This window comes from Lycorma delicatula, chromosome 1 (assembly GCF_047948215.1).
Source record: "Lycorma delicatula isolate Av1 chromosome 1, ASM4794821v1, whole genome shotgun sequence".
Classification (NCBI taxonomy): domain Eukaryota; kingdom Metazoa; phylum Arthropoda; class Insecta; order Hemiptera; family Fulgoridae; genus Lycorma; species Lycorma delicatula.
In genome coordinates this window covers 393,586,248-393,658,336 of record NC_134455.1, presented here as the reverse complement: position 1 = coordinate 393,658,336, position 72,089 = coordinate 393,586,248, and the positions used below count along the sequence as shown (strand labels likewise).

General features: G+C 30.1%; 4 long non-coding RNA genes across 7 annotated transcripts in view; all 4 read left to right on the top strand.

Annotated features, from left to right (window-relative positions):
* LOC142318472 (uncharacterized) overlaps positions 1-6,133 on the top strand; it is an 11,534-nt gene extending 5,401 nt beyond the window's left edge. The window contains exons 3-4 of one of the 2 annotated variants that reach the window (XR_012754938.1): positions 1,258-1,390; positions 6,087-6,133. This is a non-coding gene — a long non-coding RNA (uncharacterized LOC142318472). Of the gene's footprint in view, positions 1-491; positions 556-1,257; positions 1,391-6,086 lie in introns of those variants that run through there. The other variant, XR_012754937.1, reaches the window with a different exon arrangement.
* Positions 6,134-14,602: 8,469 nt separating this feature from the next.
* On the top strand, positions 14,603-27,250 carry LOC142318471 (uncharacterized). 2 transcript variants are annotated; one of them, XR_012754935.1, is made up of 5 exons: positions 14,603-14,734; positions 19,416-19,573; positions 21,261-21,393; positions 26,108-26,265; positions 27,187-27,250. It is a non-coding gene; the product is annotated as an uncharacterized LOC142318471 (long non-coding RNA). The 2 variants fall into 2 exon arrangements; XR_012754936.1 differs by lacking the exons at positions 21,261-21,393; positions 26,108-26,265; positions 27,187-27,250 and adding an exon at positions 20,495-20,558.
* A 702-nt stretch (positions 27,251-27,952) lies between these two features.
* Positions 27,953-46,362, top strand: LOC142318470 (uncharacterized). Of its 2 annotated transcripts, XR_012754933.1 has the most exons (6): positions 27,953-28,084; positions 32,766-32,923; positions 34,611-34,743; positions 39,461-39,618; positions 41,312-41,444; positions 46,216-46,362. It is a non-coding gene; the product is annotated as an uncharacterized LOC142318470 (long non-coding RNA). The 2 variants fall into 2 exon arrangements; XR_012754934.1 differs by lacking the exons at positions 41,312-41,444; positions 46,216-46,362 and adding an exon at positions 40,543-40,606.
* A 14,615-nt stretch (positions 46,363-60,977) lies between these two features.
* LOC142318469 (uncharacterized) lies at positions 60,978-67,037 on the top strand. Its single transcript, XR_012754932.1, has 3 exons — positions 60,978-61,091; positions 65,883-66,040; positions 66,974-67,037. It is a non-coding gene; the product is annotated as an uncharacterized LOC142318469 (long non-coding RNA).
* Positions 67,038-72,089: the final 5,052 nt, after the last annotated feature.

Here is a 72,089-nt window from a genome sequence, read left to right as displayed (position 1 = left end):
GAAATTACTATTCTACATTATTTTTAATTTGATGATGTAGCTATTAAAGCATATATCATATGTCTTCTGCTATCACAAACTAGAAAAAAACTGTAAATTATTAGGGTTAAGTGCTGTGACCTGTCTTAAGTGGTTTTCGCTTATGAACAAAATTTTTAATTCAATTTAATGATAATATGTCATTCACATGAGGAGGTGGTTATTAAATCATTTTCACTAGAAGGTGGAGCCAAATACTAATCTTCAGTTTGGTATACGTGAAAAATATAAAGGAATCATATTGCCTGCCTGAATAGTAATAATTAATGATAAAAAAAGCCATATTCTTCCTTAAGTATTATTTCAAATTTTTTAGGTGATAAATTTCTCCACAAGTTTCATGTATTGAAATAACAAATATTAGATTAAACTATAAACGGTGTAACTCTTCTTCTAAATTTTAGGTATATTCTTTTTTGTCTAATTATGTTCATTTTCTTTCTATTTTACAGCCTTCAAAATTTTTCGTGAATGGACACAATTTGAAATAAATATTTATTAAAAGTATAAAGGTATGTGAAACTTTGCATTTTCTTTTTTTTTCTTTCTTTATTTATGATATATTATATATAATGATAGTTTACATAAAAATGAGAGGTGAAATGTTCAAAACCGCCCCTAATTCGCAGTACTCTGTTTATATCGGTTTTTAAAATTTAATCTGTTTATCTGTAGGATTTAATTTTTTTTTTTTAATTTTCCACCCATAAGTCGAGAAATATATGTTGAATATAATGAAATTTTCATTAAGGTGACAAATTTAAGTTTTACAGATAACTTGATGAAACATTCTTACGGTTTTACTAGTTATTCTTGCAATTATCAAATGTAGTACTATGAATGTAGGACAAACTATAACAAACGACAAACATCACAAGCATTGTGTTGTTATTAAAGTTGAGGCACAAAAACCCGTACACAAAAACTGACGTCATCAATCCATAATATAGGTATGGTGTCATGATGGAGAAATGAAAAAAAAAACGTTTAGTACACTTGTTGCATGGATGCCAAATCGTGTACATTGAGTGATTAAGAATAAAGATAAACATATTAATTATATTAGATATTCACAGATTGTACAAGTATGGTTTCATTTGGAACTATTATTGAATAACTTCCTTGTCTGGATTAATTTGCATGCTTAATTTAACACTCTAGATTATTTTATTTTTAACATTCAATCATTCTAATTTAACTATTCTTTGTGTTTTACAGGCATCAAAATTTTTAACAATATTATTTAAGAAACGTGGGCATAAGACATTTTATAAATTATTCTACTTTGTTAAGGAAATTTAAATTAAAATTTATCGGTGAAAAATCAAGTGTTTAATTTGGGGAAAAAAAGGTTAGTGAAATTGCACTTTGTTTTATAAGAAGATGGCACGTTGTAATTTTTTAGCTGTATGATAAAAGTTTCTTTAGTAATGAAATAAACTTATCGTTACAATAGATTATTATTTACAAAAGTACTCTAGTAATAATAATTGCTATTCTTTGTTTCATACTTATCGTAATGTAAGGACATAATTAGGATCAAAATAGAGGAGGAATGAGGTGTAAGCCCACTCGCATAAAAGAAAAGTTTACTTAGTAAACTGAGGTAGTCGTAATATAGCGGGTTAGGGATTGTGATGGTTTTCTAATATATTCAATATAAAGAATTCCTATCACAGTATAGGCTACTATATTATCTTTGATGATTGACGTGGTAGTGCCTCTTTTGAAACCTTTCTAGGTCAGTAAGTTCCTTTTTGAGTAAGTATGTGAGATTTAGTGCTCTGACTACCAATATAGAGTTTATTTAAAAAATGAGTACCATTCCTTTTTGGAGATTTAGTAGTAATTAATTTACGAATGCAATCACAAAAATTATTACGATTTATATGAATACAAGATAGATATTTATTAATTACCAGCAATACACATAAAGTAATATGTGTGATGCGAAGAGTCATCTGTTTTCAGTTCATTATTTCAAATATTCAAATTGTTATTTCAGTAATTTTTAAAATTCGGGTGATGCAATGCCAAGCTGGTTATAGGACAATTTCTGATGACATAGATATCTCGTTGTTTATATTAACTTTCTTATAACACTACTTAATATTTGGTATTTACGTAAAAAGTTTTTAATTGTTTTTATATTGTTATAAAAATAATTTTTTTTTAATTTCAGTACTGAAGAAGCATTTGAAAGCAAGTTGTATGAAGTTGAATATGATAATTTTAAAGTTCAAATTTGAAAAAAAATCATAAAATCTGTAACAAGTTATAAAAGTAAAACATCATCATAAAATTTATTTAATGAAATGTACACTACAATTATAAAAATTCTTAATTTGATATTAGTTATTAATTTGTAAAACATTTGATCACATTGCATGTATTATTTGGAAAATTAAGCCAAACTTATTTACCTTAAAGGGGATACCCTTCTTCATTAAATAATTCTGTTGTAGTACAATAAATGTTTTCCTTTTTTTTATTTTAATTTTTATATTTTATTTGTTATTAAGTATAATATCAATCTATGATGTGTTTTACGTTTTATATGCTTTTGTGTTTTTGGAACTTTGATCCATGAATTATAATAAAAGTTTCAAAGTAAAAATGTTGATAAAATATAGAACTATGATTTTTTTTCTAAGTAGCAGTCCTTCCAACAACTGGTAAACACTTTGTTTGCTAAATTTACAATAAATAGCACTTGCTGTACAGTAGCAACATATTCCGCCAGACCTTTGATTATATAAATGTTGGAATACCATCAAAACTAGTACAGCTCTGGATCTAATAGAGTTAACATCCTAGATTCTAAAAGCTAGACTTTTTTGCTGTTGAAATCGCAAGGACGTGTTTGTTTATTCCAGCTATTGTTATCAGATGTTTTGAGCATTGTACACCAAAGATAAGAGGAAAGTGCAGGCCAAAGAAGAACGAAGAGGTCTTCGGAAGAAGAAGAGGGAGAAGAAGAAGAAGGAAGACCAACCACTCGTCTCAACATCACGAACTGGAGTCCGGAACAGAGCCCAGCAGAGATGCGTCCTGAAGGGCAGCCATACCAGAAGCGGATGAAGAGCTTCTACACAACCTCTCCTTTTCAAAACTTACAGGAAAGATAAAATAACCCAGCAATTGCGACTCCTCCGGAAAAGGAGACACATTGCTCTTTCCTTATAGCTAGTGCCACGTTGTGGCGTATTCCTGCTAGCCTATTAAGCGTTAGCACCGAAAGGACTTCAGTGGACGTTCTGAAGGGGAATTACGTCGGGAGGACAGGCTTTATAAGCCTAGTTTTCTGCGTTCAGCCCATGAAATGGGTTCGATAACGCTGGTTGAACAATGGATTGGAATGCAATTAAAACGCTGGTTGAACAATGGATTGGAATGCAATTAAATACGTCTTAAAATACTAAATAATAATAAAGAAAACTTGAAAAAATTAGACCCGCTAACTAAAAATAAACCTCAAAAACACGCCCGATAGAATCACCCAGCAGCAAGGGACTCTATCCAGGTTCTGCGATAAAGTAGGGAGTAATAAACTCCCGCCAACTTTGCATTCCATTCCATTCCAAAGATAGGAACACCTTGCTCCACATGTTTTGGCTATCCCACTTTCAGATTCATCTAGTAAATTTTGAGGGTTTAGAGGTTGCAATAAAAGTACTTGTTCACCATTAGGCACTGGGCTTATGGCATATAAGGAATTTCTCTGTCATACTATAGGCTACTATATTATCTTGAAAGTTTTGGTGATTGACATTGTAGTGGCCCTTTTGAAGTAGTTAACAGGTCAAGGTGATTATTACAAAGATTATAAATGATTATATACCAAATATAGAAACATCACATTGTTCCTCCTCATGTTGAATTTCAGTAGTAGTAAAGTTTGATGCTTTGGAGGTTCCAGTGAAAGTACATCGCCACCATTAAGCGCTGGGCTTATAGCAAATGTCTTGTGTTCTGCACTCATGTGCCCAATTCTTCTCTGAAAGAACAATTTACAAAATGCTTTTAAAATCCAACAATTGGTGAAGGGAAAATTCTGACACTCACTTCCATAAGGTACAGAAGAGGCGACGGTTGTACAAATTAATAATTGCTTGTTTATAAAAACAGGTGACAAAAGAAGGGACTGAAATACTAATCATATATATATATATATATATATATATATATCGATTTTGCTATTACATATGCTGTCGTTCTCCTCAAAGGGATGATGAATGGTACTGAGTATAAGGCACTGTTTTGCCCAGGAAGTGGGAAACTGAACCCATAAGCGGAAGAACTTCTTCAAGAAATCATAAGTAGTAGAATACAGAAAGCAACGGAAGGCATTGTATTGAAGGTCCTAGTGATAATCTCTCGCATTACACTATGATGCTATCTGGAAAGTACAGTATTGAAGAAGATCCCATATTCTGTCATTTTAAATTTATTATACAAAATCTGCAATTACTAATGGTCATGTAATGGGAAGATAATATACTATTCTTTGGTGGACATCTAAAAAGTTAAAAAATCATGGACATCTAAAAAGATATCTAGGCCTAAAAAGTTTAATTATAAATCATAAGTTTCATAAACATATTTATTTCTGTATTCTTTGTTTCTAATTCAAAAAGTAAATTAATCGACTTTTCCTTTCTGAAGGACAGTGATTTGATGAGACCGCTTGATCTTCACATCATTAAGCTGAGAACAAGTGCTTTCGAAAGATGTTAATCTGTAATTAAAGGAAAAAGGGAAATCTTGTTGACCAGCCTGTTATATTTGAAACAACGTTTGTCTCTGGTTTGAAATGATTTGTAGGATATTTCCATAATAATTGATAATGTATTAATATATCTGTTATTTTTAAAAAGTATTCATTTCTACTTAGTGGTTATTGTGTATAATGATTTTCTGTATGATTATGTTTGCAAGTTTGTATACTGTTTAATTAGGTATTCAGTACTGTATTTTATCTATTTGTATTTTACGCAAAGTGTGTAAGGACAACAGTTACATCAATTAGGTTGACTTTTGCAAATCCTACAGTTTTAATAAAGAGAATACTGCATTTTTATTAGTTTGTAATGAATCGCATAAAGTCTGAAGCTACTGATTTTCACTTGTTTGTCCCAATTATACAGATATGTCCGCTATGAATTCTTGCCTGAATTTTGGTATTCACTAATCTCAAAAATGTTGTTCGTTTTTCATTTTGAATATTTTCGACTGAATTTAATTTTCTTAAACCTAGCGTAGATTATGAAAAAAACATTATGTTCGGTAGTGCATGTTAATAGAATGTTTCTCTACTTAAAAATTATTGCTTTTTAAGTGGTTGTGTTTATTTTTGTCTGCAATTTCATGTGTTATTCTTCTTATATTCTTTAATATAACTTATTTACATTTTTATAAATTTCATATAAAATTAGGATATCTTATAAAATGATCGTTAGATTGATTGATGACCTGTAGACCTGTTGATTGATTCTCGTCTTATTCTTCCCAGCACATTCCCTCAAATTTATTCTTCTTCTTTGTGCCGAGTGGGTCAGCTACCTTTATTCCATGTATAAATATATAAAGTTCCATATATAAAGTAAAGGTACAGCGATGTTTACTGGTAGCATGCAGTTAAATATTTGATCGTACTTTAAAATTATTTGTAACTAAAGAAAAAATAAAATATAATTTAAAAACATAAAGTGCAGTGTTGCGGGTAACTATGGTAAAAAAAGAAGTTTTTGGTTTTTCATGGCAACAATATTTTTTCTTATTTATTATTTTAATACTGTGACTAACAGTAAAAACACATTCAGACGATTTAAGCTATTATAAATAGTATAAATAATATAACTGATAACTGATAAAATGAAAGGCAAACTAATATTGGCATCTGTCTTTGCTGTTTATGTAGCAGCACAGTGGTGGCGGTATGTAAATATTTAATTACAAAAAAAGTAATTGTAATTTTATGACCATCTAATAAGATTCTGTAATTTCTTAGTAATGTGTATTCCTTAATTCATGTGTATTATTTGCAGAACGAAACGTCGCCGTGCATCACAACCCCAAGCACCGCCGAGTCTACCACGTCCACGTCCATTAATTTATCCAGTGGGTACCTGCCTTGCATGCAAGGAGGTAAACTGCTGGGTAAAAAGGCGGAAGTTAGTTTATACTTAGCTTACTTCCAAAAACGGTAAGCCAATAATATTTAAATAATAACATATTATGAGGAAAATTATTAATATAATTAAGAATAAGTAAATTTCAATGAGTATAAGTATAATTTTATTGTTCTCTGAAGGTCTGGGCGTACATGATGCTTCTAACCTTGTACATGCCAGTACAAAAGCTTATTTACTTTAGATGTTTATTTTGTTTTTCGTAACTTTGTTTAATCATATAATCATATATATAACTCTAACATGTTATTGTCATTCTTTCATTATGCTTGTTTAAATTTACATGGCAATACCGCAGAACATATCAGTAAAGTATTCCAGTGGCGGTTATCCAATAGGAATAGTGGACTATCACCAGATAAGTGAATTGAAAAATGTGTTGAATCTGAAATGATAATAAATATGATGACTTTACACTATAATCCTGCAATAACTACTTCTATAGAAATTACTATTCTACATTATTTTTAATTTGATGATGTAGCTATTAAAGCATATATCATATGTCTTCTGCTATCACAAACTAGAAAAAAACTGTAAATTATTAGGGTTAAGTGCTGTGACCTGTCTTAAGTGGTTTTCGCTTATGAACAAAATTTTTAATTCAATTTAATGATAATATGTCATTCACATGAGGAGGTGGTTATTAAATCATTTTCACTAGAAGGTGGAGCCAAATACTAATCTTCAGTTTGGTATACGTGAAAAATATAAAGGAATCATATTGCCTGCCTGAATAGTAATAATTAATGATAAAAAAAGCCATATTCTTCCTTAAGTATTATTTCAAATTTTTTAGGTGATAAATTTCTCCACAAGTTTCATGTATTGAAATAACAAATATTAGATTAAACTTTAAACGGTGTAACTCTTCTTCTAAATTTTAGGTATATTCTTTTTTGTCTAATTATGTTCATTTTCTTTCTATTTTACAGCCTTCAAAATTTTTCGTGAATGGACACAATTTGAAATAAATATTTATTAAAAGTATAAAGGTATATGAAACTTTGCATTTTCTTTTTTTTTCTTTCTTTATTTATGATATATTATATATAATGATAGTTTACATAAAAATGAGAGGTGAAATGTTCAAAACCGCCCCTAATTCGCAGTACTCTGTTTATATCGGTTTTTAAAATTTAATCTGTTTATCTGTACGATTTAATTTTTTTTTTTTAATTTTCCACCCATAAGTCGAGAAATATATGTTGAATATAATGAAATTTTCATTAAGGTGACAAATTTAAGTTTTACAGATAACTTGATGAAACATTCTTACGGTTTTACTAGTTATTCTTGCAATTATCAAATGTAGTACTATGAATGTAGGACAAACTATAACAAACGACAAACATCACAAGCATTGTGTTGTTATTAAAGTTGAGGCACAAAAACCCGTACACAAAAACTGACGTCATCAATCCATAATATTGGTATGGTGTCATGATGGAGAAATGAAAAAAAAACGTTTAGTACACTTGTTGCATGGATGCCAAATCGTGTACATTGAGTGATTAAGAATAAAGATAAACATATTAATTATATTAGATATTCACAGATTGTACAAGTATGGTTTCATTTGGAACTATTATTGAATAACTTCCTTGTCTGGATTAATTTGCATGCTTAATTTAACACTCTAGATTATTTTATTTTTAACATTCAATCATTCTAATTTAACTATTCTTTGTGTTTTACAGGCATCAAAATTTTTAACAATATTATTTAAGAAACGTGGGCATAAGACATTTTATAAATTATTCTACTTTGTTAAGGAAATTTAAATTAAAATTTATCGGTGAAAAATCAAGTGTTTAATTTGGGGAAAAAAAGGTTAGTGAAATTGCACTTTGTTTTATAAGAAGATGGCACGTTGTAATTTTTTAGCTGTATGATAAAAGTTTCTTTAGTAATGAAATAAACTTATCGTTACAATAGATTATTATTTACAAAAGTACTCTAGTAATAATAATTGCTATTCTTTGTTTCATACTTATCGTAATGTAAGGACATAATTAGGATCGAAATAGAGGAGGAATGAGGTGTAAGCCCACTCGCATAAAAGAAAAGTTTACTTAGTAAACTGAGGTAGTCGTAATATAGCGGGTTAGGGATTGTGATGGTTTTCTAATATATTCAATATAAAGAATTCCTATCACAGTATAGGCTACTATATTATCTTTGATGATTGACGTGGTAGATCCTCTTTTGAAACCTTTCTAGGTCAGTAAGTTCCTTTTTGAGTAAGTATGTGAGATTTAGTGCTCTGACTACCAATATAGAGTTTATTTAAAAAATGAGTACCATTCCTTTTTGGAGATTTAGTAGTAATTAATTTACGAATGCAATCACAAAAATTATTACGATTTATATGAATACAAGATAGATATTTATTAATTACCAGCAATACACATAAAGTAATATGTGTGATGCGAAGAGTCATCTGTTTTCAGTTCATTATTTCAAATATTCAAATTGTTATTTCAGTAATTTTTAAAATTCGGGTGATGCAATGCCAAGCTGGTTATAGGACAATTTCTGATGACATAGATATCTCGTTGTTTATATTAACTTTCTTATAACACTACTTAATATTTGGTATTTACGTAAAAAGTTTTTAATTGTTTGTATATTGTTATAAAAATAATTTTTTTTTAATTTCAGTACTGAAGAAGCATTTGAAAGCAAATTGTATGAAGTTGAATATGATAATTTTAAAGTTCAAATTTGAAAAAAAATCATAAAGTCTGTAACAAGTTATAAAAGTAAAACATCATCATAAAATTTATTTAATGAAATGTACACTACAATTATAAAAATTCTTAATTTGATATTAGTTATTAATTTGTAAAACATTTGATCACATTGCATGTATTATTTGGAAAATTAAGCCAAACTTATTTACCTTAAAGGGGATACCCTTCTTCATTAAATAACTCTGTTGTAGTACAATAAATGTTTTCCTTTTTTTTATTTTAATTTTTATATTTTATTTGTTATAAAGTATAATATCAATCTATGATGTGTTTTACGTTTTATATGCTTTTGTGTTTTTGGAACTTTGATCCATGAATTATAATAAAAGTTTCAAAGTAAAAATGTTGATAAAATATAGAACTATGATTTTTTTTCTAAGTAGCAGTCCTTCCAACAACTGGTAAACACTTTGTTTGCTAAATTTACAATAAATAGCACTTGCTGTACAGTAGCAACATATTCCGCCAGATCTTTGATTATATAAATGTTGGAATACCATCAAAACTAGTACAGCTCTGGATCTAATAGAGTTAACATCCTAGATTCTAAAAGCTAGACTTTTTTGCTGTTAAAATCGCAAGGACGTGTTTGTTTAATCCAGCTATTGTTATCAGATGTTTTGAGCATTGTACACCAAAGATAAGAGGAAAGTGCAGGCCAAAGAAGAACGAAGAGTTCTTCGGAAGAAGAAGAGGGAGAAGAAGAAGAAGGAAGACCAACCACTCGTCTCAACATCACGAACTGGAGTCCGGAACAGAGCCCAGCAGAGATGCGTCCTGAAGGGCAGCCATACCAGAAGCGGATGAAGAGCTTCTACACAACCTCTCCTTTTCAAAACTTACAGGAAAGATAAAATAACCCAGCAATTGCGACTCCTCCGGAAAAGGAGACACATTGCTCTTTCCTTATAGCTAGTGCCACGTTGTGGCGTATTCCTGCTAGCCTATTAAGCGTTAGCACCGAAAGGACTTCAGTGGACGTTCTGAAGGGGAATTACGTCGGGAGGACAGGCTTTATAAGCCTAGTTTTCTGCGTTCGGCCCATGAAATGGGTTCGATAACGCTGGTTGAACAATGGATTGGAATGCAATTAAATACGTCTTAAAATACTAAATAATAATAAAGAAAACTTGAAAAAATTAGACCCGCTAACTAAAAATAAACCTCAAAAACACGCCCGATAGAATCACCCAGCAGCAAGGGACTCTATCCAGGTTCTGCGATAAAGTAGGGAGTAATAAACTCCCGCCAACTTTGCATTCCATTCCATTCCAAAGATAGGAACACCTTGCTCCACATGTTGAATCTCAGTGGCTATCCCACTTTCAGATTCATCTAGTAAATTTTGAGGGTTTAGAGGTTGCAATAAAAGTACTTGTTCACCATTAGGCACTGGGCTTATGGCATATAAGGAATTTCTCTGTCATACTATAGGCTACTATATTATCTTGAAAGTTTTGGTGATTGACATTGTAGTGGCCCTTTTGAAGTAGTTAACAGGTCAAGGTGATTATTACAAAGCTAATAAATGATTACATACCAAATATAGAAACATCACATTGTTCCTCCTCATGTTGAATTTCAGTAGTAGTAAAGTTTGATGCTTTGGAGGTTCCAGTGAAAGTACATCACCACCATTAAGCGCTGGGCTTATAGCAAATGTCTTGTGTTCTGCACTCATGTGCCCAATTCTTCTCTGAAAGAACAATTTACAAAATGCTTTTAAAATCCAACAATTGGTGAAGGGAAAATTCTGACACTCACTTCCATAAGGTACAGAAGAGGCGACGGTTGTACAAATTAATAATTGCTTGTTTATAAAAACAGGTGACAAAAGAAGGGACTGAAATACTCATCATATATATATATATATATATATATATCGATTTTGCTATTACATATGCTGTCGTTCTCCTCAAAGGGATGATGAATGGTACTGAGTATAAGGCACTGTTTTGCCCAGGAAGTGGGAAACTGAACCCATAAGCGGAAGAACTTCTTCAAGAAATCATAAGTAGTAGAATACAGAAAGCAACGGAAGGCATTGTATTGAAGGTCCTAGTGATAATCTCTCGCATTACACTATGATGCTATCTGGAAAGTACAGTATTGAAGAAGATCCCATATTCTGTCATTTTAAATTTATTATACAAAATCTGCAATTACTAATGGTCATGTAATGGGAAGATAATATACTATTCTTTGGTGGACATCTAAAAAGTTAAAAAATCATGGACATCTAAAAAGATATCTAGGCCTAAAAAGTTTAATTATAAATCATAAGTTTCATAAACATATTTATTTCTGTATTCTTTGTTTCTAATTCAAAAAGTAAATTAATCGACTTTTCCTTTCTGAAGGACAGTGATTTGATGAGACCGCTTGATCTTCACATCATTAAGCTGAGAACAAGTGCTTTCGAAAGATGTTAATCTGTAATTAAAGGAAAAAGGGAAATCTTGTTGACCAGCCTGTTATATTTGAAACAACGTTTGTCTCTGGTTTGAAATGATTTGTAGGATATTTCCATAATAATTGATAATGTATTAATATATCTGTTATTTTTAAAAAGTATTCATTTCTACTTAGTGGTTATTGTGTATAATGATTTTCTGTATGATTATGTTTGCAAGTTTGTATACTGTTTAATTAGGTATTCAGTACTGTATTTTATCTTTTTTGTATTTTACGTTTGAGATTATTATTGCCGACATATAAGCAAAGTGTGTAAGGACAACAGTTACATCAATTAGGTTGACTTTTGCAAATCCTACAGTTTTAATAAAGAGAATACTGCATTTTTATTAGTTTGTAATGAATCGCATAAAGTCTGAAGCTACTGATTTTCACTTGTTTGTCCCAATTATACAGATATGTCCGCTATGAATTCTTGCCTGAATTTTGGTATTCACTAATCTCAAAAATGTTGTTCGTTTTTCATTTTGAATATTTTCGACTGAATTTTATTTTCTTAAACCTAGCGTAGATTATGAAAAAAACATTATGTTCGGTAGTGCATGTTAATAGAATGTTTCTCTACTTAAAAATTATTGCTTTTTAAGTGGTTGTGTTTATTTTTGTCTGCAATTTCATGTGTTATTCTTCTTATATTCTTTAATATAACTTATTTACATTTTTATAAATTTCATATAAAATTAGGATATCTTATAAAATGATCGTTAGATTGATTGATGACCTGTAGACCTGTTGATTGATTCTCGTCTTACTCTTCCCAGCACATTCCCTCAAATTTATTCTTCTTCTTTGTGCCGAGTGGGTCAGCTACCTTTATTCCATGTATAAATATATAAAGTTCCATATATAAAGTAAAGGTACAGCGATGTTTACTGGTAGCATGCAGTTAAATATTTGATCGTACTTTAAAATTATTTGTAACTAAAGAAAAAATAAAATATAATTTAAAAACATAAAGTGCAGTGTTGCGGGTAACTATGGTAAAAAAAGAAGTTTTTGGTTTTCCATTGCAACAATATTTTTTCTTATTTATTATTTTAATACTGTGACTAACAGTAAAAACACATTCAGACGATTTAAGCTATTATAAATAGTATAAATAATATAACTGATAACTGATAAAATGAAAGGCAAACTAATATTGGCATCTCTCTTTGCTGTTTATGTAGCAGCACAGTGGTGGCGGTATGTAAATATTTAATTACAAAAAAAGTAATTGTAATTTTATGACCATCTAATAAGATTCTGTAATTTCTTAGTAATGTGTATTCCTTAATTCATGTGTATTATTTGCAGAACGAAACGTCGCCGTGCAACACAACCCCAAGCACCTCCGAGTCTACCACGTCCACGTCCATTAATTTATCCAGTGGGTACCTGCCTTGCATGCAAGGAGGTAAACTGCTGGGTAAAAAGGCGGAAGTTAGTTTATACTTAGCTTACTTCCAAAAACGGTAAGCTAATAATATTTTAATAATATCATATTATGAGGAAAATTATTAATATAATTAAGAATAAGTAAATTTCAATGAGTAAGTATAATTTTATTGTTCTCTGAAGGTCTGGGCGTACATGATGCTTCTAACCTTGTACATGCCAGTACAAAAGCTTATTTACTTTAGATGTTTATTTTGTTTTTCGTAACTTTGTTTAATCATATAATCATATATATAACTCTAACATGTTATTCTCATTCTTTCATTATGCTTGTTTAAATTTACATGGCAATACCGCAGAACATATCAGTAAAGTATTCCAGTGGCGGTTATCCAATAGGAATAGTGGACTATCACCAGATAAGTGAATTGAAAAATGTGTTGAATCTGAAATGATAATAAATATGATGACTTTACACTATAATCCTGCAATAACTACTTCTATAGAAATTACTATTCTACATTATTTTTAATTTGATGATGTAGCTATTAAAGCATATATCATATGTCTTCTGCTATCACAAACTAGAAAAAAACTGTAAATTATTAGGGTTAAGTGCTGTGACCTGTCTTAAGTGGTTTTCGCTTATGAACAAAATTTTTAATTCAATTTAATGATAATATGTCATTCACATGAGGAGGTGGTTATTAAATCATTTTCACTAGAAGGTGGAGCCAAATACTAATCTTCAGTTTGGTATACGTGAAAAATATAAAGGAATCATATTGCCTGCCTGAATAGTAATAATAATTAATGATAAAAAAAGCCATATTCTTCCTTAAGTATTATTTCAAATTTTTTAGGTGATAAATTTCTCCACAAGTTTCATGTATTGAAATAACAAATATTAGATTAAAGTATAAACGGTGTAACTCTTCTTCTAAATTTTAGGTATATTCTTTTTTGTCTAATTATGTTCATTTTCTTTCTGTTTTACAGCCTTCAAAATTTTTCGTGAATGGACACAATTTGAAATAAATATTTATTAAAAGTATAAAGGTATGTGAAACTTTGCATTTTCTTTTTTTTTCTTTCTTTATTTATGATATATTATATATAATGATAGTTTACATAAAAATGAGAGGTGAAATGTTCAAAACCGCCCCTAATTCGCAGTACTCTGTTTATATCGGTTTTTAAAATTTAATCTGTTTATCTGTACGATTTAATTTTTTTTTTTTAATTTTCCACCCATAAGTCGAGAAATATATGTTGAATATAATGAAATTTTCATTAAGGTGACAAATTTAAGTTTTACAGATAACTTGATGAAACATTCTTACGGTTTTACTAGTTATTCTTGCAATTATCAAATGTAGTACTATGAATGTAGGACAAACTATAACAAACGACAAACATCACAAGCATTGTGTTGTTATTAAAGTTGAGGCACAAAAACCCGTACACAAAAACTGACATCATCAATCCATAATATTGGTATGGTGTCATGATGGAGAAATGAAAAAAAACGTTTAGTACACTTGTTGCATGGATGCCAAATCGTGTTCATTGAGTGATTAAGAATAAAGATAAACATATTAATTATATTAGATATTCACAGATTGTACAAGTATGGTTTCATTTGGAACTATTATTGAATAACTTCCTTGTCTGGATTAATTTGCATGCTTAATTTAACACTCTAGATTATTTTATTTTTAACATTCAATCATTCTAATTTAACTATTCTTTGTGTTTTACAGGCATCAAAATTTTTAACAATATTATTTAAGAAACGTGGGCATAAGACATTTTATAAATTATTCTACTTTGTTAAGGAAATTTAAATTAAAATTTATCGGTGAAAAATCAAGTGTTTAATTTGGGGAAAAAAAGGTTAGTGAAATTGCACTTTGTTTTATAAGAAGATGGCACGTTGTAATTTTTTAGCTGTATGATAAAAGTTTCTTTAGTAATGAAATAAACTTATCGTTACAATAGATTATTATTTACAAAAGTACTCTAGTAATAATAATTGCTATTCTTTGTTTCATACTTATCGTAATGTAAGGACATAATTAGGATCAAAATAGAGGAGGAATGAGGTGTAAGCCCACTCGCATAAAAGAAAAGTTTACTTAGTAAACTGAGGTAGTCGTAATATAGCGGGTTAGGGATTGTGATGGTTTTCTAATATATTCAATATAAAGAATTCCTATCACAGTATAGGCTACTATATTATCTTTGATGATTGACGTGGTAGTGCCTCTTTTGAAACCTTTCTAGGTCAGTAAGTTCCTTTTTGAGTAAGTATGTGAGATTTAGTGCTCTGACTACCAATATAGAGTTTATTTAAAAAATGAGTACCATTCCTTTTTGGAGATTTAGTAGTAATTAATTTACGAATGCAATCACAAAAAATTATTACGATTTATATGAATACAAGATAGATATTTATTAATTACCAGCAATACACATAAAGTAATATGTGTGATGCGAAGAGTCATCTGTTTTCAGTTCATTATTTCAAATATTCAAATTGTTATTTCAGTAATTTTTAAAATTCGGGTGATGCAATGCCAAGCTGGTATAGGACAATTTCTGATGACATAGATATCTCGTTGTTTATATTAACTTTCTTATAACACTACTTAATATTTGGTATTTACGTAAAAAGTTTTTAATTGTTTGTATATTGTTATAAAAATAATTTTTTTTTAATTTCAGTACTGAAGAAGCATTTGAAAGCAAGTTGTATGAAGTTGAATATGATAATTTTAAAGTTCAAATTTGAAAAAAAATCATAAAATCTGTAACAAGTTATAAAAGTAAAACATCATCATAAAATTTATTTAATGAAATGTACACTACAATTATAAAAATTCTTAATTTGATATTAGTTATTAATTTGTAAAACATTTGATCACATTGCATGTATTATTTGGAAAATTAAGCCAAACTTATTTACCTTAAAGGGGATACCCTTCTTCATTAAATAATTCTGTTGTAGTACAATAAATGTTTTCCTTTTTTTTATTTTAATTTTTATATTTTATTTGTTATAAAGTATAATATCAATCTATGATGTGTTTTACGTTTTATATGCTTTTGTGTTTTTGGAACTTTGATCCATGAATTATAATAAAAGTTTCAAAGTAAAAATGTTGATAAAATATAGAACTATGATTTTTTTTCTAAGTAGCAGTCCTTCCAACAACTGGTAAACACTTTGTTTGCTAAATTTACAATAAATAGCACTTGCTGTACAGTAGCAACATATTCCGCCAGACCTTTGATTATATAAATGTTGGAATACCATCAAAACTAGTACAGCTCTGGATCTAATAGAGTTAACATCCTAGATTCTAAAAGCTAGACTTTTTTGCTGTTGAAATCGCAAGGACGTGTTTGTTTAATCCAGCTATTGTTATCAGATGTTTTGAGCATTGTACACCAAAGATAAGAGGAAAGTGCAGGCCAAAGAAGAACGAAGAGGTCTTCGGAAGAAGAAGAGGGAGTAGAAGAAGAAGGAAGACCAACCACTCGTCTCAACATCACGAACTGGAGTCCGGAACAGAGCCCAGCAGAGATGCGTCCTGAAGGGCAGCCATACCAGAAGCGGATGAAGAGCTTCTACACAACCTCTCCTTTTCAAAACTTACAGGAAAGATAAAATAACCCAGCAATTGCGACTCCTCCGGAAAAGGAGACACATTGCTCTTTCCTTATAGCTAGTGCCACGTTGTGGCGTATTCCTGCTAGCCTATTAAGCGTTAGCACCGAAAGGACTTCAGTGGACGTTCTGAAGGGGAATTACGTCGGGAGGACAGGCTTTATAAGCCTAGTTTTCTGCGTTCGGCCCATGAAATGGGTTCGATAACGCTGGTTGAACAATGGATTGGAATGCAATTAAATACGTCTTAAAATACTAAATAATAATAAAGAAAACTTGAAAAAATTAGACCCGCTAACTAAAAATAAACCTCAAAAACACGCCCGATAGAATCACCCAGCAGCAAGGGACTCTATCCAGGTTCTGCGATAAAGTAGGGAGTAATAAACTCCCGCCAACTTTGCATTCCATTCCATTCCAAAGATAGGAACACCTTGCTCCACATGTTGAATCTCAGTGGCTATCCCACTTTCAGATTCATCTAGTAAATTTTGAGGGTTTAGAGGTTGCAATAAAAGTACTTGTTCACCATTAGGCACTGGGCTTATGGCATATAAGGAATTTCTCTGTCATACTATAGGCTACTATATTATCTTGAAAGTTTTGGTGATTGACATTGTAGTGGCAATTTTTGAAGTAGTTACAGGTCAAGGTGATTATTACAAAGATTATAAATGATTATATACCAAATATAGAAACATCACATTGTTCCTCCTCATGTTGAATTTCAGTAGTAGTAAAGTTTGATGCTTTGGAGGTTCCAGTGAAAGTACATCGCCACCATTAAGCGCTGGGCTTATAGCAAATGTCTTGTGTTCTGCACTCATGTGCCCAATTCTTCTCTGAAAGAACAATTTACAAAATGCTTTTAAAATCCAACAATTGGTGAAGGGAAAATTCTGACACTCACTTCCATAAGGTACAGAAGAGGCGACGGTTGTACAAATTAATAATTGCTTGTTTTTTAAAAAGAGGTGACAAAATAAGGGACTGAAATACTCATCTTACATATATATATATATCCATTTTGCTATTACATATGCTGTCGTTCTCCTCAAAGGGATGATGAATGGTACTGAGTATAAGGCACTGTTTTGCCCAGGAAGTGGGAAACTGAACCCATAAGCGGAAGAACTTCTTCAAGAAATCATAAGTAGTAGAATACAGAAAGCAACGGAAGGCATTGTATTGAAGGTCCTAGTGATAATCTCTCGCATTACACTATGATGCTATCTGGAAAGTACAGTATTGAAGAAGATCCCATATTCTGTCATTTTAAATTTATTATACAAAATCTGCAATTACTAATGGTCATGTAATGGGAAGATAATATACTATTCTTTGGTGGACATCTAAAAAGTTAAAAAATCATGGACATCTAAAAAGATATCTACGCCTAAAAAGTTTAATTATAAATCATAAGTTTCATAAACATATTTATTTCTGTATTCTTTGTTTCAAAAAGTAAATTAATCGACTTTTCCTTTCTGAAGGACAGTGATTTGATGAGACCGCTTGATCTTCACATCATTAAGCTGAGAACAAGTGCTTTCGAAAGATGTTAATCTGTAATTAAAGGAAAAAGGGAAATCTTGTTGACCAGCCTGTTATATTTGAAACAACGTTTGTCTCTGGTTTGAAATGATTTGTAGGATATTTCCATAATAATTGATAATGTATTAATATATCTGTTATTTTTAAAAAGTATTCATTTCTACTTAGTGGTTATTGTGTATAATGATTTTCTGTATGATTATGTTTGCAAGTTTGTATACTGTTTAATTAGGTATTCAGTACTGTATTTTATATTTTTTGTATTTTACGTTTGAGATTATTATTCCCGACATATAAGCAAAGTGTGTAAGGACAACAGTTACATCAATTAGGTTGACTTTTGCAAATTCTACAGTTTTAATAAAGAGAATACTGCATTTTTATTAGTTTGTAATGAATCGCATATAGTCTGAAGCTACTGATTTTCACTTGTTTGTCCCAATTATACAGATATGTCCGCTATGAATTCTTGCCTGAATTTTGGTATTCACTAATCTCAAAAATGTTGTTCGTTTTTCATTTTGAATATTTTCGACTGAATTTTATTTTCTTAAACCTAGCGTAGATTATGAAAACAACATTATGTTCGGTAGTGCATGTTAATAGAATGTTTCTCTACTTAAAAATTATTGTTTTTTAAGTGGTTGTGTTTATTTTTGTCTGCAATTTCATGTGTTATTCTTCTTATATTCTTTAATATAACTTATTTACATTTTTATAAATTTCATATAAAATTAGGATATCTTATAAAATGATCGTTAGATTGATTGATGACCTGTAGACCTGTTGATTGATTCTCGTCTTACTCTTCCCAGCACATTCCCTCAAATTTATTCTTCTTCTTTGTGCCGAGTGGGTCAGTTACCTTTATTCCATGTATAAATATATAAAGTTCCATATATAAAGTAAAGGTACAGCGATGTTTACTGGTAGCATGCAGTTAAATATTTGATCGTACTTTAAAATTATTTGTAACTAAAGAAAAAATAAAATATAATTTAAAAACATAAAGTGCAGTGTTGCGGGTAACTATGGTAAAAAAAGAAGTTTTTGGTTTTCCATGGCAACAATATTTTTTCTTATTTATTATTTTAATACTGTGACTAACAGTAAAAACACATTCAGACGATTTAAGCTATTATAAATAGTATAAATAATATAACTGATAACTGATAAAATGAAAGGCAAACTAATATTGGCATCTGTCTTTGCTGTTTATGTAGCAGCACAGTGGTGGCGGTATGTAAATATTTAATTACAAAAAAAGTAATTGTAATTTTATGACCATCTAATAAGATTCTGTAATTTCTTAGTAATGTGTATTCCTTAATTCATGTGTATTATTTGCAGAACGAAACGTCGCCGTGCATCACAACCCCAAGCACCTCCGAGTCTACCACGTCCACGTCCATTAATTTATCCAGTGGGTACCTGCCTTGCATGCAAGGAGGTAAACTGCTGGGTAAAAAGGCGGAAGTTAGTTTATACTTAGCTTACTTCCAAAAACGGTAAGCTAATAATATTTAAATAATATCATATTATGAGGAAAATTATTAATATAATTAAGAATAAGTAAATTTCAATGAGTATAAGTATAATTTTATTGTTCTCTGAAGGTCTGGGCGTACATGATGCTTCTAACCTTGTACATGCCAGTACAAAAGCTTATTTACTTTAGATGTTTATTTTGTTTTTCGTAACTTTGTTTAATCATATAATCATATATATAACTCTAACATGTTATTCTCATTCTTTCATTATGCTTGTTTAAATTTACATGGCAATACCGCAGAACATATCAGTAAAGTATTCCAGTGGCGGTTATCCAATAGGAATAGTGGACTATCACCAGATAAGTGAATTGAAAAATGTGTTGAATCTGAAATGATAATAAATATGATGACTTTACACTATAATCCTGCAATAACTACTTCTATAGAAATTACTATTCTACATTATTTTTAATTTGATGATGTAGCTATTAAAGCATATATCATATGTCTTCTGCTATCACAAACTAGAAAAAAACTGTAAATTATTAGGGTTAAGTGCTGTGACCTGTCTTAAGTGGTTTTCGCTTATGAACAAAATTTTTAATTCAATTTAATGATAATATGTCATTCACATGAGGAGGTGGTTATTAAATCATTTTCACTAGAAGGTGGAGCCAAATACTAATCTTCAGTTTGGTATACGTGAAAAATATAAAGGAATCATATTGCCTGCCTGAATAGTAATAATTAATGATAAAAAAAGCCATATTCTTCCTTAAGTATTATTTCAAATTTTTTAGGTGATAAATTTCTCCACAAGTTTCATGTATTGAAATAACAAATATTAGATTAAACTATAAACGGTGTAACTCTTCTTCTAAATTTTAGGTATATTCTTTTTTGTCTAATTATGTTCATTTTCTTTCTATTTTACAGCCTTCAAAATTTTTCGTGAATGGACACAATTTGAAATAAATATTTATTAAAAGTATAAAGGTATGTGAAACTTTGCATTTTCTTTTTTTTTCTTTCTTTATTTATGATATATTATATATAATGATAGTTTACATAAAAATGAGAGGTGAAATGTTCAAAACCGCCCCTAATTCGCAGTACTCTGTTTATATCGGTTTTTAAAATTTAATCTGTTTATCTGTAGGATTTAATTTTTTTTTTTTAATTTTCCACCCATAAGTCGAGAAATATATGTTGAATATAATGAAATTTTCATTAAGGTGACAAATTTAAGTTTTACAGATAACTTGATGAAACATTCTTACGGTTTTACTAGTTATTCTTGCAATTATCAAATGTAGTACTATGAATGTAGGACAAACTATAACAAACGACAAACATCACAAGCATTGTGTTGTTATTAAAGTTGAGGCACAAAAACCCGTACACAAAAACTGACGTCATCAATCCATAATATAGGTATGGTGTCATGATGGAGAAATGAAAAAAAAAACGTTTAGTACACTTGTTGCATGGATGCCAAATCGTGTACATTGAGTGATTAAGAATAAAGATAAACATATTAATTATATTAGATATTCACAGATTGTACAAGTATGGTTTCATTTGGAACTATTATTGAATAACTTCCTTGTCTGGATTAATTTGCATGCTTAATTTAACACTCTAGATTATTTTATTTTTAACATTCAATCATTCTAATTTAACTATTCTTTGTGTTTTACAGGCATCAAAATTTTTAACAATATTATTTAAGAAACGTGGGCATAAGACATTTTATAAATTATTCTACTTTGTTAAGGAAATTTAAATTAAAATTTATCGGTGAAAAATCAAGTGTTTAATTTGGGGAAAAAAAGGTTAGTGAAATTGCACTTTGTTTTATAAGAAGATGGCACGTTGTAATTTTTTAGCTGTATGATAAAAGTTTCTTTAGTAATGAAATAAACTTATCGTTACAATAGATTATTATTTACAAAAGTACTCTAGTAATAATAATTGCTATTCTTTATTTCATACTTATCGTAATGTAAGGACATAATTAGGATCAAAATAGAGGAGGAATGAGGTGTAAGCCCACTCGCATAAAAGAAAAGTTTACTTAGTAAACTGAGGTAGTCGTAATATAGCGGGTTAGGGATTGTGATGGTTTTCTAATATATTCAATATAAAGAATTCCTATCACAGTATAGGCTACTATATTATCTTTGATGATTGACGTGGTAGTGCCTCTTTTGAAACCTTTCTAGGTCAGTAAGTTCCTTTTTGAGTAAGTATGTGAGATTTAGTGCTCTGACTACCAATATAGAGTTTATTTAAAAAATGAGTACCATTCCTTTTTGGAGATTTAGTAGTAATTAATTTACGAATGCAATCACAAAAATTATTACGATTTATATGAATACAAGATAGATATTTATTAATTACCAGCAATACACATAAAGTAATATGTGTGATGCGAAGAGTCATCTGTTTTCAGTTCATTATTTCAAATATTCAAATTGTTATTTCAGTAATTTTTAAAATTCGGGTGATGCAATGCCAAGCTGGTTATAGGACAATTTCTGATGACATAGATATCTCGTTGTTTATATTAACTTTCTTATAACACTACTTAATATTTGGTATTTACGTAAAAAGTTTTTAATTGTTTTTATATTGTTATAAAAATAATTTTTTTTTAATTTCAGTACTGAAGAAGCATTTGAAAGCAAGTTGTATGAAGTTGAATATGATAATTTTAAAGTTCAAATTTGAAAAAAAATCATAAAATCTGTAACAAGTTATAAAAGTAAAACATCATCATAAAATTTATTTAATGAAATGTACACTACAATTATAAAAATTCTTAATTTGATATTAGTTATTAATTTGTAAAACATTTGATCACATTGCATGTATTATTTGGAAAATTAAGCCAAACTTATTTACCTTAAAGGGGATACCCTTCTTCATTAAATAATTCTGTTGTAGTACAATAAATGTTTTCCTTTTTTTTATTTTAATTTTTATATTTTATTTGTTATTAAGTATAATATCAATCTATGATGTGTTTTACGTTTTATATGCTTTTGTGTTTTTGGAACTTTGATCCATGAATTATAATAAAAGTTTCAAAGTAAAAATGTTGATAAAATATAGAACTATGATTTTTTTTCTAAGTAGCAGTCCTTCCAACAACTGGTAAACACTTTGTTTGCTAAATTTACAATAAATAGCACTTGCTGTACAGTAGCAACATACTCCGCCAGACCTTTGATTATATAAATGTTGGAATACCATCAAAACTAGTACAGCTCTGGATCTAATAGAGTTAACATCCTAGATTCTAAAAGCTAGACTTTTTTGCTGTTGAAATCGCAAGTACGTGTTTGTTTATTCCAGCTATTGTTATCAGATGTTTTGAGCATTGTACACCAAAGATAAGAGGAAAGTGCAGGCCAAAGAAGAACGAAGAGGTCTTCGGAAGAAGAAGAGGGAGAAGAAGAAGAAGGAAGACCAACCACTCGTCTCAACATCACGAACTGGAGTCCGGAACAGAGCCCTGCAGAGATGCGTCCTGAAGGGCAGCCATACCAGAAGCGGATGAAGAGCTTCTACACAACCTCTCCTTTTCAAAACTTACAGGAAAGATAAAATAACCCAGCAATTGCGACTCCTCCGGAAAAGGAGACACATTGCTCTTTCCTTATAGCTAGTGCCACGTTGTGGCGTATTCCTGCTAGCCTATTAAGCGTTAGCACCGAAAGGACTTCAGTGGACGTTCTGAAGGGGAATTACGTCGGGAGGACAGGCTTTATAAGCCTAGTTTTCTGCGTTCAGCCCATGAAATGGGTTCGATAACGCTGGTTGAACAATGGATTGGAATGCAATTAAAACGCTGGTTGAACAATGGATTGGAATGCAATTAAATACGTCTTAAAATACTAAATAATAATAAAGAAAACTTGAAAAAATTAGACCCGCTAACTAAAAATAAACCTCAAAAACACGCCCGATAGAATCACCCAGCAGCAAGGGACTCTATCCAGGTTCTGCGATAAAGTAGGGAGTAATAAACTCCCGCCAACTTTGCATTCCATTCCATTCCAAAGATAGGAACACCTTGCTCCACATGTTTTGGCTATCCCACTTTCAGATTCATCTAGTAAATTTTGAGGGTTTAGAGGTTGCAATAAAAGTACTTGTTCACCATTAGGCACTGGGCTTATGGCATATAAGGAATTTCTCTGTCATACTATAGGCTACTATATTATCTTGAAAGTTTTGGTGATTGACATTGTAGTGGCCCTTTTGAAGTAGTTAACAGGTCAAGGTGATTATTACAAAGATTATAAATGATTATATACCAAATATAGAAACATCACATTGTTCCTCCTCATGTTGAATTTCAGTAGTAGTAAAGTTTGATGCTTTGGAGGTTCCAGTGAAAGTACATCGCCACCATTAAGCGCTGGGCTTATAGCAAATGTCTTGTGTTCTGCACTCATGTGCCCAATTCTTCTCTGAAAGAACAATTTACAAAATGCTTTTAAAATCCAACAATTGGTGAAGGGAAAATTCTGACACTCACTTCCATAAGGTACAGAAGAGGCGACGGTTGTACAAATTAATAATTGCTTGTTTTTTAAAAAGAGGTGACAAAATAAGGGACTGAAATACTCATCTTACATATATATATATATCGATTTTGCTATTACATATGCTGTCGTTCTCCTCAAAGGGATGATGAATGGTACTGAGTATAAGGCACTGTTTTGCCCAGGAAGTGGGAAACTGAACCCATAAGCGGAAGAACTTCTTCAAGAAATCATAAGTAGTAGAATACAGAAAGCAACGGAAGGCATTGTATTGAAGGTCCTAGTGATAATCTCTCGCATTACACTATGATGCTATCTGGAAAGTACAGTATTGAAGAAGATCCCATATTCTGTCATTTTAAATTTATTATACAAAATCTGCAATTACTAATGGTCATGTAATGGGAAGATAATATACTATTCTTTGGTGGACATCTAAAAAGTTAAAAAATCATGGACATCTAAAAAGATATCTAGGCCTAAAAAGTTTAATTATAAATCATAAGTTTCATAAACATATTTATTTCTGTATTCTTTGTTTCTAATTCAAAAAGTAAATTAATCGACTTTTCCTTTCTGAAGGACAGTGATTTGATGAGACCGCTTGATCTTCACATCATTAAGCTGAGAACAAGTGCTTTCGAAAGATGTTAATCTGTAATTAAAGGAAAAAGGGAAATCTTGTTGACCAGCCTGTTATATTTGAAACAACGTTTGTCTCTGGTTTGAAATGATTTGTAGGATATTTCCATAATAATTGATAATGTATTAATATATCTGTTATTTTTAAAAAGTATTCATTTCTACTTAGTGGTTATTGTGTATAATGATTTTCTGTATGATTATGTTTGCAAGTTTGTATACTGTTTAATTAGGTATTCAGTACTGTATTTTATCTTTTTTGTATTTTACGTTTGAGATTATTATTGCCGACATATAAGCAAAGTGTGTAAGGACAACAGTTACATCAATTAGGTTGACTTTTGCAAATCCTACAGTTTTAATAAAGAGAATACTGCATTTTTATTAGTTTGTAATGAATCGCATAAAGTCTGAAGCTACTGATTTTCACTTGTTTGTCCCAATTATACAGATATGTCCGCTATGAATTCTTGCCTGAATTTTGGTATTCACTAATCTCAAAAATGTTGTTCGTTTTTCATTTTGAATATTTTCGACTGAATTTTATTTTCTTAAACCTAGTGTAGATTATGAAAAAAACATTATGTTCGGTAGTGCATGTTAATAGAATGTTTCTCTACTTAAAAATTATTGCTTTTTAAGTGGTTGTGTTTATTTTTGTCTGCAATTTCATGTGTTATTCTTCTTATATTCTTTAATATAACTTATTTACATTTTTATAAATTTCATATAAAATTAGGATATCTTATAAAATGATCGTTAGATTGATTGATGACCTGTAGACCTGTTGATTGATTCTCGTCTTATTCTTCCCAGCACATTCCCTCAAATTTATTCTTCTTCTTTGTGCCGAGTGGGTCAGCTACCTTTATTCCATGTATAAATATATAAAGTTCCATATATAAAGTAAAGGTACAGCGATGTTTACTGGTAGCATGCAGTTAAATATTTGATCGTACTTTAAAATTATTTGTAACTAAAGAAAAAATAAAATATAATTTAAAAACATAAAGTGCAGTGTTGCGGGTAACTATGGTAAAAAAAGAAGTTTTTGGTTTTCCATGGCAACAATATTTTTTCTTATTTATTATTTTAATACTGTGACTAACAGTAAAAACACATTCAGACGATTTAAGCTATTATAAATAGTATAAATAATATAACTGATAACTGATAAAATGAAAGGCAAACTAATATTGGCATCTGTCTTTGCTGTTTATGTAGCAGCACAGTGGTGGCGGTATGTAAATATTTAATTACAAAAAAAGTAATTGTAATTTTATGACCATCTAATAAGATTCTGTAATTTCTTAGTAATGTGTATTCCTTAATTCATGTGTATTATTTGCAGAACGAAACGTCGCCGTGCATCACAACCCCAAGCACCGCCGAGTCTACCATGTCCACGTCCATTAATTTATCCAGTGGGTACCTGCCTTGCATGCAAGGAGGTAAACTGCTGGGTAAAAAGGCGGAAGTTAGTTTATACTTAGCTTACTTCCAAAAACGGTAAGCCAATAATATTTAAATAATAACATATTATGAGGAAAATTATTAATATAATTAAGAATAAGTAAATTTCAATGAGTATAAGTATAATTTTATTGTTCTCTGAAGGTCTGGGCGTACATGATGCTTCTAACCTTGTACATGCCAGTACAAAAGCTTATTTACTTTAGATGTTTATTTTGTTTTTCGTAACTTTGTTTAATCATATAATCATATATATAACTCTAACATGTTATTGTCATTCTTTCATTATGCTTGTTTAAATTTACATGGCAATACCGCAGAACATATCAGTAAAGTATTCCAGTGGCGGTTATCCAATAGGAATAGTGGACTATCACCAGATAAGTGAATTGAAAAATGTGTTGAATCTGAAATGATAATAAATATGATGACTTTACACTATAATCCTGCAATAACTACTTCTATAGAAATTACTATTCTACATTATTTTTAATTTGATGATGTAGCTATTAAAGCATATATCATATGTCTTCTGCTATCACAAACTAGAAAAAAACTGTAAATTATTAGGGTTAAGTGCTGTGACCTGTCTTAAGTGGTTTTCGCTTATGAACAAAATTTTTAATTCAATTTAATGATAATATGTCATTCACATGAGGAGGTGGTTATTAAATCATTTTCACTAGAAGGTGGAGCCAAATACTAATCTTCAGTTTGGTATACGTGAAAAATATAAAGGAATCATATTGCCTGCCTGAATAGTAATAATTAATGATAAAAAAAGCCATATTCTTCCTTAAGTATTATTTCAAATTTTTTAGGTGATAAATTTCTCCACAAGTTTCATGTATTGAAATAACAAATATTAGATTAAACTATAAACGGTGTAACTCTTCTTCTAAATTTTAGGTATATTCTTTTTTGTCTAATTATGTTCATTTTCTTTCTCTTTTACAGCCTTCAAAATTTTTCGTGAATGGACACAATTTGAAATAAATATTTATTAAAAGTATAAAGGTATGTGAAACTTTGCATTTTCTTTTTTTTTCTTTCTTTATTTATGATATATTATATATAATGATAGTTTACATAAAAATGAGAGGTGAAATGTTCAAAACCGCCCCTAATTCGCAGTACTCTGTTTATATCGGTTTTTAAAATTTAATCTGTTTATCTGTAGGATTTAATTTTTTTTTTTTAATTTTCCACCCATAAGTCGAGAAATATATGTTGAATATAATGAAATTTTCATTAAGGTGACAAATTTAAGTTTTACAGATAACTTGATGAAACATTCTTACGGTTTTACTAGTTATTCTTGCAATTATCAAATGTAGTACTATGAATGTAGGACAAACTATAACAAACGACAAACATCACAAGCATTGTGTTGTTATTAAAGTTGAGGCACAAAAACCCGTACACAAAAACTGACGTCATCAATCCATAATATTGGTATGGTGTCATGATGGAGAAATGAAAAAAAAACGTTTAGTACACTTGTTGCATGGATGCCAAATCGTGTACATTGAGTGATTAAGAATAAAGATAAACATATTAATTATATTAGATATTCACAGATTGTACAAGTATGGTTTCATTTGGAACTATTATTGAATAACTTCCTTGTCTGGATTAATTTGCATGCTTAATTTAACACTCTAGATTATTTTATTTTTAACATTCAATCATTCTAATTTAACTATTCTTTGTGTTTTACAGGCATCAAAATTTTTAACAATATTATTTAAGAAACGTGGGCATAAGACATTTTATAAATTATTCTACTTTGTTAAGGAAATTTAAATTAAAATTTATCGGTGAAAAATCAAGTGTTTAATTTGGGGAAAAAAAGGTTAGTGAAATTGCACTTTGTTTTATAAGAAGATGGCACGTTGTAATTTTTTAGCTGTATGATAAAAGTTTCTTTAGTAATGAAATAAACTTATCGTTACAATAGATTATTATTTACAAAAGTACTCTAGTAATAATAATTGCTATTCTTTGTTTCATACTTATCGTAATGTAAGGACATAATTAGGATCAAAATAGAGGAGGAATGAGGTGTAAGCCCACTCGCATAAAAGAAAAGTTTACTTAGTACACTGAGGTAGTCGTAATATAGCGGGTTAGGGATTGTGATGGTTTTCTAATATATTCAATATAAAGAATTCCTATCACAGTATAGGCTACTATATTATCTTTGATGATTGACGTGGTAGTGCCTCTTTTGAAACCTTTCTAGGTCAGTAAGTTCCTTTTTGAGTAAGTATGTGAGATTTAGTGCTCTGACTACCAATATAGAGTTTATTTTAAAAATGAGTACCATTCCTTTTTGGAGATTTAGTAGTAATTAATTTACGAATGCAATCACAAAAAATTATTACGATTTATATGAATACAAGATAGATATTTATTAATTACCAGCAATACACATAAAGTAATATGTGTGATGCGAAGAGTCATCTGTTTTCAGTTCATTATTTCAAATATTCAAATTGTTATTTCAGTAATTTTTAAAATTCGGGTGATGCAATGCCAAGCTGGTATAGGACAATTTCTGATGACATAGATATCTCGTTGTTTATATTAACTTTCTTATAACACTACTTAATATTTGGTATTTACGTAAAAAGTTTTTAATTGTTTGTATATTGTTATAAAAATAATTTTTTTTTAATTTCAGTACTGAAGAAGCATTTGAAAGCAAGTTGTATGAAGTTGAATATGATAATTTTAAAGTTCAAATTTGAAAAAAAATCATAAAATCTGTAACAAGTTATAAAAGTAAAACATCATCATAAAATTTATTTTATGAAATGTACACTACAATTATAAAAATTCTTAATTTGATATTAGTTATTAATTTGTAAAACATTTGATCACATTGCATGTATTATTTGGAAAATTAAGCCAAACTTATTTACCTTAAAGGGGATACCCTTCTTCATTAAATAATTCTGTTGTAGTACAATAAATGTTTTCCTTTTTTTTATTTTAATTTTTATATTTTATTTGTTATAAAGTATAATATCAATCTATGATGTGTTTTACGTTTTATATGCTTTTGTGTTTTTGGAACTTTGATCCATGAATTATAATAAAAGTTTCAAAGTAAAAATGTTGATAAAATATAGAACTATGATTTTTTTTCTAAGTAGCAGTCCTTCCAACAACTGGTAAACACTTTGTTTGCTAAATTTACAATAAATAGCACTTGCTGTACAGTAGCAACATATTCCGCCAGACCTTTGATTATATAAATGTTGGAATACCATCAAAACTAGTACAGCTCTGGATCTAATAGAGTTAACATCCTAGATTCTAAAAGCTAGACTTTTTTGCTGTTGAAATCGCAAGGACGTGTTTGTTTAATCCAGCTATTGTTATCAGATGTTTTGAGCATTGTACACCAAAGATAAGAGGAAAGTGCAGGCCAAAGAAGAACGAAGAGGTCTTCGGAAGAAGAAGAGGGAGAAGAAGAAGAAGGAAGACCAACCACTCGTCTCAACATCACGAACTGGAGTCCGGAACAGAGCCCAGCAGAGATGCGTCCTGAAGGGCAGCCATACCAGAAGCGGATGAAGAGCTTCTACACAACCTCTCCTTTTCAAAACTTACAGGAAAGATAAAATAACCCAGCAATTGCGACTCCTCCGGAAAAGGAGACACATTGCTCTTTCCTTATAGCTAGTGCCACGTTGTGGCGTATTCCTGCTAGCCTATTAAGCGTTAGCACCGAAAGGACTTCAGTGGACGTTCTGAAGGGGAATTACGTCGGGAGGACAGGCTTTATAAGCCTAGTTTTCTGCGTTCGGCCCATGAAATGGGTTCGATAACGCTGGTTGAACAATGGATTGGAATGCAATTAAATACGTCTTAAAATACTAAATAATAATAAAGAAAACTTGAAAAAATTAGACCCGCTAACTAAAAATAAACCTCAAAAACACGCCCGATAGAATCACCCAGCAGCAAGGGACTCTATCCAGGTTCTGCGATAAAGTAGGGAGTAATAAACTCCCGCCAACTTTGCATTCCATTCCATTCCAAAGATAGGAACACCTTGCTCCACATGTTGAATCTCAGTGGCTATCCCACTTTCAGATTCATCTAGTAAATTTTGAGGGTTTAGAGGTTGCAATAAAAGTACTTGTTCACCATTAGGCACTGGGCTTATGGCATATAAGGAATTTCTCTGTCATACTATAGGCTACTATATTATCTTGAAAGTTTTGGTGATTGACATTGTAGTGGCAATTTTTGAAGTAGTTACAGGTCAAGGTGATTATTACAAAGATTATAAATGATTATATACCAAATATAGAAACATCACATTGTTCCTCCTCATGTTGAATTTCAGTAGTAGTAAAGTTTGATGCTTTGGAGGTTCCAGTGAAAGTACATCGCCACCATTAAGCGCTGGGCTTATAGCAAATGTCTTGTGTTCTGCACTCATGTGCCCAATTCTTCTCTGAAAGAACAATTTACAAAATGCTTTTAAAATCCAACAATTGGTGAAGGGAAAATTCTGACACTCACTTCCATAAGGTACAGAAGAGGCGACGGTTGTACAAATTAATAATTGCTTGTTTTTTAAAAAGAGGTGACAAAATAAGGGACTGAAATACTCATCTTACATATATATATATATCCATTTTGCTATTACATATGCTGTCGTTCTCCTCAAAGGGATGATGAATGGTACTGAGTATAAGGCACTGTTTTGCCCAGGAAGTGGGAAACTGAACCCATAAGCGGAAGAACTTCTTCAAGAAATCATAAGTAGTAGAATACAGAAAGCAACGGAAGGCATTGTATTGAAGGTCCTAGTGATAATCTCTCGCATTACACTATGATGCTATCTGGAAAGTACAGTATTGAAGAAGATCCCATATTCTGTCATTTTAAATTTATTATACAAAATCTGCAATTACTAATGGTCATGTAATGGGAAGATAATATACTATTCTTTGGTGGACATCTAAAAAGTTAAAAAATCATGGACATCTAAAAAGATATCTACGCCTAAAAAGTTTAATTATAAATCATAAGTTTCATAAACATATTTATTTCTGTATTCTTTGTTTCAAAAAGTAAATTAATCGACTTTTCCTTTCTGAAGGACAGTGATTTGATGAGACCGCTTGATCTTCACATCATTAAGCTGAGAACAAGTGCTTTCGAAAGATGTTAATCTGTAATTAAAGGAAAAAGGGAAATCTTGTTGACCAGCCTGTTATATTTGAAACAACGTTTGTCTCTGGTTTGAAATGATTTGTAGGATATTTCCATAATAATTGATAATGTATTAATATATCTGTTATTTTTAAAAAGTATTCATTTCTACTTAGTGGTTATTGTGTATAATGATTTTCTGTATGATTATGTTTGCAAGTTTGTATACTGTTTAATTAGGTATTCAGTACTGTATTTTATATTTTTTGTATTTTACGTTTGAGATTATTATTGCCGACATATAAGCAAAGTGTGTAAGGACAACAGTTACATCAATTAGGTTGACTTTTGCAAATTCTACAGTTTTAATAAAGAGAATACTGCATTTTTATTAGTTTGTAATGAATCGCATATAGTCTGAAGCTACTGATTTTCACTTGTTTGTCCCAATTATACAGATATGTCCGCTATGAATTCTTGCCTGAATTTTGGTATTCACTAATCTCAAAAATGTTGTTCGTTTTTCATTTTGAATATTTTCGACTGAATTTTATTTTCTTAAACCTAGCGTAGATTATGAAAACAACATTATGTTCGGTAGTGCATGTTAATAGAATGTTTCTCTACTTAAAAATTATTGTTTTTTAAGTGGTTGTGTTTATTTTTGTCTGCAATTTCATGTGTTATTCTTCTTATATTCTTTAATATAACTTATTTACATTTTTATAAATTTCATATAAAATTAGGATATCTTATAAAATGATCGTTAGATTGATTGATGACCTGTAGACCTGTTGATTGATTCTCGTCTTACTCTTCCCAGCACATTCCCTCAAATTTATTCTTCTTCTTTGTGCCGAGTGGGTCAGTTACCTTTATTCCATGTATAAATATATAAAGTTCCATATATAAAGTAAAGGTACAGCGATGTTTACTGGTAGCATGCAGTTAAATATTTGATCGTACTTTAAAATTATTTGTAACTAAAGAAAAAATAAAATATAATTTAAAAACATAAAGTGCAGTGTTGCGGGTAACTATGGTAAAAAAAGAAGTTTTTGGTTTTCCATGGCAACAATATTTTTTCTTATTTATTATTTTAATACTGTGACTAACAGTAAAAACACATTCAGACGATTTAAGCTATTATAAATAGTATAAATAATATAACTGATAACTGATAAAATGAAAGGCAAACTAATATTGGCATCTGTCTTTGCTGTTTATGTAGCAGCACAGTGGTGGCGGTATGTAAATATTTAATTACAAAAAAAGTAATTGTAATTTTATGACCATCTAATAAGATTCTGTAATTTCTTAGTAATGTGTATTCCTTAATTCATGTGTATTATTTGCAGAACGAAACGTCGCCGTGCATCACAACCCCAAGCACCTCCGAGTCTACCACGTCCACGTCCATTAATTTATCCAGTGGGTACCTGCCTTGCATGCAAGGAGGTAAACTGCTGGGTAAAAAGGCGGAAGTTAGTTTATACTTAGCTTACTTCCAAAAACGGTAAGCTAATAATATTTAAATAATATCATATTATGAGGAAAATTATTAATATAATTAAGAATAAGTAAATTTCAATGAGTATAAGTATAATTTTATTGTTCTCTGAAGGTCTGGGCGTACATGATGCTTCTAACCTTGTACATGCCAGTACAAAAGCTTATTTACTTTAGATGTTTATTTTGTTTTTCGTAACTTTGTTTAATCATATAATCATATATATAACTCTAACATGTTATTCTCATTCTTTCATTATGCTTGTTTAAATTTACATGGCAAAACCGCAGAACATATCAGTAAAGTATTCCAGTGGCGGTTATCCAATAGGAATAGTGGACTATCACCAGATAAGTGAATTGAAAAATGTGTTGAATCTGAAATGATAATAAATATGATGACTTTACACTATAATCCTGCAATAACTACTTCTATAGAAATTACTATTCTACATTATTTTTAATTTGATGATGTAGCTATTAAAGCATATATCATATGTCTTCTGCTATCACAAACTAGAAAAAAACTGTAAATTATTAGGGTTAAGTGCTGTGACCTGTCTTAAGTGGTTTTCGCTTATGAACAAAATTTTTAATTCAATTTAATGATAATATGTCATTCACATGAGGAGGTGGTTATTAAATCATTTTCACTAGAAGGTGGAGCCAAATACTAATCTTCAGTTTGGTATACGTGAAAAATATAAAGGAATCATATTGCCTGCCTGAATAGTAATAATTAATGATAAAAAAAGCCATATTCTTCCTTAAGTATTATTTCAAATTTTTTAGGTGATAAATTTCTCCACAAGTTTCATGTATTGAAATAACAAATATTAGATTAAACTATAAACGGTGTAACTCTTCTTCTAAATTTTAGGTATATTCTTTTTTGTCTAATTATGTTCATTTTCTTTCTATTTTACAGCCTTCAAAATTTTTCGTGAATGGACACAATTTGAAATAAATATTTATTAAAAGTATAAAGGTATGTGAAACTTTGCATTTTCTTTTTTTTTCTTTCTTTATTTATGATATATTATATATAATGATAGTTTACATAAAAATGAGAGGTGAAATGTTCAAAACCGCCCCTAATTCGCAGTACTCTGTTTATATCGGTTTTTAAAATTTAATCTGTTTATCTGTAGGATTTAATTTTTTTTTTTTAATTTTCCACCCATAAGTCGAGAAATATATGTTGAATATAATGAAATTTTCATTAAGGTGACAAATTTAAGTTTTACAGATAACTTGATGAAACATTCTTACGGTTTTACTAGTTATTCTTGCAATTATCAAATGTAGTACTATGAATGTAGGACAAACTATAACAAACGACAAACATCACAAGCATTGTGTTGTTATTAAAGTTGAGGCACAAAAACCCGTACACAAAAACTGACGTCATCAATCCATAATATAGGTATGGTGTCATGATGGAGAAATGAAAAAAAAAACGTTTAGTACACTTGTTGCATGGATGCCAAATCGTGTACATTGAGTGATTAAGAATAAAGATAAACATATTAATTATATTAGATATTCACAGATTGTACAAGTATGGTTTCATTTGGAACTATTATTGAATAACTTCCTTGTCTGGATTAATTTGCATGCTTAATTTAACACTCTAGATTATTTTATTTTTAACATTCAATCATTCTAATTTAACTATTCTTTGTGTTTTACAGGCATCAAAATTTTTAACAATATTATTTAAGAAACGTGGGCATAAGACATTTTATAAATTATTCTACTTTGTTAAGGAAATTTAAATTAAAATTTATCGGTGAAAAATCAAGTGTTTAATTTGGGGAAAAAAAGGTTAGTGAAATTGCACTTTGTTTTATAAGAAGATGGCACGTTGTAATTTTTTAGCTGTATGATAAAAGTTTCTTTAGTAATGAAATAAACTTATCGTTACAATAGATTATTATTTACAAAAGTACTCTAGTAATAATAATTGCTATTCTTTATTTCATACTTATCGTAATGTAAGGACATAATTAGGATCAAAATAGAGGAGGAATGAGGTGTAAGCCCACTCGCATAAAAGAAAAGTTTACTTAGTAAACTGAGGTAGTCGTAATATAGCGGGTTAGGGATTGTGATGGTTTTCTAATATATTCAATATAAAAAATTCCTATCACAGTATAGGCTACTATATTATCTTTGATGATTGACGTGGTAGTGCCTCTTTTGAAACCTTTCTAGGTCAGTAAGTTCCTTTTTGAGTAAGTATGTGAGATTTAGTGCTCTGACTACCAATATAGAGTTTATTTAAAAAATGAGTACCATTCCTTTTTGGAGATTTAGTAGTAATTAATTTACGAATGCAATCACAAAAATTATTACGATTTATATGAATACAAGATAGATATTTATTAATTACCAGCAATACACATAAAGTAATATGTGTGATGCGAAGAGTCATCTGTTTTCAGTTCATTATTTCAAATATTCAAATTGTTATTTCAGTAATTTTTAAAATTCGGGTGATGCAATGCCAAGCTGGTTATAGGACAATTTCTGATGACATAGATATCTCGTTGTTTATATTAACTTTCTTATAACACTACTTAATATTTGGTATTTACGTAAAAAGTTTTTAATTGTTTTTATATTGTTATAAAAATAATTTTTTTTTAATTTCAGTACTGAAGAAGCATTTGAAAGCAAGTTGTATGAAGTTGAATATGATAATTTTAAAGTTCAAATTTGAAAAAAATCATAAAATCTGTAACAAGTTATAAAAGTAAAACATCATCATAAAATTTATTTAATGAAATGTACACTACAATTATAAAAATTCTTAATTTGATATTAGTTATTAATTTGTAAAACATTTGATCACATTGCATGTATTATTTGGAAAATTAAGCCAAACTTATTTACCTTAAAGGGGATACCCTTCTTCATTAAATAATTCTGTTGTAGTACAATAAATGTTTTCCTTTTTTTTATTTTAATTTTTATATTTTATTTGTTATTAAGTATAATATCAATCTATGATGTGTTTTACGTTTTATATGCTTTTGTGTTTTTGGAACTTTGATCCATGAATTATAATAAAAGTTTCAAAGTAAAAATGTTGATAAAATATAGAACTATGATTTTTTTTCTAAGTAGCAGTCCTTCCAACAACTGGTAAACACTTTGTTTGCTAAATTTACAATAAATAGCACTTGCTGTACAGTAGCAACATATTCCGCCAGACCTTTGATTATATAAATGTTGGAATACCATCAAAACTAGTACAGCTCTGGATCTAATAGAGTTAACATCCTAGATTCTAAAAGCTAGACTTTTTTGCTGTTGAAATCGCAAGGACGTGTTTGTTTATTCCAGCTATTGTTATCAGATGTTTTGAGCATTGTACACCAAAGATAAGAGGAAAGTGCAGGCCAAAGAAGAACGAAGAGGTCTTCGGAAGAAGAAGAGGGAGAAGAAGAAGAAGGAAGACCAACCACTCGTCTCAACATCACGAACTGGAGTCCGGAACAGAGCCCAGCAGAGATGCGTCCTGAAGGGCAGCCATACCAGAAGCGGATGAAGAGCTTCTACACAACCTCTCCTTTTCAAAACTTACAGGAAAGATAAAATAACCCAGCAATTGCGACTCCTCCGGAAAAGGAGACACATTGCTCTTTCCTTATAGCTAGTGCCACGTTGTGGCGTATTCCTGCTAGCCTATTAAGCGTTAGCACCGAAAGGACTTCAGTGGACGTTCTGAAGGGGAATTACGTCGGGAGGACAGGCTTTATAAGCCTAGTTTTCTGCGTTCAGCCCATGAAATGGGTTCGATAACGCTGGTTGAACAATGGATTGGAATGCAATTAAAACGCTGGTTGAACAATGGATTGGAATGCAATTAAAACGCTGGTTGAACAATGGATTGGAATGCAATTAAATACGTCTTAAAATACTAAATAATAATAAAGAAAACTTGAAAAAATTAGACCCGCTAACTAAAAATAAACCTCAAAAACACGCCCGATAGAATCACCCAGCAGCAAGGGACTCTATCCAGGTTCTGCGATAAAGTAGGGAGTAATAAACTCCCGCCAACTTTGCATTCCATTCCATTCCAAAGATAGGAACACCTTGCTCCACATGTTTTGGCTATCCCACTTTCAGATTCATCTAGTAAATTTTGAGGGTTTAGAGGTTGCAATAAAAGTACTTGTTCACCATTAGGCACTGGGCTTATGGCATATAAGGAATTTCTCTGTCATACTATAGGCTACTATATTATCTTGAAAGTTTTGGTGATTGACATTGTAGTGGCCCTTTTGAAGTAGTTAACAGGTCAAGGTGATTATTACAAAGATTATAAATGATTATATACCAAATATAGAAACATCACATTGTTCCTCCTCATGTTGAATTTCAGTAGTAGTAAAGTTTGATGCTTTGGAGGTTCCAGTGAAAGTACATCGCCACCATTAAGCGCTGGGCTTATAGCAAATGTCTTGTGTTCTGCACTCATGTGCCCAATTCTTCTCTGAAAGAACAATTTACAAAATGCTTTTAAAATCCAACAATTGGTGAAGGGAAAATTCTGACACTCACTTCCATAAGGTACAGAAGAGGCGACGGTTGTACAAATTAATAATTGCTTGTTTTTTAAAAAGAGGTGACAAAATAAGGGACTGAAATACTCATCTTACATATATATATATATCCATTTTGCTATTACATATGCTGTCGTTCTCCTCAAAGGGATGATGAATGGTACTGAGTATAAGGCACTGTTTTGCCCAGGAAGTGGGAAACTGAACCCATAAGCGGAAGAACTTCTTCAAGAAATCATAAGTAGTAGAATACAGAAAGCAACGGAAGGCATTGTATTGAAGGTCCTAGTGATAATCTCTCGCATTACACTATGATGCTATCTGGAAAGTACAGTATTGAAGAAGATCCCATATTCTGTCATTTTAAATTTATTATACAAAATCTGCAATTACTAATGGTCATGTAATGGGAAGATAATATACTATTCTTTGGTGGACATCTAAAAAGTTAAAAAATCATGGACATCTAAAAAGATATCTAGGCCTAAAAAGTTTAATTATAAATCATAAGTTTCATAAACATATTTATTTCTGTATTCTTTGTTTCTAATTCAAAAAGTAAATTAATCGACTTTTCCTTTCTGAAGGACAGTGATTTGATGAGACCGCTTGATCTTCACATCATTAAGCTGAGAACAAGTGCTTTCGAAAGATGTTAATCTGTAATTAAAGGAAAAAGGGAAATCTTGTTGACCAGCCTGTTATATTTGAAACAACGTTTGTCTCTGGTTTGAAATGATTTGTAGGATATTTCCATAATAATTGATAATGTATTAATATATCTGTTATTTTTAAAAAGTATTCATTTCTACTTAGTGGTTATTGTGTATAATGATTTTCTGTATGATTATGTTTGCAAGTTTGTATACTGTTTAATTAGGTATTCAGTACTGTATTTTATCTATTTGTATTTTACGCAAAGTGTGTAAGGACAACAGTTACATCAATTAGGTTGACTTTTGCAAATTCTACAGTTTTAATAAAGAGAATACTGCATTTTTATTAGTTTGTAATGAATCGCATAAAGTCTGAAGCTACTGATTTTCACTTGTTTGTCCCAATTATACAGATATGTCCGCTATGAATTCTTGCCTGAATTTTGGTATTCACTAATCTCAAAAATGTTGTTCGTTTTTCATTTTGAATATTTTCGACTGAATTTTATTTTCTTAAACCTAGCGTAGATTATGAAAAAAACATTATGTTCGGTAGTGCATGTTAATAGAATGTTTCTCTACTTAAAAATTATTGCTTTTTAAGTGGTTGTGTTTATTTTTGTCTGCAATTTCATGTGTTATTCTTCTTATATTCTTTAATATAACTTATTTACATTTTTATAAATTTCATATAAAATTAGGATATCTTATAAAATGATCGTTAGATTGATTGATGACCTGTAGACCTGTTGATTGATTCTCGTCTTACTCTTCCCAGCACATTCCCTCAAATTTATTCTTCTTCTTTGTGCCGAGTGGGTCAGCTACCTTTATTCCATGTATAAATATAAAGTTCCATATATAAAGTAAAGGTACAGCGATGTTTACTGGTAGCATGCAGTTAAATATTTGATCGTACTTTAAAATTATTTGTAACTAAAGAAAAAATAAAATATAATTTAAAAACATAAAGTGCAGTGTTGCGGGTAACTATGGTAAAAAAAGAAGTTTTTGGTTTTCCATGGCAACAATATTTTTTCTTATTTATTATTTTAATACTGTGACTAACAGTAAAAACACATTCAGACGATTTAAGCTATTATAAATAGTATAAATAATATAACTGATAACTGATAAAATGAAAGGCAAACTAATATTGGCATCTGTCTTTGCTGTTTATGTAGCAGCACAGTGGTGGCGGTATGTAAATATTTAATTACAAAAAAAGTAATTGTAATTTTATGACCATCTAATAAGATTCTGTAATTTCTTAGTAATGTGTATTCCTTAATTCATGTGTATTATTTGCAGAACGAAACGTCGCCGTGCATCACAACCCCAAGCACCTCCGAGTCTACCACGTCCACGTCCATTAATTTATCCAGTGGGTACCTGCCTTGCATGCAAGGAGGTAAACTGCTGGGTAAAAAGGCGGAAGTTAGTTTATACTTAGCTTACTTCCAAAAACGGTAAGCTAATAATATTTTAATAATATCATATTATGAGGAAAATTATTAATATAATTAAGAATAAGTAAATTTCAATGAGTATAAGTATAATTTTATTGTTCTCTGAAGGTCTGGGCGTACATGATGCTTCTAACCTTGTACATGCCAGTACAAAAGCTTATTTACTTTAGATGTTTATTTTGTTTTTCGTAACTTTGTTTAATCATATAATCATATATATAACTCTAACATGTTATTCTCATTCTTTCATTATGCTTGTTTAAATTTACAAGGCAATACCGCAGAACATATCAGTAAAGTATTCCAGTGGCGGTTATCCAATAGGAATAGTGGACTATCACCAGATAAGTGAATTGAAAAATGTGTTGAATCTGAAATGATAATAAATATGATGACTTTACACTATAATCCTGCAATAACTACTTCTATAGAAATTACTATTCTACATTATTTTTAATTTGATGATGTAGCTATTAAAGCATATATCATATGTCTTCTGCTATCACAAACTAGAAAAAAACTGTAAATTATTAGGGTTAAGTGCTGTGACCTGTCTTAAGTGGTTTTCGCTTATGAACAAAATTTTTAATTCAATTTAATGATAATATGTCATTCACATGAGGAGGTGGTTATTAAATCATTTTCACTAGAAGGTGGAGCCAAATACTAATCATCAGTTTGGTATACGTGAAAAATATAAAGGAATCATATTGCCTGCCTGAATAGTAATAATAATTAATGATAAAAAAAGCCATATTCTTCCTTAAGTATTATTTCAAATTTTTTAGGTGATAAATTTCTCCACAAGTTTCATGTATTGAAATAACAAATATTAGATTAAAATATAAACGGTGTAACTCTTCTTCTAAATTTTAGGTATATTCTTTTTTGTCTAATTATGTTCATTTTCTTTCTATTTTACAGCCTTCAAAATTTTTCGTGAATGGACACAATTTGAAATAAATATTTATTAAAAGTATAAAGGTATGTGAAACTTTGCATTTTCTTTTTTTTTCTTTCTTTATTTATGATATATTATATATAATGATAGTTTACATAAAAATGAGAGGTGAAATGTTCAAAACCGCCCCTAATTCGCAGTACTCTGTTTATATCGGTTTTTAAAATTTAATCTGTTTATCTGTAGGATTTAATTTTTTTTTTTTAATTTTCCACCCATAAGTCGAGAAATATATGTTGAATATAATGAAATTTTCATTAAGGTGACAAATTTAAGTTTTACAGATAACTTGATGAAACATTCTTACGGTTTTACTAGTTATTCTTGCAATTATCAAATGTAGTACTATGAATGTAGGACAAACTATAACAAACAACAAACATCACAAGCATTGTGTTGTTATTAAAGTTGAGGCACAAAAACCCGTACACAAAAACTGACGTCATCAATCCATAATATTGGTATGGTGTCATGATGGAGAAATGAAAAAAAAAAACGTTTAGTACACTTGTTGCATGGATGCCAAATCGTGTACATTGAGTGATTAAGAATAAAGATAAACATATTAATTATATTAGATATTCACAGATTGTACAAGTATGGTTTTTCATTTGGAACTATTATTGAATAACTTCCTTGTCTGGATTAATTTGCATGCTTAATTTAACACTCTAGATTATTTTATTTTTAACATTCAATCATTCTAATTTAACTATTCTTTGTGTTTTACAGGCATCAAAATTTTTAACAATATTATTTAAGAAACGTGGGCATAAGACATTTTATAAATTATTCTACTTTGTTAAGGAAATTTAAATTAAAATTTATCGGTGAAAAATCAAGTGTTTAATTTGGGGAAAAAAAGGTTAGTGAAATTGCACTTTGTTTTATAAGAAGATGGCACGTTGTAATTTTTTAGCTGTATGATAAAAGTTTCTTTAGTAATGAAATAAACTTATCGTTACAATAGATTATTATTTACAAAAGTACTCTAGTAATAATAATTGCTATTCTTTGTTTCATACTTATCGTAATGTAAGGACATAATTAGGATCGAAATAGAGGAGGAATGAGGTGTAAGCCCACTCGCATAAAAGAAAAGTTTACTTAGTAAACTGAGGTAGTCGTAATATAGCGGGTTAGGGATTGTGATGGTTTTCTAATATATTCAATATAAAGAATTCCTATCACTGTATAGGCTACTATATTATCTTTGATGATTGACGTGGTAGTGCTTTTTTTGAAACCTTTCCAGGTCAGTAAGTTCCTTTTTGAGTAAGTATGTGAGATTTAGTGCTCTGACTACCAATATAGAGTTTATTTAAAAAATGAGTACCATTCCTTTTTGGAGATTTAGTAGTAATTAATTTACGAATGCAATCACAAAAATTATTACGATTTATATGAATACAAGATAGATATTTATTAATTACCAGCAATACACATAAAGTAATATGTGTGATGCGAAGAATGCAATCACAAAAATTATTACGATTTATATGAATACAAGATAGATATTTATTAATTACCAGCAATACACATAAAGTAATATGTGTGATGCGAAGAGTCATCTGTTTTCAGTTCATTATTTCAAATATTCAAATTGTTATTTCAGTAATTTTTAAAATTCGGGTGATGCAATGCCAAGCTGGTTATAGGACAATTTCTGATGACATAGATATCTCGTTGTTTATATTAACTTTCTTATAACACTACTTAATATTTGGTATTTACGTAAAAAGTTTTTAATTGTTTGTATATTGTTATAAAAATAATTTTTTTTTAATTTCAGTACTGAAGAAGCATTTGAAAGCAAATTGTATGAAGTTGAATATGATAATTTTAAAGTTCAAATTTGAAAAAAAATCATAAAATCTGTAACAAGTTATAAAAGTAAAACATCATCATAAAATTTATTTAATGAAATGTACACTACAATTATAAAAATTCTTAATTTGATATTAGTTATTAATTTGTAAAACATTTGATCACATTGCATGTATTATTTGGAAAATTAAGCCAAACTTATTTACCTTAAAGGGGATACCCTTCTTCATTAAATAACTCTGTTGTAGCACAATAAATGTTTTCCTTTTTTTTATTTTAATTTTTATATTTTATTTGTTATAAAGTATAATATCAATCTATGATGTGTTTTACGTTTTATATGCTTTTGTGTTTTTGGAACTTTGATCCATGAATTATAATAAAAGTTTCAAAGTAAAAATGTTGATAAAATATAGAACTATGATTTTTTTTCTAAGTAGCAGTCCTTCCAACAACTGGTAAACACTTTGTTTGCTAAATTTACAATAAATAGCACTTGCTGTACAGTAGCAACATATTCCGCCAGACCTTTGATTATATAAATGTTGGAATACCATCAAAACTAGTACAGCTCTGGATCTAATAGAGTTAGTTAACATCCTAGATTCTAAAAGCTAGACTTTTTTGCTGTTAAAATCGCAAGGACGTGTTTGTTTAATCCAGCTATTGTTATCAGATGTTTTGAGCATTGTACACCAAAGATAAGAGGAAAGTTCAGGCCAAAGAAGAACGAAGAGTTCTTCGGAAGAAGAAGAGGGAGAAGAAGAAGAAGGAAGACCAACCACTCGTCTCAACATCACGAACTGGAGTCCGGAACAGAGCCCAGCAGAGATGCGTCCTGAAGGGCAGCCATACCAGAAGCGGATGGCTTTCCTTTTCAAAACTTACAGGAAAGATAAAATAACCCAGCAATTGCGACTCCTCCGGAAAAGGAGACACATTGCTCTTTCCTTATAGCTAGTGCCACGTTGTGGCGTATTCCTGCTAGCCTATTAAGCGTTAGCACCGAAAGGACTTCAGTGGACGTTCTGAAGGGGAATTACGTCGGGAGGACAGGCTTTATAAGCCTAGTTTTCTGCGTTCGGCCCATGAAATGGGTTCGATAACGCTGGTTGAACAATGGATTGGAATGCAATTAAATACGTCTTAAAATACTAAATAATAATAAAGAAAACTTGAAAAAATTAGACCCGCTAACTAAAAATAAACCTCAAAAACACGCCCGATAGAATCACCCAGCAGCAAGGGACTCTATCCAGGTTCTGCGATAAAGTAGGGAGTAATAAACTCCCGCCAACTTTGCATTCCATTCCATTCCAAAGATAGGAACACCTTGCTCCACATGTTGAATCTCAGTGGCTATCCCACTTTCAGATTCATCTAGTAAATTTTGAGGGTTTAGAGGTTGCAATAAAAGTACTTGTTCACCATTAGGCACTGGGCTTATGGCATATAAGGAATTTCTCTGTCATACTATAGGCTACTATATTATCTTGAAAGTTTTGGTGATTGACATTGTAGTGGCCCTTTTTAAGTAGTTAACAGGTCAAGGTGATTATTACAAAGCTAATAAATGATTACATACCAAATATAGAAACATCACATTGTTCCTCCTCATGTTGAATTTCAGTAGTAGTAAAGTTTGATGCTTTGGAGGTTCCAGTGAAAGTACATCACCACCATTAAGCGCTGGGCTTATAGCAAATGTCTTGTGTTCTGCACTCATGTGCCCAATTCTTCTCTGAAAGAACAATTTACAAAATGCTTTTAAAATCCAACAATTGGTGAAGGGAAAATTCTGACACTCACTTCCATAAGGTACAGAAGAGGCGACGGTTGTACAAATTAATAATTGCTTGTTTTTTAAAAAGAGGTGACAAAATAAGGGACTGAAATACTCATCTTACATATATATATATATCGATTTTGCTATTACATATGCTGTCGTTCTCCTCAAAGGGATGATGAATGGTACTGAGTATAAGGCACTGTTTTGCCCAGGAAGTGGGAAACTGAACCCATAAGCGGAAGAACTTCTTCAAGAAATCATAAGTAGTAGAATACAGAAAGCAACGGAAGGCATTGTATTGAAGGTCCTAGTGATAATCTCTCGCATTACACTATGATGCTATCTGGAAAGTACAGTATTGAAGAAGATCCCATATTCTGTCATTTTAAATTTATTATACAAAATCTGCAATTACTAATGGTCATGTAATGGGAAGATAATATACTATTCTTTGGTGGACATCTAAAAAGTTAAAAAATCATGGACATCTAAAAAGATATCTAGGCCTAAAAAGTTTAATTATAAATCATAAGTTTCATAAACATATTTATTTCTGTATTCTTTGTTTCTAATTCAAAAAGTAAATTAATCGACTTTTCCTTTCTGAAGGACAGTGATTTGATGAGACCGCTTGATCTTCACATCATTAAGCTGAGAACAAGTGCTTTCGAAAGATGTTAATCTGTAATTAAAGGAAAAAGGGAAATCTTGTTGACCAGCCTGTTATATTTGAAACAACGTTTGTCTCTGGTTTGAAATGATTTGTAGGATATTTCCATAATAATTGATAATGTATTAATATATCTGTTATTTTTAAAAAGTATTCATTTCTACTTAGTGGTTATTGTGTATAATGATTTTCTGTATGATTATGTTTGCAAGTTTGTATACTGTTTAATTAGGTATTCAGTACTGTATTTTATCTTTTTTGTATTTTACGTTTGAGATTATTATTGCCGACATATAAGCAAAGTGTGTAAGGACAACAGTTACATCAATTAGGTTGACTTTTGCAAATCCTACAGTTTTAATAAAGAGAATACTGCATTTTTATTAGTTTGTAATGAATCGCATAAAGTCTGAAGCTACTGATTTTCACTTGTTTGTCCCAATTATACAGATATGTCCGCTATGAATTCTTGCCTGAATTTTGGTATTCACTAATCTCAAAAATGTTGTTCGTTTTTCATTTTGAATATTTTCGACTGAATTTTATTTTCTTAAACCTAGCGTAGATTATGAAAAAAACATTATGTTCGGTAGTGCATGTTAATAGAATGTTTCTCTACTTAAAAATTATTGCTTTTTAAGTGGTTGTGTTTATTTTTGTCTGCAATTTCATGTGTTATTCTTCTTATATTCTTTAATATAACTTATTTACATTTTTATAAATTTCATATAAAATTAGGATATCTTATAAAATGATCGTTAGATTGATTGATGACCTGTAGACCTGTTGATTGATTCTCGTCTTATTCTTCCCAGCACATTCCCTCAAATTTATTCTTCTTCTTTGTGCCGAGTGGGTCAGCTACCTTTATTCCATGTATAAATATATAAAGTTCCATATATAAAGTAAAGGTACAGCGATGTTTACTGGTAGCATGCAGTTAAATATTTGATCGTACTTTAAAATTATTTGTAACTAAAGAAAAAATAAAATATAATTTAAAAACATAAAGTGCAGTGTTGCGGGTAACTATGGTAAAAAAAGAAGTTTTTGGTTTTTCATGGCAACAATATTTTTTCTTATTTATTATTTTAATACTGTGACTAACAGTAAAAACACATTCAGACGATTTAAGCTATTATAAATAGTATAAATAATATAACTGATAACTGATAAAATGAAAGGCAAACTAATATTGGCATCTCTCTTTGCTGTTTATGTAGCAGCACAGTGGTGGCGGTATGTAAATATTTAATTACAAAAAAAGTAATTGTAATTTTATGACCATCTAATAAGATTCTGTAATTTCTTAGTAATGTGTATTCCTTAATTCATGTGTATTATTTGCAGAATGAAACGTCGCCGTGCATCACAACCCCAAGCACCTCCGAGTCTACCACGTCCACGTCCATTAATTTATCCAGTGGGTACCTGCCTTGCATGCAAGGAGGTAAAGTGCTGGGTAAAAAGGCGGAAGTTAGTTTATACTTAGCTTACTTCCAAAAACGGTAAGCTAATAATATTTAAATAATATCATATTATGAGGAAAATTATTAATATAATTAAGAATAAGTAAATTTCAATGAGTATAAGTATAATTTTATTGTTCTCTGAAGGTCTGGGCGTACATGATGCTTCTAACCTTGTACATGCCAGTACAAAAGCTTATTTACTTTAGATGTTTATTTTGTTTTTCGTAACTTTGTTTAATCATATAATCATATATATAACTCTAACATGTTATTGTCATTCTTTCATTATGCTTGTTTAAATTTACATGGCAATACCGCAGAACATATCAGTAAAGTATTCCAGTGGCGGTTATCCAATAGGAATAGTGGACTATCACCAGATAAGTGAATTGAAAAATGTGTTGAATCTGAAATGATAATAAATATGATGACTTTACACTATAATCCTGCAATAACTACTTCTATAGAAATTACTATTCTACATTATTTTTAATTTGATGATGTAGCTATTAAAGCATATATCATATGTCTTCTGCTATCACAAACTAGAAAAAAACTGTAAATTATTAGGGTTAAGTGCTGTGACCTGTCTTAAGTGGTTTTCGCTTATGAACAAAATTTTTAATTCAATTTAATGATAATATGTCATTCACATAAGGAGGTGGTTATTAAATCATTTTCACTAGAAGGTGGAGCCAAATACTAATCTTCAGTTTGGTATACGTGAAAAATATAAAGGAATCATATTGCCTGCCTGAATAGTAATAATTAATGATAAAAAAAGCCATATTCTTCCTTAAGTATCATTTCAAATTTTTTAGGTGATAAATTTCTCCACAAGTTTCATGTATTGAAATAACAAATATTAGATTAAACTATAAACGGTGTAACTCTTCTTCTAAATTTTAGGTATATTCTTTTTTGTCTAATTATGTTCATTTTCTTTCTATTTTACAGCCTTCAAAATTTTTCGTGAATGGACACAATTTGAAATAAATATTTATTAAAAGTATAAAGGTATGTGAAACTTTGCATTTTCTTTTTTTTTCTTTCTTTATTTATGATATATTATATATAATGATAGTTTACATAAAAATGAGAGGTGAAATGTTCAAAACCGCCCCTAATTCGCAGTACTCTGTTTATATCGGTTTTTAAAATTTAATCTGTTTATCTGTACGATTTAATTTTTTTTTTTTAATTTTCCACCCATAAGTCGAGAAATATATGTTGAATATAATGAAATTTTCATTAAGGTGACAAATTTAAGTTTTACAGATAACTTGATGAAACATTCTTACGGTTTTACTAGTTATTCTTGCAATTATCAAATGTAGTACTATGAATGTAGGACAAACTATAACAAACGACAAACATCACAAGCATTGTGTTGTTATTAAAGTTGAGGCACAAAAACCCGTACACAAAAACTGACGTCATCAATCCATAATATTGGTATGGTGTCATGATGGAGAAATGAAAAAAAAACGTTTAGTACACTTGTTGCATGGATGCCAAATCGTGTACATTGAGTGATTAAGAATAAAGATAAACATATTAATTATATTAGATATTCACAGATTGTACAAGTATGGTTTCATTTGGAACTATTATTGAATAACTTCCTTGTCTGGATTAATTTGCATGCTTAATTTAACACTCTAGATTATTTTATTTTTAACATTCAATCATTCTAATTTAACTATTCTTTGTGTTTTACAGGCATCAAAATTTTTAACAATATTATTTAAGAAACGTGGGCATAAGACATTTTATAAATTATTCTACTTTGTTAAGGAAATTTAAATTAAAATTTATCGGTGAAAAATCAAGTGTTTAATTTGGGGAAAAAAAGGTTAGTGAAATTGCACTTTGTTTTATAAGAAGATGGCACGTTGTAATTTTTTAGCTGTATGATAAAAGTTTCTTTAGTAATGAAATAAACTTATCATTACAATAGATTATTATTTACAAAAGTACTCTAGTAATAATAATTGCTATTCTTTGTTTCATACTTATCGTAATGTAAGGACATAATTAGGATCTTAATAGAGGAGGAATGAGGTGTAAGCCCACTCGCATAAAAGAAAAGTTTACTTAGTAAACTGAGGTAGTCGTAATATAGCGGGTTAGGGATTGTGATGGTTTTCTAATATATTCAATATAAAGAATTCCTATCACAGTATAGGCTACTATATTATCTTTGATGATTGACGTGGTAGTGCCTCTTTTGAAACCTTTCTAGGTCAGTAAGTTCCTTTTTGAGTAAGTATGTGAGATTTAGTGCTCTGACTACCAATATAGAGTTTATTTAAAAAATGAGTACCATTCCTTTTTGGAGATTTAGTAGTAATTAATTTACGAATGCAATCACAAAAATTATTACGATTTATATGAATACAAGATAGATATTTATTAATTACCAGCAATACACATAAAGTAATATGTGTGATGCAAAGAGTCATCTGTTTTCAGTTCATTATTTCAAATATTCAAATTGTTATTTCAGTAATTTTTAAAATTCGGGTGATGCAATGCCAAGCTGGTTATAGGACAATTTCTGATGACATAGATATCTCGTTGTTTATATTAACTTTCTTATAACACTACTTAATATTTGGTATTTACGTAAAAAGTTTTTAATTGTTTGTATATTGTTATAAAAATAATTTTTTTTTAATTTCAGTACTGAAGAAGCATTTGAAAGCAAATTGTATGAAGTTGAATATGATAATTTTAAAGTTCAAATTTGAAAAAAAATCATAAAATCTGTAACAAGTTATAAAAGTAAAACATCATCATAAAATTTATTTAATGAAATGTACACTACAATTATAAAAATTCTTAATTTGATATTAGTTATTAATTTGTAAAACATTTGATCACATTGCATGTATTATTTGGAAAATTAAGCCAAACTTATTTACCTTAAAGGGGATACCCTTCTTCATTAAATAACTCTGTTGTAGTACAATAAATGTTTTCCTTTTTTTTATTTTAATTTTTATATTTTATTTGTTATAAAGTATAATATCAATCTATGATGTGTTTTACGTTTTATATGCTTTTGTGTTTTTGGAACTTTGATCCATGAATTATAATAAAAGTTTCAAAGTAAAAATGTTGATAAAATATAGAACTATGATTTTTTTTCTAAGTAGCAGTCCTTCCAACAACTGGTAAACACTTTGTTTGCTAAATTTACAATAAATAGCACTTGCTGTACAGTAGCAACATATTCCGCCAGACCTTTGATTATATAAATGTTGGAATACCATCAAAACTAGTACAGCTCTGGATCTAATAGAGTTAACATCCTAGATTCTAAAAGCTAGACTTTTTTGCTGTTGAAATCGCAAGGACGTGTTTGTTTAATCCAGCTATTGTTATCAGATGTTTTGAGCATTGTACACCAAAGATAAGAGGAAAGTGCAGGCCAAAGAAGAACGAAGAGGTCTTCGGAAGAAGAAGAGGGAGAAGAAGAAGAAGGAAGACCAACCACTCGTCTCAACATCACGAACTGGAGTCCGGAACAGAGCCCAGCAGAGATGCGTCCTGAAGGGCAGCCATACCAGAAGCGGATGAAGAGCTTCTACACAACCTCTCCTTTTCAAAACTTACAGGAAAGATAAAATAACCCAGCAATTGCGACTCCTCCGGAAAAGGAGACACATTGCTCTTTCCTTATAGCTAGTGCCACGTTGTGGCGTATTCCTGCTAGCCTATTAAGCGTTAGCACCGAAAGGACTTCAGTGGAATTACGTTCTGAAGGGGAATTACGTCGGGAGGACAGGCTTTATAAGCCTAGTTTTCTGCGTTCGGCCCATGAAATGGGTTCGATAACGCTGGTTGAACAATGGATTGGAATGCAATTAAATACGTCTTACTAAATAATAATAAAGAAAACTTGAAAAAATTAGACCCGCTAACTAAAAATAAACCTCAAAAACACGCCCGATAGAATCACCCAGCAGCAAGGGACTCTATCCAGGTTCTGCGATAAAGTAGGGAGTAATAAACTCCCGCCAACTTTGCATTCCATTCCATTCCAAAGATAGGAACACCTTGCTCCACATGTTGAATCTCAGTGGCTATCCCACTTTCAGATTCATCTAGTAAATTTTGAGGGTTTAGAGGTTGCAATAAAAGTACTTGTTCACCATTAGGCACTGGGCTTATGGCATATAAGGAATTTCTCTGTCATACTATAGGCTACTATATTATCTTGAAAGTTTTGGTGATTGACATTGTAGTGGCCCTTTTGAAGTAGTTAACAGGTCAAGGTGATTATTACAAAGCTAATAAATGATTATATACCAAATATAGAAACATCACATTGTTCCTCCTCATGTTGAATTTCAGTAGTAGTAAAGTTTGATGCTTTGGAGGTTCCAGTGAAAGTACATCACCACCATTAAGCGCTGGGCTTATAGCAAATGTCTTGTGTTCTGCACTCATGTGTCCAATTCTTCTCTGAAAGAACAATTTACAAAATGCTTTTAAAATCCAACAATTGGTGAAGGGAAAATTCTGACACTCACTTCCATAAGGTACAGAAGAGGCGACGGTTGTACAAATTAATAATTGCTTGTTTTTTAAAAAGAGGTGACAAAATAAGGGACTGAAATACTCATCTTACATATATATATATATATCCATTTTGCTATTACATATGCTGTCGTTCTCCTCAAAGGGATGATGAATGGTACTGAGTATAAGGCACTGTTTTGCCCAGGAAGTGGGAAACTGAACCCATAAGCGGAAGAACTTCTTCAAGAAATCATAAGTAGTAGAATACAGAAAGCAACGGAAGGCATTGTATTGAAGGTCCTAGTGATAATCTCTCGCATTACACTATGATGCTATCTGGAAAGTACAGTATTGAAGAAGATCCCATATTCTGTCATTTTAAATTTATTATACAAAATCTGCAATTACTAATGGTCATGTAATGGGAAGATAATATACTATTCTTTGGTGGACATCTAAAAAGTTAAAAAATCATGGACATCTAAAAAGATATCTACGCCTAAAAAGTTTAATTATAAATCATAAGTTTCATAAACATATTTATTTCTGTATTCTTTGTTTCAAAAAGTAAATTAATCGACTTTTCCTTTCTGAAGGACAGTGATTTGATGAGACCGCTTGATCTTCACATCATTAAGCTGAGAACAAGTGCTTTCGAAAGATGTTAATCTGTAATTAAAGGAAAAAGGGAAATCTTGTTGACCAGCCTGTTATATTTGAAACAACGTTTGTCTCTGGTTTGAAATGATTTGTAGGATATTTCCATAATAATTGATAATGTATTAATATATCTGTTATTTTTAAAAAGTATTCATTTCTACTTAGTGGTTATTGTGTATAATGATTTTCTGTATGATTATGTTTGCAAGTTTGTATACTGTTTAATTAGGCATTCAGTACTGTATTTTATCTATTTGTATTTTACGCAAAGTGTGTAAGGACAACAGTTACATCAATTAGGTTGACTTTTGCAAATTCTACAGTTTTAATAAAGAGAATACTGCATTTTTATTAGTTTGTAATGAATCGCATAAAGTCTGAAGCTACTGATTTTCACTTGTTTGTCCCAATTATACAGATATGTCCGCTATGAATTCTTGCCTGAATTTTGGTATTCACTAATCTCAAAAATGTTGTTCGTTTTTCATTTTGAATATTTTCGACCGAATTTTATTTTCTTAAACCTAGCGTAGATTATGAAAAAAACATTATGTTCGGTAGTGCATGTTAATAGAATGTTTCTCTACTTAAAAATTATTGCTTTTTAAGTGGTTGTGTTTATTTTTGTCTGCAATTTCATGTGTTATTCTTCTTATATTCTTTAATATAACTTATTTACATTTTTATAAATTTCATATAAAATTAGGATATCTTATAAAATGATCGTTAGATTGATTGATGACCTGTAGACCTGTTGATTGATTCTCGTCTTACTCTTCCCAGCACATTCCCTCAAATTTATTCTTCTTCTTTGTGCCGAGTGGGTCAGCTACCTTTATTCCATGTATAAATATAAAGTTCCATATATAATATAAAGTAAAGGTACAGCGATGTTTACTGGTAGCATGCAGTTAAATATTTGATCGTACTTTAAAATTATTTGTAACTAAAGAAAAAATAAAATATAATTTAAAAACATAAAGTGCAGTGTTGCGGGTAACTATGGTAAAAAAAGAAGTTTTTGGTTTTCCATGGCAACAATATTTTTTCTTATTTATTATTTTAATACTGTGACTAACAGTAAAAACACATTCAGACGATTTAAGCTATTATAAATAGTATAAATAATATAACTGATAACTGATAAAATGAAAGGCAAACTAATATTGGCTTCTGTCTTTGCTGTTTATGTAGCAGCACAGTGGTGGGGGTATGTAAATATTTAATTACAAAAAAAGTAATTGTAATTTTATGACCATCTAATAAGATTCTGTAATTTCTTAGTAATGTGTATTCCTTAATTCATGTGTATTATTTGCAGAACGAAACGTCGCCGTGCATCACAACCCCAAGCACCGCCGAGTCTACCACGTCCACGTCCATTAATTTATCCAGTGGGTACCTGCCTTGCATGCAAGGAGGTAAACTGCTGGGTAAAAAGGCGGAAGTTAGTTTATACTTAGCTTACTTCCAAAAACGGTAAGCCAATAATATTTAAATAATAACATATTATGAGGAAAATTATTAATATAATTAAGAATAAGTAAATTTCAATGAGTATAAGTATAATTTTATTGTTCTCTGAAGGTCTGGGCGTACATGATGCTTCTAACCTTGTACATGCCAGTACAAAAGCTTATTTACTTTAGATGTTTATTTTGTTTTTCGTAACTTTGTTTAATCATATAATCATATATATAACTCTAACATGTTATTGTCATTCTTTCATTATGCTTGTTTAAATTTACATGGCAATACCGCAGAACATATCAGTAAAGTATTCCAGTGGCGGTTATCCAATAGGAATAGTGGACTATCACCAGATAAGTGAATTGAAAAATGTGTTGAATCTGAAATGATAATAAATATGATGACTTTACACTATAATCCTGCAATAACTACTTCTATAGAAATTACTATTCTACATTATTTTTAATTTGATGATGTAGCTATTAAAGCATATATCATATGTCTTCTGCTATCACAAACTAGAAAAAAACTGTAAATTATTAGGGTTAAGTGCTGTGACCTGTCTTAAGTGGTTTTCGCTTATGAACAAAATTTTTAATTCAATTTAATGATAATATGTCATTCACATGAGGAGGTGGTTATTAAATCATTTTCACTAGAAGGTGGAGCCAAATACTAATCTTCAGTTTGGTATACGTGAAAAATATAAAGGAATCATATTGCCTGCCTGAATAGTAATAATAATTAATGATAAAAAAAGCCATATTCTTCCTTAAGTATTATTTCAAATTTTTTAGGTGATAAATTTCTCCACAAGTTTCATGTATTGAAATAACAAATATTAGATTAAAGTATAAACGGTGTAACTCTTCTTCTAAATTTTAGGTATATTCTTTTTTGTCTAATTATGTTCATTTTCTTTCTATTTTACAGCCTTCAAAATTTTTCGTGAATGGACACAATTTGAAATAAATATTTATTAAAAGTATAAAGGTATGTGAAACTTTGCATTTTCTTTTTTTTTCTTTCTTTATTTATGATATATTATATATAATGATAGTTTACATAAAAATGAGAGGTGAAATGTTCAAAACCGCCCCTAATTCGCAGTACTCTGTTTATATCGGTTTTTAAAATTTAATCTGTTTATCTGTAGGATTTAATTTTTTTTTTTTAATTTTCCACCCATAAGTCGAGAAATATATGTTGAATATAATGAAATTTTCATTAAGGTGACAAATTTAAGTTTTACAGATAACTTGATGAAACATTCTTACGGTTTTACTAGTTATTCTTGCAATTATCAAATGTAGTACTATGAATGTAGGACAAACTATAACAAACGACAAACATCACAAGCATTGTGTTGTTATTAAAGTTGAGGCACAAAAACCCGTACACAAAAACTGACGTCATCAATCCATAATATTGGTATGGTGTCATGATGGAGAAATGAAAAAAAAAACGTTTAGTACACTTGTTGCATGGATGCCAAATCGTGTACATTGAGTGATTAAGAATAAAGATAAACATATTAATTATATTAGATATTCACAGATTGTACAAGTATGGTTTTTCATTTGGAACTATTATTGAATAACTTCCTTGTCTGGATTAATTTGCATGCTTAATTTAACACTCTAGATTATTTTATTTTTAACATTCAATCATTCTAATTTAACTATTCTTTGTGTTTTACAGGCATCAAAATTTTTAACAATATTATTTAAGACGTGGGCATAAGACATTTTATAAATTATTCTACTTTGTTAAGGAAATTTAAATTAAAATTTATCGGTGAAAAATCAAGTGTTTAATTTGGGGAAAAAAAGGTTAGTGAAATTGCACTTTGTTTTATAAGAAGATGGCACGTTGTAATTTTTTAGCTGTATGATAAAAGTTTCTTTAGTAATGAAATAAACTTATCGTTACAATAGATTATTATTTACAAAAGTACTCTAGTAATTATTCTTTGTTTCATACTTATCGTAATGTAAGGACATAATTAGGATCGAAATAGAGGAGGAATGAGGTGTAAGCCCACTCGCATAAAAGAAAAGTTTACTTAGTAAACTGAGGTAGTCGTAATATAGCGGGTTAGGGATTGTGATGGTTTTCTAATATATTCAATATAAAGAATTCCTATCACTGTATAGGCTACTATATTATCTTTGATGATTGACGTGGTAGTGCTTTTTTCGAAACCTTTCCAGGTCAGTAAGTTCCTTTTTGAGTAAGTATGTGAGATTTAGTGCTCTGACTACCAATATAGAGTTTATTTAAAAAATGAGTACCATTCCTTTTTGGAGATTTAGTAGTAATTAATTTACGAATGCAATCACAAAAATTATTACGATTTATATGAATACAAGATAGATATTTATTAATTACCAGCAATACACATAAAGTAATATGTGTGATGCGAAGAATGCAATCACAAAAATTATTACGATTTATATGAATACAAGATAGATATTTATTAATTACCAGCAATACACATAAAGTAATATGTGTGATGCGAAGAGTCATCTGTTTTCAGTTCATTATTTCAAATATTCAAATTGTTATTTCAGTAATTTTTAAAATTCGGGTGATGCAATGCCAAGCTGGTTATAGGACAATTTCTGATGACATAGATATCTCGTTGTTTATATTAACTTTCTTATAACACTACTTAATATTTGGTATTTACGTAAAAAGTTTTTAATTGTTTGTATATTGTTATAAAAATAATTTTTTTTTAATTTCAGTACTGAAGAAGCATTTGAAAGCAAATTGTATGAAGTTGAATATGATAATTTTAAAGTTCAAATTTGAAAAAAAATCATAAAATCTGTAACAAGTTATAAAAGTAAAACATCATCATAAAATTTATTTAATGAAATGTACACTACAATTATAAAAATTCTTAATTTGATATTAGTTATTAATTTGTAAAACATTTGATCACATTGCATGTATTATTTGGAAAATTAAGCCAAACTTATTTACCTTAAAGGGGATACCCTTCTTCATTAAATAACTCTGTTGTAGCACAATAAATGTTTTCCTTTTTTTTATTTTAATTTTTATATTTTATTTGTTATAAAGTATAATATCAATCTATGATGTGTTTTACGTTTTATATGCTTTTGTGTTTTTGGAACTTTGATTTATGAATTATAATAAAAGTTTCAAAGTAAAAATGTTGATAAAATATAGAACTATGATTTTTTTTCTAAGTAGCAGTCCTTCCAACAACTGGTAAACACTTTGTTTGCTAAATTTACAATAAATAGCACTTGCTGTACAGTAGCAACATATTCCGCCAGACCTTTGATTATATAAATGTTGGAATACCATCAAAACTAGTACAGCTCTGGATCTAATAGAGTTAGTTAACATCCTAGATTCTAAAAGCTAGACTTTTTTGCTGTTAAAATCGCAAGGACGTGTTTGTTTAATCCAGCTATTGTTATCAGATGTTTTGAGCATTGTACACCAAAGATAAGAGGAAAGTTCAGGCCAAAGAAGAACGAAGAGTTCTTCGGAAGAAGAAGAGGGAGAAGAAGAAGAAGGAAGACCAACCACTCGTCTCAACATCACGAACTGGAGTCCGGAACAGAGCCCAGCAGAGATGCGTCCTGAAGGGCAGCCATACCAGAAGCGGATGGCTTTCCTTTTCAAAACTTACAGGAAAGATAAAATAACCCAGCAATTGCGACTCCTCCGGAAAAGGAGACACATTGCTCTTTCCTTATAGCTAGTGCCACGTTGTGGCGTATTCCTGCTAGCCTATTAAGCGTTAGCACCGAAAGGACTTCAGTGGACGTTCTGAAGGGGAATTACGTCGGGAGGACAGGCTTTATAAGCCTAGTTTTCTGCGTTCGGCCCATGAAATGGGTTCGATAACGCTGGTTGAACAATGGATTGGAATGCAATTAAATACGTCTTAAAATACTAAATAATAATAAAGAAACTTGAAAAAATTAGACCCGCTAACTAAAAATAAACCTCAAAAACACGCCCGATAGAATCACCCAGCAGCAAGGGACTCTATCCAGGTTCTGCGATAAAGTAGGGAGTAATAAACTCCCGCCAACTTTGCATTCCATTCCATTCCAAAGATAGGAACACCTTGCTCCACATGTTGAATCTCAGTGGCTATCCCACTTTCAGATTCATCTAGTAAATTTTGAGGGTTTAGAGGTTGCAATAAAAGTACTTGTTCACCATTAGGCACTGGGCTTATGGCATATAAGGAATTTCTCTGTCATACTATAGGCTACTATATTATCTTGAAAGTTTTGGTGATTGACATTGTAGTGGCAATTTTTGAAGTAGTTAACAGGTCAAGGTGATTATTACAAAGATTATAAATGATTATATACCAAATATAGAAACATCACATTGTTCCTCCTCATGTTGAATTTCAGTAGTAGTAAAGTTTGATGCTTTGGAGGTTCCAGTGAAAGTACATCGCCACCATTAAGCGCTGGGCTTATAGCAAATGTCTTGTGTTCTGCACTCATGTGCCCAATTCTTCTCTGAAAGAACAATTTACAAAATGCTTTTAAAATCCAACAATTGGTGAAGGGAAAATTCTGACACTCACTTCCACTCACTTCATTAAAAAGTTTAATTATAAATCATAAGTTTCATAAACATATTTATTTCTGTATTCTTTGTTTCTAATTCAAAAAGTAAATTAATCGACTTTTCCTTTCTGAAGGACAGTGATTTGATGAGACCGCTTGATCTTCACATCATTAAGCTGAGAACAAGTGCTTTCGAAAGATGTTAATCTGTAATTAAAGGAAAAAGGGAAATCTTGTTGACCAGCCTGTTATATTTGAAACAATGTTTGTCTCTGGTTTGAAATGATTTGTAGGATATTTCCATAATAATTGATAATGTATTAATATATCTGTTATTTTTAAAAAGTATTCATTTCTACTTAGTGGTTATTGTGTATAATGATTTTCTGTATGATTATGTTTGCAAGTTTGTATACTGTTTAATTAGGTATTCAGTACTGTATTTTATCTATTTGTATTTTACGTTTGAGATTATTATTGCCGACATATAAGCAAAGTGTGTAAGGACAACAGTTACATCAATTAGGTTGACTTTTGCAAATTCTACAGTTTTAATAAAGAGAATACTGCATTTTTATTAGTTTGTAATGAATCGCATAAAGTCTGAAGCTACTGATTTTCACTTGTTTGTCCCAATTATACAGATATGTCCGCTATGCTTGCCTGAATTTTGGTATTCACTAATCTCAAAAATGTTGTTCGTTTTTCATTTTGAATATTTTCGACCGAATTTTATTTTCTTAAACCTAGCGTAGATTATGAAAAAAACATTATGTTCGGTAGTGCATGTTAATAGAATGTTTCTCTACTTAAAAATTATTGCTTTTTAAGTGGTTGTGTTTATTTTTGTCTGCAATTTCATGTGTTATTCTTCTTATATTCTTTAATATAACTTATTTACATTTTTATAAATTTCATATAAAATTAGGATATCTTATAAAATGATCGTTAGATTGATTGATGACCTGTAGACCTGTTGATTGATTCTCGTCTTACTCTTCCCAGCACATTCCCTCAAATTTATTCTTCTTCTTTGTGCCGAGTGGGTCAGCTACCTTTATTCCATGTATAAATATATAAAGTTCCATATATAAAGTAAAGGTACAGCGATGTTTACTGGTAGCATGCAGTTAAATATTTGATCGTACTTTAAAATTATTTGTAACTAAAGAAAAAATAAAATATAATTTAAAAACATAAAGTGCAGTGTTGCGGGTAACTATGGTAAAAAAAGAAGTTTTTGGTTTTCCATGGCAACAATATTTTTTCTTATTTATTATTTTAATACTGTGACTAACAGTAAAAACACATTCAGACGATTTAAGCTATTATAAATAGTATAAATAATATAACTGATAACTGATAAAATGAAAGGCAAACTAATATTGGCATCTGTCTTTGCTGTTTATGTAGCAGCACAGTGGTGGCGGTATGTAAATATTTAATTACAAAAAAAGTAATTGTAATTTTATGACCATCTAATAAGATTCTGTAATTTCTTAGTAATGTGTATTCCTTAATTCATGTGTATTATTTGCAGAACGAAACGTCGCCGTGCATCACAACCCCAAGCACCTCCGAGTCTACCACGTCCACGTCCATTAATTTATCCAGTGGGTACCTGCCTTGCATGCAAGGAGGTAAACTGCTGGGTAAAAAGGTGGAAGTTAGTTTATACTTAGCTTACTTCCAAAAACGGTAATCTAATAATATTTAAATAATATCATATTATGAGGAAAATTATTAATATAATTAAGAATAAGTAAATTTCAATGAGTATAAGTATAATTTTATTGTTCTCTGAAGGTCTGGGCGTACATGATGCTTCTAACCTTGTACATGCCAGTACAAAAGCTTATTTACTTTAGATTTTTATTTTGTTTTTCGTAACTTTGTTTAATCATATAATCATATATATAACTCTAACATGTTATTCTCATTCTTTCATTTGTTTAAATTTACATGGCAATACCGCAGAACATATCAGTAAAGTATTCCAGTGGCGGTTATCCAATAGGAATAGTGGACTATCACCAGATAAGTGAATTGAAAAATGTGTTGAATCTGAAATGATAATAAATATGATGACTTTACACTATAATCCTGCAATAACTACTTCTATAGAAATTACTATTCTACATTATTTTTAATTTGATGATGTAGCTATTAAAGCATATATCATATGTCTTCTGCTATCACAAACTAGAAAAAAACTGTAAATTATTAGGGTTAAGTGCTGTGACCTGTCTTAAGTGGTTTTCGCTTATGAACAAAATTTTTAATTCAATTTAATGATAATATGTCATTCACATGAGGAGGTGGTTATTAAATCATTTTCACTAGAAGGTGGAGCCAAATACTAATCTTCAGTTTGGTATACGTGAAAAATATAAAGGAATCATATTGCCTGCCTGAATAGTAATAATTAATGATAAAAAAGCCATATTCTTCCTTAAGTATTATTTCAAATTTTTTAGGTGATAAATTTCTCCACAAGTTCTTCTCCACAAGTTCATGTATTGAAATAACAAATATTAGATTAAACTATAAACGGTGTAACTCTTCTTCTAAATTTTAGGTATATTCTTTTTTGTCTAATTATGTTCATTTTCTTTCTATTTTACAGCCTTCAAAATTTTTCGTGAATGAACACAATTTGAAATAAATATTTATTAAAAGTATAAAGGTATGTGAAACTTTGCATTTTCTTTTTTTTTCTTTCTTTATTTATGATATATTATATATAATGATAGTTTACATAAAAATGAGAGGTGAAATGTTCAAAACCGCCCCTAATTCGCAGTACTCTGTTTATATCGGTTTTTAAAATTTAATCTGTTTATCTGTACGATTTAATTTTTTTTTTTTAATTTTCCACCCATAAGTCGAGAAATATATGTTGAATATAATGAAATTTTCATTAAGGTGACAAATTTAAGTTTTACAGATAACTTGATGAAACATTCTTACGGTTTTACTAGTTATTCTTGCAATTATCAAATGTAGTACTATGAATGTAGGACAAACTATAACAAACGACAAACATCACAAGCATTGTGTTGTTATTAAAGTTGAGGCACAAAAACCCGTACACAAAAACTGACGTCATCAATCCATAATATTGGTATGGTGTCATGATGGAGAAATGAAAAAAAAACGTTTAGTACACTTGTTGCATGGATGCCAAATCGTGTACATTGAGTGATTAAGAATAAAGATAAACATATTAATTATATTAGATATTCACAGATTGTACAAGTATGGTTTCATTTGGAACTATTATTGAATAACTTCCTTGTCTGGATTAATTTGCATGCTTAATTTAACACTCTAGATTATTTTATTTTTAACATTCAATCATTCTAATTTAACTATTCTTTGTGTTTTACAGGCATTTTAACAATATTATTTAAGAAACGTGGGCATAAGACATTTTATAAATTATTCTACTTTGTTAAGGAAATTTAAATTAAAGTTTATCGGTGAAAAATCAAGTGTTTAATTTGGGAAAAAAAAGGTTAGTGACATTGCACTTTGTTTTATAAGAAGATGGCACGTTGTAATTTTTTAGCTGTATGATAAAAGTTTCTTTAGTAATGAAATAAACTTATCGTTACAATAGATTATTATTTACAGATTATTATTTACAAAAGTACTCTAGTAATAATAATTGCTATTCTTTGTTTCATACTTATCGTAATGTAAGGACATAATTAGGATCGAAATAGAGGAGGAATGAGGTGTAAGCCCACTCGCATAAAAGAAAAGTTTAGTAAACTGAGGTAGTCGCGTAATATAGCGGGTTAGGGATTGTGATGGTTTTCTAATATATTCAATAAAGAATTCCTATCACAGTATAGGCTACTATATTATCTTTGATGATTGACGTGGTAGTGCCTCTTTTGAAACCTTTCTAGGTCAGTAAGTTCCTTTTTGAGTAAGTATGTTAGTGCTCTGACTACCAATATAGAGTTTATTTAAATAGAGTTTATTTAAAAAATGAGTACCATTCCTTTTTGGAGATTTAGTAGTAATTAATTTACGAATGCAATCACAAAAATTATTACGATTTATATGAATACAAGATAGATATTTATTAATTACCAGCAATACACATAAAGTAATATGTGTGATGCAAAGAGTCATCTGTTTTCAGTTCATTATTTCAAATATTCAAATTGTTATTTCAGTAATTTTTAAAATTCGGGTGATGCAATGCCAAGCTGGTTATAGGACAATTTCTGATGACATAGATATCTCGTTGTTTATATTAACTTTCTTATAACACTACTTAATATTTGGTATTTAAGTAAAAAGTTTTTAATGTTTGTATATTGTTATAAAAATAATTTTTTTTTAATTTCAGTACTGAAGAAGCATTTGAAAGCTTTTCAAATTTGAAAAAAAATCATAAAATCTGTAACAAGTTATACATCATCATAAAATTTATTTAATGAAATGTACAATTATAAAAATTCTTAATTTGATATTAGTTATTAATTTGTAAAACATTTGATCACATTGCATGTATTATTTGGAAGATCACATTGCATGTATTATTTGGAAAATTAAGCCAAACTTATTTACCTTAAAGGGGATACCCTTCTTCATTAAATAATTCTGTTGTAGTACAATAAATGTTTTCCTTTTTTTTATTTTAATTTTTATATTTTATTTGTTATAAAGTATAATATCAATCTATGATATGTTTTACGTTTTATATGCTTTTGTGTTTTTGGAACTTTGATCCATGAATTATAATAAAAGTTTCAAAGTAAAAATGTTGATAAAATATAGAACTATGATTTCCAACAACTGGTACTTGCTGTACACTTGCTGTACAGTAGCAACATATTCCGCCAGACCTCTGATTATATAAATGTTGGACCATCAAAACTTGTACAGCTCTGGATCTAATAGAGTTAACATCCTAGATTCTAAAAGCTAAACTTTTTTGCTGTTGAAATCGCAAGGACGTGTTTGTTTAATCCAGCTATTGTTATCAGATGTTTTGAGCATTGTACACCAAAGATAAGAGGAAAGTGCAGGCCAAAGAAGAACGAAGAGGTCTTCGGAAGAAGAAGAGGGAGAAGAAGAAGAAGGAAGACCAACCACTCGTCTCAACATCACGAACTGGAGTCCGGAACAGAGCCCAGCAGAGATGCGTCCTGGAGGGCAGCCATACCAGAAGCGGATGAAGAGCTTCTACACAACCTCTCCTTTTCAAAACTTACAGGAAAGATAAAATAACCCAGCAATTGCGACTCCTCCGGAAAAGGAGACACATTGCTCTTTCCTTATAGCTAGTGCCACGTTGTGGTGTATTCCTGCTAGCCTATTAAGCGTTAGCACCGAAAGGACTTCAGTGGACGTTCTGAAGGGGAATTACGTCGGGAGGACAGGCTTTATAAGCCTAGTTTTCTGCGTTCGGCCCATGAAATGGGTTCGATAACGCTGGTTGAACAATGGATTGGAATGCAATTAAATACGTCTTAAAATACTAAATAATAATAAAGAAAACTTGAAAAAATTAGACCCGCTAACTAAAAATAAACCTCAAAAACACGCCCGATAGAATCACCCAGCAGCAAGGGACTCTATCCAGGTTCTGCGATAAAGTAGGAAGTAATAAACTCCCGCCAACTTTGCATTCCATTCCATTCCAAAGATAGGAACACCTTGCTCCACATGTTGAATCTCAGTGGCTATCCCACTTTCAGATTCATCTAGTAAATTTTGAGGGTTTAGAAAATTTTGAGGGTTTAGAGGTTGCAATAAAAGTACTTGTTCACCATTAGGCACTGGGCTTATGGCATATAAGGAATTTCTCTGTCATACTATAGGCTACTATATTATCTTGAAAGTTTTGGTGATTGACATTGTAGTGGCCCTTTTGAAGTAGTTAACAGGTCAAGGTGATTATTACAAAGATTATAAATGATTATATACCAAATATAGAAACATCACATTGTTCCTCCTCATGTTGAATTTCAGTAGTAGTAAAGTTTGATGCTTTGGAGGTTCCAGTGAAAGTACATCGCCACCATTAAGCGCTGGGCTTAAAGCAAATGTCTTGTGTTCTGCACTCATGTGCCCAATTCTTCTCTGAAAGAACAATTTACAAAATGCTTTTAAAATCCAACAATTGGTGAAGGGAAAATTCTGACACTCACTTCCATAAGGTACAGAAGAGGCGACGGTTGTACAAATTAATAATGGCTTGTTTATAAAAACAGGTGACAAAAGAAGGGACTGAAATACTCATCATATATATATATATATATATATCGATTTTGCTATTACATATGCTGTCGTTCTCCTCAAAGGGATGATGAATGGTACTGAGTATAAGGCACTGTTTTGCCCAGGAAGTGGGAAACTGAACCCATAAGCGGAAGAACTTCTTCAAGAAATCATAAGTAGTAGAATACAGAAAGCAACGGAAGGCATTGTATTGAAGGTCCTAGTGATAATCTCTCGCATTACACTATGATGCTATCTGGAAAGTACAGTATTGAAGAAGATCCCATATTCTGTCATTTTAAATTTATTATACAAAATCTGCAATTACTAATGGTCATGTAATGGGAAGATAATATACTATTCTTTGGTGGACATCTAAAAAGTTAAAAAATCATGGACAGTATTGAAGAAGATCCCATATTCTGTCATTTTAAATTTATTATACAAAATCTGCAATTACTAATGGTCATGTAATGGGAAGATAATATACTATTCTTTGGTGGACATCTAAAAAGTTAAAAAATCATGGACATCTAAAAAGATATCTACGCCTAAAAAGTTTAATTATAAATCATAAGTTTCATAAACATATTTATTTCTGTATTCTTTGTTTCTAATTCAAAAAGTAAATTAATCGACTTTTCCTTTCTGAAGGACAGTGATTTGATGAAACCGCTTGTTCTTCACATCATTAAGCTGAGAACAAGTGCTTTCGAAAGATGTTAATCTGTAATTAAAGGAAAAAAGGAAATCTTGTTGACCAGCCTGTTATATTTGAAACAACGTTTGTCTCTGGTTTGAAATGATTTGTAGGATATTTCCATAATAATTGATAATGTATTAATATATCTGTTATTTTTAAAAAGTATTCATTTCTACTTAGTGGTTATTGTGTATAATGATTTTCTGTATGATTATGTTTGCAAGTTTGTATACTGTTTAATTAGGTATTCAGTACTGTATTTTATCTTTTTTGTATTTTACGTTTGAGATTATTATTGCCGACATATAAGCAAAGTGTGTAAGGACAACAGTTACATCAATTAGGTTGACTTTTGCAAATTCTACAGTTTTAATAAAGAGAATACTGCATTTTTATTAGTTTGTAATGAATCGCATAAAGTCTGAAGCTACTGATTTTCACTTGTTTGTCCCAATTATACAGATATGTCCGCTATGAATTCTTGCCTGAATTTTGGTATTCACTAATCTCAAAAATGTTGTTCGTTTTTCATTTTGAATATTTTCGACTGAATTTTATTTTCTTAAACCTAGCGTAGATTATGAAAAAAACATTATGTTCGGTAGTGCATGTTAATAGAATGTTTCTCTACTTAAAAATTATTGCTTTTTAAGTGGTTGTGTTTATTTTTGTCTGCAATTTCATGTGTTATTCTTCTTATATTCTTTAATATAACTTATTTACATTTTTATAAATTTCATATAAAATTAGGATATCTTATAAAATGATCGTTAGATTGATTGATGACCTGTAGACCTGTTGATTGATTCTCGTCTTACTCTTCCCAGCACATTCCCTCAAATTTATTCTTCTTCTTTGTGCCGAGTGGGTCAGCTACCTTTATTCCATGTATAAATATATAAAGTTCCATATATAAAGTAAAGGTACAGCGATGTTTACTGGTAGCATGCAGTTAAATATTTGATCGTACTTTAAAATTATTTGTAACTAAAGAAAAAATAAAATATAATTTAAAAACATAAAGTGCAGTGTTGCGGGTAACTATGGTAAAAAAAGAAGTTTTTGGTTTTCCATGGCAACAATATTTTTTCTTATTTATTATTTTAATACTGTGACTAACAGTAAAAACACATTCAGACGATTTAAGCTATTATAAATAGTATAAATAATATAACTGATAACTGATAAAATGAAAGGCAAACTAATATTGGCATCTGTCTTTGCTGTTTATGTAGCAGCACAGTGGTGGCGGTATGTAAATATTTAATTACAAAAAAAGTAATTGTAATTTTATGACCATCTAATAAGATTCTGTAATTTCTTAGTAATGTGTATTCCTTAATTCATGTGTATTATTTGCAGAACGAAACGTCGCCGTGCATCACAACCCCAAGCACCTCCGAGTCTACCACGTCCACGTCCATTAATTTATCCAGTGGGTACCTGCCTTGCATGCAAGGAGGTAAACTGCTGGGTAAAAAGGCGGAAGTTAGTTTATACTTAGCTTACTTCCAAAAACGGTAAGCTAATAATATTTTAATAATATCATATTATGAGGAAAATTATTAATATAATTAAGAATAAGTAAATTTCAATGAGTATAAGTATAATTTTATTGTTCTCTGAAGGTCTGGGCGTACATGATGCTTCTAACCTTGTACATGCCAGTACAAAAGCTTATTTACTTTAGATGTTTATTTTGTTTTTCGTAACTTTGTTTAATCATATAATCATATATATAACTCTAACATGTTATTCTCATTCTTTCATTATGCTTGTTTAAATTTACATGGCAATACCGCAGAACATATCAGTAAAGTATTCCAGTGGCGGTTATCCAATAGGAATAGTGGACTATCACCAGATAAGTGAATTGAAAAATGTGTTGAATCTGAAATGATAATAAATATGATGACTTTACACTATAATCCTGCAATAACTACTTCTATAGAAATTACTATTCTACATTATTTTTAATTTGATGATGTAGCTATTAAAGCATATATCATATGTCTTCTGCTATCACAAACTAGAAAAAAACTGTAAATTATTAGGGTTAAGTGCTGTGACCTGTCTTAAGTGGTTTTCGCTTATGAACAAAATTTTTAATTCAATTTAATGATAATATGTCATTCACATGAGGAGGTGGTTATTAAATCATTTTCACTAGAAGGTGGAGCCAAATACTAATCTTCAGTTTGGTATACGTGAAAAATATAAAGGAATCATATTGCCTGCCTGAATAGTAATAATTAATGATAAAAAAGCCATATTCTTCCTTAAGTATTATTTCAAATTTTTTAGGTGATAAATTTCTCCACAAGTTCTTCTCCACAAGTTCATGTATTGAAATAACAAATATTAGATTAAACTATAAACGGTGTAACTCTTCTTCTAAATTTTAGGTATATTCTTTTTTGTCTAATTATGTTCATTTTCTTTCTATTTTACAGCCTTCAAAATTTTTCGTGAATGGACACAATTTGAAATAAATATTTATTAAAAGTATAAAGGTATGTGAAACTTTGCATTTTCTTTTTTTTTCTTTCTTTATTTATGATATATTATATATAATGATAGTTTACATAAAAATGAGAGGTGAAATGTTCAAAACCGCCCCTAATTCGCAGTACTCTGTTTATATCGGTTTTTAAAATTTAATCTGTTTATCTGTACGATTTAATTTTTTTTTTTTAATTTTCCACCCATAAGTCGAGAAATATATGTTGAATATAATGAAATTTTCATTAAGGTGACAAATTTAAGTTTTACAGATAACTTGATGAAACATTCTTACGGTTTTACTAGTTATTCTTGCAATTATCAAATGTAGTACTATGAATGTAGGACAAACTATAACAAACGACAAACATCACAAGCATTGTGTTGTTATTAAAGTTGAGGCACAAAAACCCGTACACAAAAACTGACGTCATCAATCCATAATATTGGTATGGTGTCATGATGGAGAAATGAAAAAAAAACGTTTAGTACACTTGTTGCATGGATGCCAAATCGTGTACATTGAGTGATTAAGAATAAAGATAAACATATTAATTATATTAGATATTCACAGATTGTACAAGTATGGTTTCATTTGGAACTATTATTGAATAACTTCCTTGTCTGGATTAATTTGCATGCTTAATTTAACACTCTAGATTATTTTATTTTTAACATTCAATCATTCTAATTTAACTATTCTTTGTGTTTTACAGGCATCAAAATTTTTAACAATATTATTTAAGAAACGTGGGCATAAGACATTTTATAAATTATTCTACTTTGTTAAGGAAATTTAAATTAAAGTTTATCGGTGAAAAATCAAGTGTTTAATTTGGGAAAAAAAAGGTTAGTGACATTGCACTTTGTTTTATAAGAAGATGGCACGTTGTAATTTTTTAGCTGTATGATAAAAGTTTCTTTAGTAATGAAATAAACTTATCGTTACAATAGATTATTATTTACAGATTATTATTTACAAAAGTACTCTAGTAATAATAATTGCTATTCTTTGTTTCATACTTATCGTAATGTAAGGACATAATTAGGATCGAAATAGAGGAGGAATGAGGTGTAAGCCCACTCGCATAAAAGAAAAGTTTAGTAAACTGAGGTAGTCGCGTAATATAGCGGGTTAGGGATTGTGATGGTTTTCTAATATATTCAATATAAAGAATTCCTATCACAGTATAGGCTACTATATTATCTTTGATGATTGACGTGGTAGTGCCTCTTTTGAAACCTTTCTAGGTCAGTAAGTTCCTTTTTGAGTAAGTATGTTAGTGCTCTGACTACCAATATAGAGTTTATTTAAATAGAGTTTATTTAAAAAATGAGTACCATTCCTTTTTGGAGATTTAGTAGTAATTAATTTACGAATGCAATCACAAAAATTATTACGATTTATATGAATACAAGATAGATATTTATTAATTACCAGCAATACACATAAAGTAATATGTGTGATGCGAAGAGTCATCTGTTTTCAGTTCATTATTTCAAATATTCAAATTGTTATTTCAGTAATTTTTAAAATTCGGGTGATGCAATGCCAAGCTGGTTATAGGACAATTTCTGATGACATAGATATCTCGTTGTTTATATTAACTTTCTTATAACACTACTTAATATTTGGTATTTACGTAAAAAGTTTTTAATGTTTGTATATTGTTATAAAAATAATTTTTTTTTAATTTCAGTACTGAAGAAGCATTTGAAAGCAAATTGTATGAAGTTGAATATGATAATTTTAAAGTTCAAATTTGAAAAAAAATCATAAAATCTGTAACAAGTTATACATCATCATAAAATTTATCTAATGAAATGTACACTACAATTATAAAAATTCTTAATTTGATATTAGTTATTAATTTGTAAAACATTTGATCACATTGCATGTATTATTTGGAAAATTAAGCCAAACTTATTTACCTTAAAGGGGATACCCTTCTTCATTAAATAATTCTGTTGTAGTACAATAAATGATGTTTTGAGCATTGTACACCAAAGATAAGAGGAAAGTGCAGGCCAAAGAAGAACGAAGAGGTCTTCGGAAGAAGAAGAGGGAGAAGAAGAAGAAGGAAGACCAACCACTCGTCTCAACATCACGAACTGGAGTCCGGAACAGAGCCCAGCAGAGATGCGTCCTGAAGGGCAGCCATACCAGAAGCGGATGAAGAGCTTCTACACAACCTCTCCTTTTCAAAACTTACAGGAAAGATAAAATAACCCAGCAATTGCGACTCCTCCGGAAAAGGAGACACATTGCTCTTTCCTTATAGCTAGTGCCACGTTGTGGTGTATTCCTGCTAGCCTATTAAGCGTTAGCACCGAAAGGACTTCAGTGGACGTTCTGAAGGGGAATTACGTCGGGAGGACAGGCTTTATAAGCCTAGTTTTCTGCGTTCGGCCCATGAAATGGGTTCGATAACGCTGGTTGAACAATGGATTGGAATCAATTAAATACGTCTTAAAATACTAAATAATAATAAAGAAAACTTGAAAAAATTAGACCCGCTAACTAAAAATAAACCTCAAAAACACGCCTGATAGAATCACCCAGCAGCAAGGGACTCTATCCAGGTTCTGCGATAAACTCCCGCCAACTTTGCATTCCATTCCATTCCAAAGATAGGAACAAAATTTAGGAACAAATCATATAATCATATATATAACTCTAACATGTTATTCTCATTCTTTCATTATGCTTGTTTAAATTTACATGGCAATACCGCAGAACATATCAGTAAAGTATTCCAGTGGCGGTTATCCAATAGGAATAGTGGACTATCACCAGATAAGTGAATTGAAAAATGTGTTGAATCTGAAATGATAATAAATATGATGACTTTACACTATAATCCTGCAATAACTACTTCTATAGAAATTACTATTCTACATTATTTTTAATTTGATGATGTAGCTATTAAAGCATATATCATATGTCTTCTGCTATCACAAACTAGAAAAAAACTGTAAATTATTAGGGTTAAGTGCTGTGACCTGTCTTAAGTGGTTTTCGCTTATGAACAAAATTTTTAATTCAATTTAATGATAATATGTCATTCACATGAGGAGGTGGTTATTAAATCATTTTCACTAGAAGGTGGAGCCAAATACTAATCTTCAGTTTGGTATACGTGAAAAATATAAAGGAATCATATTGCCTGCCTGAATAGTAATAATTAATGATAAAAAAAGCCATATTCTTCCTTAAGTATTATTTCAAATTTTTTAGGTGATAAATTTCTCCACAAGTTTCATGTATTGAAATAACAAATATTAGATTAAACTATAAACGGTGTAACTCTTCTTCTAAATTGTAGGTATATTCTTTTTTGTCTAATTATGTTCATTTTCTTTTTATTTTACAGCCTTCAAAATTTTTCGTGAATGGACACAATTTGAAATAAATATTTATTAAAAGTATAAAGGTATGTGAAACTTTGCATTTTCTTTTTTTTTCTTTCTTTATTTATGATATATTATATATAATGATAGTTTACATAAAAATGAGAGGTGAAATGTTCAAAACCGCCCCTAATTCGCAGTATTCTGTTTATATCGGTTTTTAAAATTTAATCTGTTTATCTGTACGATTTAATTTTTTTTTTTTAATTTTCCACCCATAAGTCGAGAAATATATGTTGAATATAATGAAATTTTCATTAATTTTCATTCACTTATCTGGTGATAGTCCACTATTCCTATTGGATAACCGCCACTGGAATACTTTACTGATATGTTCTGCGGTATTGCCATGTAAATTTAAACAAATGAAAGAATGAGAATAACATGTTAGAGTTATATATATGATTATATGATTAAACAAAGTTACGAAAAACAAAATAAACATCTAAAGTAAATAAGCTTTTGTACTGGCATGTACAAGGTTAGAAGCATCATGTACGCCCAGACCTTCAGAGAACAATAAAATTATACTTATACTCATTGAAATTTACTTATTCTTAATTATATTAATAATTTTCCTCATAATATGTTATTATTTAAATATTATTGGCTTACCGTTTTTGGAAGTAAGCTAAGTATAAACTAACTTCCGCCTTTTTACCCAGCAGTTTACCTCCTTGCATGCAAGGCAGGTACCCACTGGATAAATTAATGGACGTGGACGTGGTAGACTCGGCGGTGCTTGGGGTTGTGATGCACGGCGACGTTTCGTTCTGCAAATAATACACATGAATTAAGGAATACACATTACTAAGAAATTACAGAATCTTATTAGATGGTCATAAAATTACAATTACTTTTTTTGTAATTAAATATTTACATACCGCCACCACTGTGCTGCTACATAAACAGCAAAGACAGATGCCAATATTAGTTTGCCTTTCATTTTATCAGTTATCAGTTATATTATTTATACTATTTATAATAGCTTAAATCGTCTGAATGTGTTTTTACTGTTAGTCACAGTATTAAAATAATAAATAAGAAAAAATATTGTTGCCATGGAAAACCAAAAACTTCTTTTTTTACCATAGTTACCCGCAACACTCACTTTATGTTTTTAAATTATATTTTATTTTTTCTTTAGTTACAAATAATTTTAAAGTACGATCAAATATTTAACTGCATGCTACCAGTAAACATCGCTGTACCTTTACTTTATATATGGAACTTTATATATTTATACATGGAATAAAGGTAGCTGACCCACTCGGCACAAAGAAGAAGAATAAATTTGAGGGAATGTGCTGGGAAGAGTAAGACGAGAATCAATCAACAGGTCTACAGGTCATCAATCAATCTAACGATCATTTTATAAGATATCCTAATTTTATATGAAATTTATAAAAATGTAAATAAGTTATATTAAAGAATATAAGAAGAATAACACATGAAATTGCAGACAAAAATAAACACAACCACTTAAAAAGCAATAATTTTTAAGTAGAGAAACATTCTATTAACATGCACTACCGAACATAATGTTTTTTTCATAATCTACGCTAGGTTTAAGAAAATAAAATTCAGTCGAAAATATTCAAAATGAAAAACGAACAACATTTTTGAGATTAGTGAATACCAAAATTCAGGCAAGAA